The 50,989-nt window shown below is 41.3% G+C and overlaps 1 protein-coding gene across 2 annotated transcripts; it reads right to left on the bottom strand.

Moving 5' to 3' along the window:
• Nucleotides 1-4,667: 4,667 nt before the first annotated feature.
• On the bottom strand, nucleotides 4,668-32,529 carry LOC146704110 (protein Wnt-7b). 2 transcript variants are annotated; one of them, XM_085461058.1, is made up of 4 exons: nucleotides 32,246-32,529; nucleotides 25,096-25,322; nucleotides 9,695-9,966; nucleotides 4,668-6,568 (listed from the first exon to the last, which is right to left on the bottom strand). In XM_085461058.1, exons 1-4 carry the CDS (start codon nucleotides 32,314-32,316, stop codon nucleotides 6,089-6,091), a joined length of 1,050 nt encoding a protein of 349 aa, XP_085317184.1. In that variant the 5' UTR covers nucleotides 32,317-32,529; the 3' UTR covers nucleotides 4,668-6,088. The 2 variants fall into 2 exon arrangements, with proteins under 2 accessions (XP_085317184.1, XP_085317183.1); XM_085461057.1 differs by lacking the exon at nucleotides 32,246-32,529 and adding an exon at nucleotides 29,639-30,118.
• Nucleotides 32,530-50,989: the final 18,460 nt, after the last annotated feature.

Genomic DNA, 50,989 nt, shown 5'->3' with positions numbered 1-50,989 from the left:
TGTGGGCGGCCTTATGCTGTATTGTCTGCTCCTCTGCTTTGTTGAAAATTTAATTTGAAACCTGCATCATCATGGCACTGGCTGCATTTCTGTTCTGTTCGCACGGGCTGCTAAGAGATGCCCTTTGCACAGTAGCACTTTTATGATTTCATCCAGAATCCAGACTATATCCCAGAATAACAAACAAAAAGGTTCAAAGGAATGCCCCAAAATAATCTGTCATCCACGGGGCTGTTAAACATCCCCTGCCTCTACTTAGGAGAAGTCTGTAATTGAAGTGCGGTGTCTGGAAGACAACAATCCTTCTCACTTGGTGTCTGGCTAATCTCAAGAATCAGCTCAGTAGATCTTTCACTCCTTGATCTTAGATTTCATCCCTTCATTTGGGTCATTTTCTTTCTTTCTTTTTTTTTGCCACCCCTTTTTGTCTCTTCACATATCATCACGTGTCGTATCTGTAAAGGGCCAAGCTGTTAACCTGAATGTCCATTACGAAAGTTACAAGTTAGCGAAGGAGGCAGGATACTGGAGAGATTTCAAAGAAATTTCAGAACACCCTTCTAACATCACAATAACAGAAACAAAGGCTGGATTTAACTTTACTATCCTATCAAATTTAAATTAAAAGCTGGTTTGTACACCTTTGGCTTAGATCCATTAAATTACTTAGACACCCTAAAATCTCTTTGCAGCACCGGATTTGAGAATTGGACTGTGTTGAGTCATTTTATTGGTTCAAAGGACAAGAAAGTAAATGACCCCATAGGACTATGATTTTTTCTGTCTTCCCTCTTCTCTTCAGCTTTCATGAATGGAAGCCGGCAGTCTTGTTACTCCTTCACCTAAATTAAAAGCTTCCCATGGCTCACAAAGCTCTCGTGTCCCTGACACATTTCGCCATACAGTGAACTCTGAACAGTATGATAATGTGTTAAATTTACATAAGGTAAATGCTTGGCCTTAACACAGGCAAGGTTCATCCATTCCAGCAGTTATGTTACCTCATAACTAATTTTCCATGAATTGGAAAAGTGGGCACACTGCTCCCAGAAGTGAGATGGACCAGAAGCATTAGCTTGCAGAATATATCCCAATGAACTAATGATCCTGACACCCAAACAATAGCAGATTTAGAAGAAGGCACACACAGCAGACTCTGTTTTTCTATCTCATATTTTTAATGACAAAATGTTTGTCGGAAACAAATGGATTTATTTTTCTCAATCCAGGGAATAATATGGGGAGCTTATATGGTTCCGGTCCCCTGGGCTTCAGACAACTAACAAAACACATCTTACTTCTGCTCTGCTGCCCGTCCACAATGCTTTTCACATACAGGAGGATGAGCGCGAGCCTCCGTTTAATTGACAAAGTAGCATGGGTCTCATACATATATCCATTACATAGCAATAGACGAAAGCCGACAAAAGTCTGGAAAGGTCATTTGTTAAATATGTAAAGTTATGAATGATTTGAACATTTAATAATAATAAATATAAATTAAACATTGGATTTAATCGTTTATACAATACACAGAATATCTTCTTTTTTTACTAGCTTTGCTCTAGTTTGTCGCCAACTTGCACCGGCAGCTGCTCCTTCTTATACAGTGTACCCACTATTTCTCCAATGCATTCTCAGTCAGGCCCTCTCTTAAATACCCACCCTTTTCACTTGCTGTTTCCGGCTTCACATGCACCTCCTTTCATCAAGCCATCCCATCCATCTCAAAAACACCCTCACAAAAGAACTACACTCTTGTTTGTGTGTCCAAAAACAAAGAGGCACACTGAGTAACTTCCTATTCACATCAGGTGATTTGCATGAGGGATCTCTCCCCATTTAGTGACTCCAAAACGCTTTTGCCAACACAGAGTGGACGAGGAGGCTTGAGGGTGGAGACAGCTATCCTTTCACTCTGCATGCTAAAATCCTCAGTTCGACTCTTCTTATCAGCCACATCGGATTTTGAGAGTAATATCATCCACACTTGGAAACATAATAGAAAACAGGGAAAGTAAAAGCCCTAATAATTCCATTTAATAATGTTGAGCTTTAACTGTGTGTAGAATTAAAATATTAGTGGTACAGATTTTACTATTTTTCCCCTCTTCTTTCTGTGTTGTGATCACTGCCCGGTTTGACACAGACAAGAAGCTCCTTTCCATACTGGAGCGAGATAATTGACTTCTGTTCCATGCGTGCCACAATCAAGACAGCAGACCACAGCATATTACGAACATGTGCTGTGTACAAAATAATGTCAAAGTCAGCAGAGTGCTTGATTTATTTATTTTTGATTTTTAATGATTTATGCTTCCTAATGCACTTGCCAGTTACTATATTAAGCGTGGTTGGAATGTTTGAATAACAGACTTTGGCATAAAGTTTGGCTTCAAACCTGGACACACATACACGCACACACACACACGCACACACACACAATCAACAAATTTAATGTGTGTGTTTTCCTTCGAAGGGAGAAAATTTATGAAAATAATAGCTTTGGATGTTTGTTGGAACAACCGATACGGGCAACTGAACACCAGGCAGGAACACTCTTGTACCAACAGGCAGTGAGCAATAAAGTGAAGAATGTGTGTTTAGGGTTCAGCTTTCTTTTATATTTCAGAATGCAATTCATCATTGAATCAAAGACGCATCAGATTTTTATGTGTGGAAATGTGTTTGCATCTGAGTCTATTTCTTTTAATGGCTCTAACTGGAGTTATTTTAGGCACTATTTCAGGAACAATGAAAACATGGCAGTGTAAAAATACACGCTAGAAACTTTTTGTTATAATAAGCTATTTAATTGAGTAAATGTGCACAGTTATGAATGTAATTGCTTTGTTTAATCCATCTGAGTTGCACCTTTGCTGAAATGAAAAAGAAAAGCTAATACTACATTTTAAATGACTAGGCTACATGGTTTTATGTGTAATCATAAATGTGCAAAAGTCATTCTACATCTCAAATATATTAATTAACATGTAAATGAAGATAAACTGGCCTAGACGCTCTTTCACTGTCACATGATTTTAACGTGGTGTTGTAGATTAAATGTACCAAACAAACAAAAAGCAAAAAATGGTTAAAAGAATCTGCTAGGATAGATCGACTTTTTACCTTTCTCATACTGCATGTATTAAAGGAATAATTTGACATTTTAATGTATGTATACTTTATTGATCCCCGTGGGGAAATTCCTCTCTGCATTTAACCCATTCACTCAGTGAAGCAGTGGGCAGCCATTGGGTGCACTGTGTAGGGATGGTACCTTGCTCAGGGGTACCTCAGGGTAGTCGTCCAGTGGATTCCAACCCTTGACCTTCCGATCATGGGGCCACCACTCTACCTAGTGTGTGAATGCAAGAGTGAATGAATAGTGGTATTGTAAAGCGTTTTGGGTGTCTTGAAAAGCGCTATATAAATCCAATCTATTATTATTATTATTATTATTACTGAGCTATCCCTGACAATAACCCCGATTCATTTACTTCACAACAGTTAAATTGTTAGAGAAGACTGGCAGATTCTACTCTCATTATCTATGCGTCAAGTCTGGAGCTAGAGCCGGGAGGTGTAAAAGCTTAGCTTAGCATAAAGATTGAGAGCAGGTCTAAGCAGCAACCTTGACATCCTCTAAATTTAAACATGTCATCATCTCTAAAAGCGATCAATTAAAGAAATGCTACTACTTCTGCCAAAACTGAATACAGGTTGTGAAACCAAATATTTATGGTCTTAAAGGGGTTTGGATGTGCTAACACCTTCAGGCGCAATGTAGATTCTCTTTGTACTTTATAGCAACACCTTTCTATCGGTTTCATTTGTGACATTTTACTTAAAAAGTTGGGTATGAGAATGCTGAAACATCTCAAATTTGTCTCAAGTTGAATTTATCTGGAAAGAAAAACAAATACTGCCCCATCTTTCTGCTGTAAACATCTGTCATTGAAAAAAATAATAATAATTGAACTTCAACAAACTTCAGCAAGCAGCTTTCTGTGTACTCTGTGAAACAACATATTATAAGATATACGCTATATGGGCAAACCTCCACATTATAGCTACAGGAGCTGCTCAGCCATGGAAAGCAATGCCATTAAGCTCCCGGTACACTGAGCTTTGGAGCTCTGCAATTATTGAGTCCACAGAGAGTTTTTTGCTTTTATGCAAAGTACGCGTCCACATTCAGCAATTACGTTGTCTGACACTTTGTGGATGAGTTACTGTGGTTCTTTGAAAAACAAACAAACAAACAAACAGTTTCATCATGAACTGTCGAAGAAGGAAGAAATTTCACTAACTGACTTTTGCAGTGGTGGCATCCCATTACAGTAATAGACTTGAATTCATTGAGCTTCACTGAGATGACCCATTCTTTCACAAATGCTTTTAAAGGCAGGCTGAATAACTAGAAATAAGTCTAGGTGCTTGACTTTATACACATGTAGCAGTGGGACTGAAAAGACCTGAATTAAAGATGAAGAAATGTGTCCCAATACTTTTATCCATATAGTATACTTTGGGTGCCCTTACCAATAAAGTACTTTTTTTTTTTTTACAATTGCTTATTTCTATTTTCTGCCACCATGTTATCATCTCTCAGCCATTACCATAGTGAGCACAATGTGATCATGAATCCTCAAGTAAGATCCAAGTTGTAATAAAGTGGAAATATCCTTTATTATTGTTACAGAGGAGAGCTTATTTAGCCAGAAGTAAAATGCCCCTATAGCCAAAATGGGAATAAGCAAAAGAAAATCAACAGTTCCAAGTTAGTCTTTGGTTGAATTTGAAAAAATTATCAATAAAAAAAAGAATTAAGATGAACTGCAGGTTAAACTTCAGTTGATATTTTAGCATTGAACCATCAAACTGAGTAAAATGGGAGCCATTTAGTTCTCATAGATTAAAATAGAAAATATAGGTGCAGCACTTAACACATCCACATCCAGCACAGTTTTAATGTTCATGTTTAATGAATTTAGGAAGGATCTCTGCAGTGTTTTCATGCTACTGTCTTTGAAATTGCACAACCATTGAAATAGTTGTTACTGCTCAGGGAGCGAAAAAGGACTGCAAACAAGCTAAACTACAACATAGTAGAGCCCAGGTGTCTGAAACATGTGAAACATGCTGTAAAGATCTCTTCTGTTGTCAACACACCAGTAGCTATGACTTTTTTTTTCTTTTCTTCTTCCTTTTTTTAAAAGAAAAGATTAGGTTTTGTAGGGGTTTTGGGGGGGGGGGGTCATGTTCTAATAGACACACATTTTTTCCAGTCAGTTTCTAAAAAGTATTTTTCTTTACACTTAGTACAAAAAAAAAAAGACATGTCTACCCGTTAGTGTTTTGTTTTAAGATACTATAACATAAATAGACAATTTATTTTCAGTGTTCAGAACAGACAGTTCCAGTGTGACTGGAAAACTAACATACTCCACCATATTCCAGTTGGCAGCAGAGGGTTTTAACAGAGTTCTCCACTCAGATATTGGCGCAGCGTGATGCACCACACTTACAAAATGTTCTTCATTTCTACAGACCTCCACCATTAGCCCCAGCCAAGCTAGGGGTATCATTCATGTCAAGATTCACTTATGCCCCCACCCGTTAGTGAAAAAATGACAAAACCCACAAAGAGTTTCTCGTCAAAGACTTAACAATGGCTGTCACTTCGATCAACTCCCAGGTTACTGTGAGTTCCTCTCCATGCAAGTCTGGTTATATTGCAATCGAACCATCACAAATCCCAGAGTGCAAAGCACAGTTCCCACCGAGGGTCTCATTCTTTACACGTAGTCCCAACTTCACTGCGGATACATCAGTACATAAGCACAACCTCAATGTGACAGTAAAGTTTTGGGGGTATTACCTACTGATAATTAGAATTTACTTTCGGAAAAGCAATTAGATAGATTCTGCTGTGCAAAACGATGCCTCGAAGAGCTGATAGTGTAAATTCCATTTCTTCGCTTCAAAATCTCGAAGACACACCTTCCTGCTCGTTCTCCCGCTTCTTCCTCATTTAGCTAGTCCTTTGTGCGTCACTTTTTCTGGCACTGAGCTCTTCATGTCCTTATTTGCAGGTAAACACCTCCGTCCTCTCACTGCATGTGTTGCATTTGACGAAGCAGCACCACTGGAACTTACAATTGCACTGCCACACCTTTGTGTACTGGTGTGTATTGTATCCCCGACCGCAGCACATAAGGTCGCAGCCGTCCGTATGTGGTGAGGTGCGGTTGCACAGGCGTCCCTGGGTTCCCACGCTCCCTGTGGCTGCGTCCTCCTCGCAGTAGTTGGGCGACCTCTCAATGTATACGAGGTCTGTCTCCATGGGCTTACGGTAGCCCTGAGTCTGCTTTACCTTGAGGTGGGTGGGCTGGCGCAGTCGGCTGGCCCGGACTACCTCCACGTGCACAGCTTTATTGTACTTGTCCTTGAGTACGTAGCCAATCTCGCGGAATTTCGGAAGAGTAGTCCAACATGTTTTAGTGGTACAGGATCCCGAGACGCCGTGGCACTTGCACTCTAGCTTCATCCTTTCTTCTAAAACCTGGGGAGTGGTAGAGACAACAGGTCAGCTGTAGAGCTCTAGCAGTTATAGGACTTTCAGGTAATAGAACCCCTAGATGAAGATTTCAATTTTCCTTCTCTCTATGGATTTCCAGTGTGCTGGGAAAAAGGTAGAAATGTTTAAAGCGTCTAATTATTATTATTATTATTATTATTATTATTATTATTATTATTATTATTGTTGTTGTTATTATTGTTTCTATTTCTATTTCACATGAGTGCAAAGCTCAAGACATCTGCATAGTTTGACTAGAGTGGAAGTCCATAAGAAAATCATTGATATCCAATCGACCAATATATAGATCTTTGAACACCTTTTGTTTTGATGTGGATACTTTATTTTAGTCATTAGTTATTATAAGTCTCTTGCTCTCATTTATATTGTGCATGTCATCGCATCTCCCTTCCCTCACCCTCAACCAGTCATGGCAGATGGCTGCCCCTCTGTGTTTCTTCCTGTTAAAAGGGAGTTTTTTCTTCCCACTGTTGCCGAGTGTTTGCTCACAGGGGCTCATCTGATTGTTGGTGTTTTCTCTCCTTTCCTTACAATATAAAGCGTTTTTCTAGCTTTTACAAGAAATATCCTATAGTAGTAATTTTGCCTGTGGTTTCCATAAAACATATCACTGATTCAGAAACAAAAATATCTCATATGTTTTTGATCGCCATTGAAAATTTGAATCCATTGTGCAATTAAATGTGTTACACATGCAGTGTACAAACAGGCAAACTCAATTAATCGTTTACAGCTGGACAACACACATGGTTTAAGTGAGTTCTTAACCAATATTATGACAAAAAAATACAGCATTATTCCCATATGGGTAAGATTTTGATGTATTATGTTATATTACAATCATAAGACGGGACTATATGACAGTTTATTTTGTGTAACTCCCTTTCTTAGGTTTGGTCTTAAGATTTGTTGGTTTATCTCCAACATATGGTACACACAGGGCAGAAAGTCTTCTCTTTGCTCCCTAATCCCGCGGCATGTGGTAAATATTGCGTGCTGTTGTCAGTATTCAAGTGTCAATCCTTTGTCCCTTGAGAGTAAGAAAGAACAAAAAACAAAAACAAAAAAAGTATTTTTTTCCTAAAAGACAAAGGGACAGAGAAATCACGGGGGTGTCGTTTAGTTGAGTCCTATTAACCCGCTGCTAACAAATCTGCCATGACTCTAAAAACTCTTCGTTTGCTTGAGCAAAGCGGGCGTCTCTGTTGTTGCTGGGTGGCTGTGCAGCTTTTTCCTGGAATGACGCCTTGCCAACAGCACAAGTCATCACTTCTATCACACACTTATGAAATGTACACAAGTGATGTTATATAGCTCTCTCTGTCTTGTCTACGCACTCATGTGGTTTGAGGAAATTTGATTTTTTTTTTTAAAAACTGAGCCTTCCCGACTACATAAAAGCTGGGATTAGATGTCAAGCCTGCCTCCAGTATTAATTCAGAGTGAGGATTTCCAAAAATGCACTGTACAAAAACCACAAGAAATGTCTGGCATAAGGAGTCTGACATATGTATGGAAACATTTACTTAAAGTGTGTCCATCAAAGCCTCTGATCTGTTACTGATTAGTCCAATATGACCAGATACACATCACCGCATACAGATGCACTGAGATGCCCTGAGATGGCTTGTCAAACACACATCTGCATGTAGACTTCTTTTGGTTTGTTTTTCCATTAATAAGAGTAATAGTAACAATCAACAAAGCCCTCTTACACTCGTCATTTTAAAGGCTTCACATCTGAACAAAATCCAGATGTAACTACATAAAATCCAGTTTACATATATAGCGATGCATATGTGTGTGCCTTCATCTGGCAAATTGCAGATGGACTGATCGGATCAGTGTTGGTTTTCCAATAAGACTCCTATCTGTCTTTAACTTTTGGATGTTGTTTTTTTTTTTAAATATTTAATACCTATGTGATGCAGTTGACACTCTTGGAGTAAGTGTGCATGCATCATCAAACAAAGTGAGGTACAATCAGAGAAGGCCCAAATCTCTGTGTCCATATAAGTTCTTAAACTTTTAGCTTTCCTTCAGTATGCACACAAAAAAAGAATCTGACACTTCCTCATAGCATTTAATTTTTTTGAGCTACAAAGAGCAAAGCGGCAATAGTGCCAGCTCTAATCGAGAGAGCTGCCAGTACCATGGCATGCAGCGTAGACCATATCAGTCTGCTGTGTTAACACTAGCATTGTCGGCCTGCTTTCACACCCTGAATAGATGCAGTCAAATGGCAGTGACATGTTTTGGTATTGTGCAGACAACTGCAATAATATCCTGTTCCTGACTTTACACTTCATAATTCCATGAAAGGAACTGGAAAGGATAAATGGCAGTCCTCCATCTGGCAACCACTTGGGAAGGCTCCATTTTCCCAGTGAACATTATACAGCTGAAGTTATTAATTAGATCCATTTTTCAACTAAGTATTGTCTTTTTTCTTTTTTCCACCTCCCACACTCTCTCTGTCTTTTTTTTCCTGGTCGTTAACGTTCTTCATGACTTTCTGCTATCTGTTCTCTAAGAAATAAACTGCTGATCTGTTGATTGATCGCAGCTTTTTGTCACAAGTCTGCGACTTTGAGCTCTTTATCTGGGAGAGCTCCGCTTGTCTGGGACACATCTCTGCATCTATGGATAAACACATGTTTGCCATTAAATCCATTCATCCAGTTGTTTGTATCTTTGGCTGGCAGATATGCCATGCTATCAACTGCTATCAAGTGACTTAAAGAATAAATAACAATTGTTCTTTGTAACTACTTCCATAGTGCTGCTAGCTCTATTTAGTTGCTCCAGACGTCCATTTATTCGTTGCGGTATCATTTATCAGCGTGATCACCAAACGCAAGCTTAATCCAATGAGTAACCTTCTTTGTTTGGAGGTAAAAACAAAAGTTAGGTCATCAAGATAATGCAAAAATTCACTTCACAGTAAGTATGCTCTCTTGAGGATAGACATTTATTGTGCACAGTTTACATAATATTTAAGTAATTAATTTAAGTAAGATTTGTTTAAGCATTTTCTGGGGTTTTTGTGACTTCGAGGCTAAAAGAAAAGTATATGACATCTTTCTTTACCTTTCTGCCTGCCTCATTGTTGTGCAAGTTCATCAGACGACGTGGGGTCTTTCTAATCTCGCGGGCATCCACGAAGCGGCGAGAGAACTCTATGCCGTACTTGATGTCTGCCGAGCATCCTCCCCATTTCCAGCCTTCCTCCTGATTATAATAACCCTGCTTCTCCCTGTCACATCCACACTGACTGAGGTTGCCTTGGCTGCATGCTGCGGTGATAGCATGGGCCACCCCAGCCGCTGTGATGGCATAGGTAAAAGCTGCTTCCCGGCTGCCTGAAAAAGAAAAACAGATAAATGCTCCACTCACAGCATTTTACAGCGCAGAGAATTTGATTTTTGACAACACCACAGATATTCAGAATCTTTCCCATCATTCGATAAGCCACCATTTTGCTTTCCTCTCATGAACAGCTTGCCTTCTGTACCTTGGTAGAAATGTGGTCATACTTCCCACCACAAATTCCTTGGACCTAGCCTGCAAGAGTGCAGTGTTGGAATTCCAGTGTGGGGAGAGCTGGGGTAGGTGCTGTCCAAAGTGCTGAATTCCTCCACAGGAGCACCTTGTACTGCTGCCCACACTGCAGACAGTTGGGGTCTGCAGGTCTCGCTGACTCTGATACTGATCACTGACAAGAAAGGAAGCCCTGTGGTGCCTAGATCAGGTAATACCAGGACCTCAGAAGATAAGAGCAGCTGCTAAACCTAACAAGATTAATTCTACCTATGTTTCATAGTCTGACTTCAGGCTTTAAAGACAGTGCATGCTTACTGGCCATGAAAGCACTCAAACTGAAGGTTTAGATTAGTTGTTATTGGCTTTAAAAAGTTCTACTTCGGCTTATGTCACTAGATAAAATACTATGTGCACTGTCATCACTTAAAAACCAAAAAATAGATTCAATGTCTTGGGAAAAAAATTGAGAATGCCAATGCCCGAGGTATAGACTTCTTGTTGTGTCAATAAGAGAAAAAAATTATATATATATACAATAAACAACATGTAAAGGACCTGGGTACACTTTAGCTAAAAGGACGGTGACAATAACCATACCATACAATTCCACTCACTTCCTGCATATCTGAAATAACTGTACTATTCCCCTAATGGCTACAAAGGGATCTGACTTAAAAGACATCGTCTCTGGGTATAGGAAGGACTGCGGGTTATTACAACCCTGGTCTCCCTCCAAGTGGCAGTAATCTAGAAGGAGGCAATCCTCAGAAACAAGGCTAGCCAAAGAGTGTTTTAAGGGGCCTTTCAGCCTGTGGAGAAGAATGTTTTGTAAGTCTTTGATGTGTGTTGTGTAATGTACTCAGTCGCAATTATTGGAATCACTCTAGGTAAAATGTGTTCTGTTGTTCTGCACTTCAGAGGGCCAAAAGCTCCATGTCAGTTTATCATTTTCTTTTTTCAGCGGTTCTCAGAGGTTCATCGTGTTCAGTAGTTTGCAAACATCACAGTACATGACCTATCAAAAAGAATCATCCGGTTTCAGCAGGCTAGTGAACATAAAAGCTTGATGTAAATTTTCAAATGAGTGGCCGAATATAAAGTTGTACATACAGAACTTGTCACAAGTGTTCAATATACCGCCTCCAAGCTAACGGATATGATAGTCAAACTTATCCTATACTTTTGCAAGCATGTCGCTGCAACCACTGTTTTTCTTATGCTTCTTGCAGGCAACCACATGAACTCAAGAATCCCCTCTTTACTGTATTTCTGCTGGATGTCAAAACACATCTGTAGAAACCTATTTATTTATGAGTAAATTCTGGTAGCATCCTTGTAGGCTTTGGAGAGAATTCTATTTTTTTATGTATTATTTTTTATACATTGTAGACAGTTTCAGTGTATTTGACTATATGTTCTAAACACTGATTAGCCTTTAAATACAAAAATACAGCAAATGAAGTGAAAATTATAAGGAAACAAGACAAAAACGACTTTATGGACGCCAAGCAAACACTCGATAGCTTGTGTTATCCGCTAAAGCTTATGTGTACAAATTTTTATTCAACTTTTTTTTCATTTCAAAAGCAATGTGCTTTATGTACTCCTAAATATACTGCTAATATGCAGCCATTTGCAGCTGTTTTCCATTTCATTTCCTCTTCTTTTTTTAGAGGGACTTTTTACACCTCCTATTCTGGTCTCGGGGGCATTTTTGAACTCTCAGAGATGTTTTCACCCAAAGCCACTGTTAATTTCCTACCCTGGCACTGGTGCTGTAGACTTAATACCATAGCCACAGGTTTGCCTGGTGGGCACTGACTCACAACCACTTGCTTCTTTGGTTAGCAGCAGAGCTGTGCCCCACCAGCTTGTGGTGACATTCTGCTGCCCCCACCTCATACACAAATGCAGTCACACAGCTGCAATGTAGCTCTGTTCACATGCACACACACACACATGCAAACGCTCCCTGACCGGCCACATAATAAAATAATACGACACACTTCCACTTCCCTCCACCCTTGCGCGCATACACTGTTAAAAGCTCGTTTACACATAGATGCACAAACAGAGCATCACTGTAATGTTTAAAACAGGATAAAGGCAGTTTCCAGAGAAAGGGTGGTACTCAATGAGTTATGCTATTAGTGGGGCAATGATGACAATCAGAATAGAGAATGCTTTCATTCTGTTTCCCTGAAAGTGACTGACTCATAAATCAAAGATGGAAAGGTTACGAACAAAATAAGTGGAGTGAAGCCAGTTCAGACAGGCAACTCCAGCCACACTGTGTTTTGCACGCTAACATGCTTCAGTTTCCACATGTCATATCCCAAACACCCCTCCTCTCAGTTTGGTGGTCTACTTGCAGAATTTCCCATTTCTCCCTCCGACATGTCAGTGCACTACCCTGATATGTCAACCCCCTTCACCAACCCAACCTGTAGGCTCTGTGTGGATGTTTACTCATCACTCCCAATTTCTGTATCATATTTAGAGTGGGCGATGAGTCAGAGTCTAGACACCAAAGATTATATTCTGCTGTTGAACTGCCTAGCTCAGTTACATTAATATAGCAATGCAAAGGTGTAGCATGTGCATCCTGCGTGTGCAACATCTTTTTTTTAAAACGCCTGTGTTCTGGAGAAAGAAAGAGGCCCCCGAACAGATGTGCATCTGATGAAATTTTGAAGGAGAAAATGCACCCATAACAGCAGCAAAAAGCCCCAAAAGAGGCTGGCCCCAGAGTCCTGACAGCACTCCAGGAGGAACCACCCTGGGATAGCCTTGCTAGCTGCCAGTGGAAAATTGGAGTGACCAGAAAAACCTCAATGAACTTGGAAACATCCAGGAGAGAAGAATGGGGGAATATTAAACCAGATGTCTAATGGAGTTTAGTGGCAAGTGTCTGCTGTAGCAGCCAAGAAAGCAGGCAAGAAGATCAGGCTTGTTTCACTGAGAACAGGTAAGGGAGCTCATATGCAGACATTTGTTTTGTTTTCTTTTGTTACGGCCCTGCGTTGGGGGCTAAAACCAGAAATACTGACGCAGTATGCTTTGGCCTTCACATTACCTGACCACACCACTTTGGACAGCGGCTCCCGCTGCGATGGCCCGCCGTGTCTTTTGACCATCTGCCGAAACTAGGACATAAAAAGAAGTCTCTGGATGTAGTGGCTTGCCGCTAAAACTGCAATCTGTGTTTAGAGACGGAGGCAGGCACACCGCTAGCCAGAATTCACATGACACAGCATAGAAGATTTACAACCGGGGATACTATACAGGCAGCACTTGTGTACTATAGACAAGCTGATGTAGTAACATTGCCGCTGACCTCAACGGGCCTTGCTTTCTTCTCTGTTCACAGGCCATAGTAAAGATATGTTGTTGACAGGAGAGGAAAGGGAAAAGATATACTGAAGGGACTTGGATACAGAATTGGCTGTAGAGCGCCCTTTTCTCTCCAAAAACCAGGCCAAGGTCAGTCATGTTGTGTGTCTGCCCCATCATGGGACAAATGGTTAAAATATACAAAAAAAAAGGTCAAGTGAGAGGCAGAAATGGCCTGACAACCTTGACTTGCTAAAGGTTATCGCATTCATCTGTTATTATTATGACTGACCTGATGTTTTACAAAGCAGCTAGTGGAGATGCTGAGCTAATTTCCTTTACTAATCCTGCCAGCCAGAAACAAATTCTGGGATTCTGAGAATTCCGATTGCACAATGTGATACATACGGACGGTGTACAGCCTAAGAAAGATGTAGCGAAACATGCAGACATCAAGCTTTACAGAACATCACAGCAAAGGTATGATTCGGTTACGGTAAAGGTGAGGTGAGCCAGAGGATGGGTAAAGACATTCAGTAGACTAAAAGGACTGGAGAGAAGTAGTTTAGGCTGGATTCCTGGTAGGGAAGGGGTGGGGAGGGGGTGCCAAACAACAGCAAAACACACACACATACATACACAGAAGTACACACAGAAACCGGCAGGTTTCCAGCAGAGTGGCTGAATTGCCTCTCCACACAGGCCAAGCCTGCTGTTGCTGGAGCAGTGAAGGGGAAAGCCTTTTAAAGACCCCTCATCCCAGACATGCACTCACTCCCACAGGGGACACAAGGGAGTGGGGTGGGGATTGGGGGTGGGGGGTGGAGAGTAGATTGCATAAAAAATAAAATCTCCACAACACAGCGACACACTCGAAGTTCAAGTTTCACATCACATTCACACATTACCTGTAAGAACATCTTGTCACACACAAATGGCCCACAGTGAACAAAGGGAAAAGTGTCACCTGCTGGTGGCCAAGAGTCTTTACACATATTGTGGGATTTTCACAAGATACAAAATAAGAATAACAATAATGATAATAATAATGATAAAAAACACGATGCCAAACCTTTTTTAAAGCAGATATGGAAGTTGCAGAGTGCTGTTTCTCAAGTAACATTTAGATCATTTGGTTTTTTTCTCTTACTTTTCCCCCGTCTTGCAGCAAAACTATAGAAATTGAATCAAAACACTAAAACCCAGAAATAAAAGCTCCAGGTCATCATTTTCAAAAGCAAAAACAAAGCATCGTGCAACACACTCTGCAGCTCCGGTGAATCAAATGGAAACATGATACCGCTTTTAAAACATTGTGAGCACATGCAAGTTCATGGATACTACATAACAAAGTTATTTTACGTCACTGTGCACATATAATAAAGTTATGACACCAAAAAATACTGAGAATAAGCTCTAACCAAAGCCATACTGGTGCTGGAATCCTGTCTCCAGGGCCCCATGGAAGGGGAAGAAAGTTGGAGGAAAACCCCTTGCTTTGTGTACCACTCGCTGAACTGACTACTGCGCTCTCTACTACTGTTTTCCGTTCCGCTTTATGTACCGTTGCTATGAACATATGCTCCCAGCAAATTATAGACAAAGTTGTGGTCCGTGAGGTTTGCAGCTTGAGGAATTAGCACAGCCGTGTTCCTGTACAATAAAATAATATTGTTTTACCAGAACTAGGCTCCACATTCTCAGAGAACTCACATCAGAGAGCCGAGGAAGTGACACGCTTTGGCACGGCCGCTCACTGTAGGTCCTCCAGTTTGATTCATATAATGAGGAGGGCTTTGAGAAGAAAAGCTAAAAACAATTATGAGGGTGTTTAACTTTGCCGGTGCACTATTAAATTCTGAGAATTTAGGTAAGCTGCCTCCCAGGCACAGAAAATTGGGCTGGCACAAAACCGTTTCAAAAGCATCCTTTCTCTCCTCTGATCTGCCTGAGGTGAAGATAAAGCTTTTTGACTGAATGCTGAGGCTTGCTAAAACAAGCACAAATCCTTCTTCCCACCCTTTCATCCTAATAATGAGCCCAAATCAGGACCTCACCTGCACACATCTACAAACGTAGGCCGCTGCGCGCTCTACGAAGCATTCATCAAGTTCACGGGAGGACAATGTCGAGGATTTTCCTCAATTTCAATCTTTACTTGAATTTGTTTCATCTTCAGCGGAAACATATTTACCGAGATGTGTGCGGATCCCACAGCGCATCAACGAAGATATCATTATCCTCACCACTATAATCAACGAGTCAAATATGCCACTGATGACATGTTTCTCCTTCTCATTACAAAAGAAACCTCCAGACTTGACATTTTCATATTTGGTGATACTCATCATCACACAGTCAAAATAAAGCCCCACGTCTCTTAGCATCTTCTCCCTCCAAACCGGTGTCTCCCACTAAAAACCCACTAAGACTCTCTCCCTCTCGCTGTTTCTCTCTCTCTGAACTCTCACCTAAGTGGGCCAGTAGCGATGTGATTGTTGGCACATGTAAATGTCCAGTGGTGGGCCAGCAAGTAGAGAATACAGTGATGGGCCTGGGATAGTGTGGAACAAAGCACAGAGTGAGATTACAGTTGATCCTCTTGCATCCTGCTTCCTCCTGCGTCTAGCTGCACTGGCAGACACAGACAGACGCAGATCCCACCGATAACGCGAGGCTACGGGGAGCCCCGTGTGCAGGGGGCCACAAGGGTCGGGTCTCTGAACAGCTCAGACAGACTGTGGGTGGGCGGGGGAGAGAGAAATGGGGTGAGGAAAAGGTGAGGGACCCCAGCAAACGGACACACCCACACACTCTGAGACAGAGACAGAGCTGATGAATGAACAAGCAGAAAAGCGGACCCGGCAATGATAGTGCTGTTTGGTTGCGTAGGACGACAAGCCACACCCTAGATACAGACACATGCTGTGGGCAGAGGATGTGAGGCAAGACGCTGGGAAGAAAAAGCGTAAGACATGACCTTTTACTGCCGATGATGACCACAGCCCACACGCTGCAGAACAACAAAGCAACGGACTCTCCTGCTATCTGATAAAGTTAGTGAAAGATCCTACGCGCGGGATGCGCACGCGCGCACGTCGGACCGCTCCAGCTTCTCTGGGCTCACATGGAGGAAGGCAGAGAGGATTAGCGCAACCCACATGATGACGGGCTGAAAAATAGGCCTTTTATCCACCACCGTTCCACCATAACACAATGCACGCGTCATTTCCACGCTGTTATCCGCTCGGTGCCAACTGCTTGGCTGCCTGGGAGTGGATCTGCTGTTTTGCTGGCAGATCAGCACTGGTGGTGCATCAGATCTTTTATCGGCTTTAATATTCCGTCCTTTAATGATAACAATATTTATTTTTCTTTATCTCTGTGGGATAGCGAGATTTGGGTGAATGATTAAGTAGTCGAGCTGCAGTATGCCTGAAGGGCGTAGAACCAACAAAAAGTAATCCCCACAAAGGGGAAAAATCCTCAGTGGCAGTGAGATGATTGATGGCATTTTGGGAGAGTTCACCAGTGTCAAAGTATCCACTTGTGGTGATAAAAAAAAAAAAGGAGCAGGAAAAAACAGTTTGAAGAATGGCTTTTTTGACTGCCTTTGTTAAGCTAGTCCTGGGCATGACACCTTCTTGCCAGCTGAGTAAGCTTGTGTGTTTTTTTTCTGCCAAGCTTCACTCCCAGCCAATCACAGCCTTGAAAACATGAGATGTAAGTTTACACAGTTATGCCATGTTATTTCTTCTTTGAATTTTGAATAATTGTGGGGTTGACAGTGTGGATGGCTGAAATTACAATGCTGACTGATTCCCTTTGCCTTGCTTTGTTTATACTGTCCTTGAATGTCTGCTCTCGAGACACAATCGCCATGTGATTTAAAGGGGACTTTTCTGGAAATCTTCATCTGGCCAGAGTGAATATTTCAGCTTGTATTAGCTCTCGCTTTGTCAGAATGAGCAAAACAAAGCAATAACCGAACCGCGTGGTCATTTTAAACAGATTTTTTCGTCCATTCATTATTACCCTTAGGTTAGACTGATGCTGTGCCTCCATTCTGCGGAGATATGATTTCACCACAAAACGACCATCAGCTGATTCCGAGAAAAGGAAGGAGCTCCACCAAAGAATTTATAATCTGCAAGTATTCTGTTGTCCTCGGCCCAGGAGCTTGTAGTGCGGTGTGTCGGATGAATTGTAGACGTGTGGGGGGGAAAGCAAATTAATGGCTACTTCAAGTCTTGACAACAGCAAATAAAATGTTGGCATAATAATTATTAATTATGAGTGTTCAGGAAATTTAAGGACACCGCAGGGATTCTCAAATCACACCAAAGTCATTTTTAACATCTATATATATATATATATATATATATATATATATATGAGCAACAATGTGGAAAAGATGGTCCCACACAGTTTGTTTTTCTCTGATTATTGTATTCGGAGTGGGAAAAGACACCAAAAATGGCTCATCTGTTGCTTCTGGCACACTCCATTCTCTGTGAATTCAGGTTTTCTATAAAAACGGGAATGGTGTATATAACACTAAGCCAAAATTCCCAAACTTTTGTCAACCACATCCTCTTTGCACTTACTTATCCAACCCTCAGTTATGTCTGGCTCTTGGTGTCTGCAGTGACCTTTCCCCTCCTCCGAGAGGTAGCCCTGCCATCTCCAGCTCCCGATCAAGTATGTGCCTGTCCGGGGAGTTCTTTCCACACAAATGGTTTTCAATAAGCCTGCTGACTTAAACATCCTTTCTAGTGACTGGATGCTAGTTTGGTCCCTGCAGCCCTGTAGGTTCTAGCAGGTGGACTGACCACTACCTTCACCACAATGTTGATCCTGTGAGAGGAAATAGGTGAAAGAGAAAGAAGGAGGATGGCATGAACACACCTTTAATTCCCTGACACCTCTACACTACTCCCATTTCTTTTTTTCTCTTTCTCTCTTTTTTGTTTTTCCTGTAACCCACAGCTTGGGGCAACTTCTCTGCACCTGACAAAAAAAAAAATAGAGAGAGACAGGGAGACAAAATGGGAAAAAAAATAATAAAAGGAGCACAGTGAAAAAGCAAAGGGGGGGGGGGGGTCATGAAAGAAAAAAGACTTGCTTACATCTTTTCTTAAAAAGGTCTGATTGTTTCACTGTTCACTGTAGCAGTTGTGCACAGTTATACCTAGGTATGCTTAAATTTAAATTGTCGTAACAATAAAAAACTGTCGTGTTTCCTCGGCTCACCTGCTCAAGTGCTCCATCCATTCTTGTGCAATGAGCCAAAGGCAGAATGATTGAACTTTTGCAATAATTCACTAGCAGCACAATACAAGAAACCTCTTTCATGTGAAAAAGCGTGGATCAGGATGGTGACAAACTGGTTGGAAAGTCAAACAAAGAGTAACCAGAGCAGGCCATTTTATGACAAGGGGGCCAGTGTTGGCCTTTGATGCTGAGTGTAGCTGTTGAAAGGTGTCCATTTTCAGGCTCTAATCACTGACTTCAAGTGCATTGCAATTTGAACAGAGCTGTAAGGTATTCATAGGCATTTCTTTTTTTTGTTTAAGTGAAGGGCATCTCTATTACAGGTAGTTAGCCAAAGGAATGTCTGATTGCACACAGGATGAGGCTTTACCAAGTCAAAACATGTCATTAAAAACAAGGGGAGAAGTTCAAATATGCTTTGATAGGGAGATCAATAACCAAAAGCTGCATTGATCACGGCTGATGAGCAGCATAAATGCAATAGAAAAATAAAGCCAGTTCACGCAGAATATGCATGCTAAGGCTGATTTATGTGGCACAGCACAACGAGATTTAACTTTTATGTGAAATCTGTAGCACGGCACTTAAATATGCACAGTAAATTGAAATCAACAAATCACGGCTACGGGATCGAGTCTTGACAGGAGTGTTTAAAATAGAATGATTCATTCAGAAAGCAGGCCAGATCGGAGCGGAGGGCAGACCACATTTGCCATTCTTATCCTGAAACCCCCTCTTTTTCCTCCTAAGCTGCTGATGGATGTGTTTCTAATTTTATTATTGGTTCTTAATAGACTGCAACAAGTCACTCAATAACACCCATTTCTGTTAGCACGGGATAATTCATTCCACATTTCTGAGGGCTGATGGCACTGGCTCATGCCAACGCTGTTAGCGGGGCACGGGGAAGAATGCTAAATCTGCTTTTGCAGAGGAAACAGAGACACACTCAAATTGCTGGTTTCAAATCTCCGCGCTGAGTTTACGGCGTTGTACTCCAATTTGTCAGTTGGTGCGTAATAAGCAAGCTCACACTTTTTGCAAAACAGTGGAAATGCTGAGCGGCAGAGCTGCAGGAGATATGTGGGTTCATTTTTTTGTTTTTTGTTTCAGTGCATCTACTGTAGAGTCTCGTGTCAGCAACAAAAGAGATGCCGGCAGCAGCCAACCTTGAAAACTTGAAATAAAAGTGAAGTAAATATCAAATAGACCATTTTTGAACCATCTCTGCTAAATGACGATATCTCAAGTCCTAAAAATCCACAATAGCCCAGTTATTAATGTGTGCTCCCTTGGAAAGCGAATGTAATATCTTGGACCAGCTCCAGAAGAGAAAGACTGCCTCCAAGAGAAGGCAGTACAGAGAGAGAATGCATAAGACTTGCGGTCGGTTGATCTTTACTTCTTGAAAAACTGCCGACATCTCCTCCCTTCAGTCCAGAACTAAGACTGCATCACTGAGCACGGGGGTGGGTGGGAGGTTTGGCGTTCATAATTTGGGGGGATTTGAACAAGGAACCTAAACAGGAGCAGAACGCGAACAGCTTTTCCCTCTACATTTGATTATGATGATGTTGGAATTTGCAGATTTGAAGCAGGGATCGGAACATTTTCTCCGAGGGGTGTATTCCATGATTTCATATGCCATGCTAAAGAATTCCATAATACATACGGACGCGGTTAGAAAACATGGTTACATCTTCAATCAAGGGCAATAGTCACTGGAAAAGATCACAATCGCGAAGGTTGCATGCAGGCTGCTGGAAGCTTGAAATTCAGGTGTTGAGAAAAAATACAGTCACCCGCTTCTCCCCTGTGTGTGCATGTGTGTGTGTGAGAGAGACAGGAGAGTAGCTGCGGTGTCGGTGGTTTCCTACGATGACCTAGTGGGACGCTACTAAACTAAAACAGAACACTTAGATCGAATCCAGCAGCGTGCTTGATCTCATTTATTCAAAACGTAGTAATCACACACCTCTGTCTAGCAGTCGCTAGATTTAGGTTTAAAAACATAAATATTATTATATTAATACTCTGAGGTCTAAGTCATCATATACCCTAACCCTAACCCGCGCTTTGGAAGAGCAGTGCCAACCATTGCTAGCAAACGGTGCTATGCAATATCAAACTAATGCAAATACATGAATCCCAAATATCTACTGAAATGATCTTACATATAACACTAAATGTGATTCACAGCTTACTCAGTATCATCGTCACATCTTTAAGTATCTAAAAGGCTTCTATGTTAGCTGTGTCCACAACATAGAAAACAAAAAGCATGGTTATTTTGTTGGGTTCTATCTATTTTTGTGGTGCAGGACTTCTATGCATTAAACATCAAATAGGTTATAGTATGAAGTCCGCACTTTTAACACAACTTGAAATGGAGACTCGGCGAGGCTGTATCTCCCTGCTAGACCATCTTAAATCAGTCCAGAGAGTTAAACCTATGAATAGAGAGGAGCTATCCTACTCCTTATGTACACACAGCAAGAAATTTTTACTGACAGGGATACCGAACTGGGGTTAAAATACATTACCGCTCAACACTGACACACAAACATTAATGTACAACACCATTCAAATTCTCAAACTCTTTGTGTATGACTCTAATTCTATTGTGATAATGTTTGGCACACGGGTTATAGGCTCACCTCACATAGCCAGCATGTTTCTATGAACGAAGGTGCAACATATGCTACCTTTTATGGTGCAAACACAGACCCGGAGGGAGAGATTTAGGTGATTCACAAGGTCATGATCAGAAGTAAAAACAGCATATTGCCAGACTTCAAGCTACACAGTTGCGGTCAGTCAGCATCGCATGACTAACTACTGGCCAATAAGTTTGCAGCAACAAGTTGTGGTTTAGATGCTACAATAGAGAGATGACCAGATGTTTTCCACACAGATTGCAACCATTTCCCAGTCCAAATGCTGACTTTAAGTAATCTGATTACATCTAAATTTTCCATGTTTTTTTTTAATGGAGGTACAATGTGAAATGTTCAATTCAATGGAATATACTTACTCTTTTTTTCACACTTGGATCAATGATAGTAAGAAATAACTGTTAAACAATTTCTTATTAAGTCTTTTGAGCTAGTTTCGCCTTCTAAAGTTTCAAAGGGATAAACTAGCAGCCTGCACAGACTTTTCTTTGAGGCATCAGCTCCTCGAAATGTGCAGCGTTTTCTCTGAACAAGAATCGATTTGGAACGATTACTATCCGGGTTCGCATGTCATGGTCCTCCAGTCCTCCTGTGTGCCTCCACCGTCTCTCTCTCTCTCTCTCTCTCTCTGTTGTGTCCTTGCTGCTCTGTGTGAGGGTGTGTTTACTTGCCTTACAGGGGCGGGATCCTCCTGGGATCCCCGCCCTCTCCTGGACACACCTGACTCAATCAGCACCAGTGGATCATCTGGCAATCAGCTGTTTGCTATTTAAGCTGGGACCTGACCTTCAGTCTTTGCCTTGGTGTTGTCTAACTGCAGTAGTGTTCATGTTGCCTCTCTGTTTCAGTTTATTTGCTGAAGCTTTCTAATGCGTCTTTTCCTGTGCCTAGGACGGCCCAGCGGAGTTCCAAAAGAGTGTTTGTTACTTGGCAGAGTGAGGAGATCGGGGACTTGGATTCATGCAACCTTCCATCCATTGGATTTTGTACATATTGGACTTTTGAACTAAGCACTTCAAAGACTTTGTATATAGCACTATCACCAACACTGTAAATATACTCACTGAACTTTCAATCCTGAGTCCTGCGTTTGAGCCCAGCCAGACAAACCATGACATTGCATCATTTGCAGAGATGCAGACTGAGAGGATTTGGTGTCACTGTACTGACACGCAGGGTGCCTTATAATATGTCCTCTTGCAGTTTACAAATGTGACGCAATCGAGCAAGCTGAAGCTCTACTGTCATGTGTTCTTTTGATGCGCCACTCTGTTCGCATAAATCTGCACAGTTCGGCCTGTTTTACTGCTCATTAACTTTGTGTGTGGTTCAAATATGACAATAGAAGATGGGGTGGGTAGGTGGGGGATTTTTATGGGGTTTATTTTCTAACATAAATGAGGGAAAATAAGTTGAAAAATAAGCCCCTGTTGGCTGGTTATTTTATTTATTCATTGAAAAACCCCAAATCTGCCTTGGGAATCCTAACTTAAATCAAGTTCCATGTTGGTCTAGAGGAAGACGTCATTGTAGGGATACTTTATTGAGAAGGCCACCAAGTCCCATCATTATAGAACAATCATGACAGGCCCAGCAGTCATCGGTCTCTGACTATAACTGGACGACCAACAGTGATGTGCTCAGTGCGGGCGCACGGAGCATTTATTTGTGCAGATCTACTATGGAAACCAAACAAGTTAACACCAAATTCAAATGGCGCCATTGCTAAATATATAATATAACATATAATAAACCAGAGAAGACCCCCTATTGGGTTGAATATATGTTTTAATAGTAAAATTTACTTTGGGTGAGCAGCATAATGCATGAAAACATTAATAGCCGTGACACAGAAATACACATGAGATGCGTCCAAAGAACCACTGCCGAATGCCATGTATAAATCTCCGAGTGCTTCAAAAGGCCATAAAAGACAAGAACAAAAGAAAGCGAAAAGGGGATGTTGTTGAGGAAAACAACATGAGCTTCATTACCAAAGAAAGCGCCACATTCACAACAAAGAAAAAAAAATGCTTTTGCTAAAAGGAGCTGGAGCTAATTCAGCTGCTGCTTAAGAGGAGGGATTGTGAACAGAGCCACTGGATTAAATGTGCAGCCCAACCGCAACGTAATAGCAACAAAGCATCTAAATGAAAGGAAATATATAAAAGTCCCTGTAAAACAAAAGCAGCGCAAAAGAGATTTGCAGAAGTTTGAGAAGTCCCTCAAGCAAAAGCATTTTAAAATGTAAACGTTTGCCCTCTTTTGGGGCTTTTTCTGCCTATATGAGAACACTCAAGTGAACCAGCCAGGCATGGACACAACCAATTTAGCCCAATTAACAACAGATGTGTCCATCTATTTCGGTTTGACATGAGTTCTCTGCAATAACACGATTAGTTGTCTCTTCATTCGCCGTCTCGTTTTCCATCCATACGCTTTCCCCATCAGAGCCGCACTTCTTTTCGGTAGCTTTTCCACAATTTTGGACACAGCCAGCTATGGCAGGCATGCTGCTAACCAACACCCCACACTGCACAAACTACATCAGCGAATCAGCTGCAGGGAACACTAGAGAAACAGCATTTTTTCAGCTGAGAATGAGGAGCAGCAAAAGATGGGGTGGAATCAGCGGTATGCGAGATCCTCTTGAGCAACATGAATGGTTATACAATAGAAAATCAAAAGAGACTGCGCATTACTGGTTTGAGTTTGAACTGACTGTGTGATGTGTGCAGCTTGGGTTTGGCTTGTTACGAGCCATATTTCATGGGGTTCAGAGGGTCAGGGCCTGGTACCACATTTTTGATGCTCTCGTGGCACTGTTTCATAAAACTGGGACAATAAAGATGCATTATGTAACTTCTTGTTTAATAAGAAAATTACTGGTATTATTGTTGTCAGCTACATTGCCATTACCAAATTAATAGTTGCGATTGCAGGCAGAGAAAGAAATTTACCACCATCTGCTCAGCATCGCACAACTTTGAGGCTACACAAAGCCTCAAAGCTGTAGTTCCCGTTTTGTATCATACTTTCATTGTTAAGTTGACTGGAAAGTCACAAATCCATAGTAGTGTACAACAGTGCCTCAAATGGTTTGTTCCTCTGTCTTATTAAGACGGTGTATCGCTCACCTTTAAGTTATATTCAAACCAACGTAATACCAAATCCATAGTTATTATGAGTGAGTGCATTTTTGTAGTGAAGTACTATGTCTATAAATTTATTTGGGAAAGTGTGCCACTAATGTAAAATATCATTTAAGCTGTATTGTTAAGTATCTTTGTGTATCAAAATCCGATTATAAGATTTTGGCTGTTTTAGCTTTTCTTTCTAACTGGTGTACATTAGTGGGATGTCTAAGACTTTTATTTAATCTCTTCTGCATAGAATACGGTTATTATGATTTTTTCCACCAGAGTCCTGTAGGGTAGCAGACCGTAACACTGAACCTAACTTTAGCAAACAAAAACCTAACCCCAATCCAAAGGTCTTACACTGATTCAATTTGCTCATTAAAGACGTGATCAGTGGCAAAAGTTCCTTGCAGCGCCATAAGCAAAGCCTGTGTAAGTCTATCGCATGCACAGCCATACAGAGCACACAGATATGGATACAGGAACACACTATCCCGCTTCAATTTGTGAAAGAACGCAGACTAACCTACTCGCAGCTCCTGACCGAAGACTGTTCTTTCTCCCAGCGCCGAACAGTTCCAGCGTCCATATCGGAACTGGTATTGACACTCATTGATGCCCATCTGGGCCCCTTCGCCCACAACAATTATGGCGTCCGGGCGGCTCTGGCAGATGGCCCGCTGGCGAGGTGCCAGCCCTGGGATCTTGTTGCAGATGATGTTGGCACCCAGAGCCACCACTGAGGACAGGGCCCTGCCGAAGTAAGAAAAACACACCGCCACACACGCAGACATGCATTCATACGCAGAGGCATGGATGCATGCATGCGTTGTCGCACACACACACACACACACACACACACACACAAACAAACTCAGTTAGAGCCTCCAGAGGACGGTGAGATTTACTCACTTTCACGAGACTCTCCAGAACAGGATTCAATTCAGCCCGTGATTGATGCACATTCCATAGTAAAGTGAAAGCTGTACTGCACGAGAATATTACTATTTAATGGATTAAAGGTAAATGAAAAACCTGAGAGCTTAATCCAACATAAGAAATATAAAAAATAAAAATAAAAAATGTTAAAAACAGCCCAGAGAGAGACAAGAAGATGCTTATTTGGCTGTTCACAACAGCATTCCCCAGTGGTTTGGAAGACGTGAGTTTAAGTAATTTGTTTGGATTTTTGTGTCAATTGTTAGGTAACATACTGGTGTGAATGGCTTCCAGACTTGTATACCCACTGTGCAGACCTCCTCGGTGCCTGATGGCACAGTTGCAGAAATCGCTTTTTTAACCAAATCTCATATAAAGTACGATTTGTATGATTTGTGTAATTACAGTATGTGTTTGAAGAATACTTGGGGTGTAAATTGCCCATAAATTTCATGAGAGGCTTTGCATTGAACACATGTAAGGTTTTCAGCACTGGTTTTCTCCAATCCTAAAGTGGTCGGTCTTGTATGACCCAGGACATGTCCTTATTGGTTCACCTCAAACACACAACAGCATATTTGATAGGTACAACGGCATATTTTCAAGATGGCTTTATGGCCACTGGGAACACCAAAACAGATTACAAAAAAAAAGAAGAAGAAGAAGAAGAAAAAGAAAAACACAGACTTTCTCCAAGATTCTGTTTATAGCCCTTGAAACCATGTAGATACATACTTTTCAAACATGTCAGGGACAGGGAGCCATAAATGAGCGCGGAGGCAAACACCGCCTTTGAAGTATGACGTCGACCTCCGAAGTATTGACCACAAACGGGGCAAACTAACACAGGCGAGCTGTGTGTCAGCGAAAAGAAATGGCAACATATATAAGGGGTGAAATGGAAGAATGGATGAAGGAGACGAAGAGAGAGGGAGAGACTGGGAGAAACAGAGCTCTAGGAGATGTCGATTTTAGAGCTCGGAGCACACTCTCGTTCTGAGAAGCCCTGACTTAGAGCGTGGATTTGAGTCGGGATAGCTAAAAACCTCTCGGACGACTGTGTTCTCTTTTCTGATTGTTGTTTAAGTTCCTACGCAATGGAAGAACAACATAAATCTCAATTTCAAAGACAAACTTTAGAATAAATCCTAACTGCAGTGGGGCGAGTATCTGTTACCAAACACAGGGCTACACACATTGTCTTGGTGGAGTATAACATTGAAAAGGGACACGCAAAATGGGTATGCTTGTTGATTTTAGAAACGCTTCACTTGAACTCGCCATAAATCAATCAATGTCAACATGTTAGGATACACGTTTTCATATAGAATAGAAGCCCGATGTTTATTAGACAGAAGAAGAAAAAAAAGAAGAAGAATTAAATTTGGTCTGCGAAACGTGTGCATCACTACACTAGATGCAAACTTATCTAACAGGTATTTAACTTCTAAAAAATAATCATATAAATTTTTTTTAAAAATCCCCTGTTAGAAAGAAAAAAGGACATTCATCAGGTGCCTTCTGCATTCGCAGCGAACACTACAGCCTGCTGCTTCTTTCAATCCTGCTTTGCTTTCTCAGCTGTAAAGTAGCTCGAACTTCTCTGACCCTCTTTGACCCTCCGCTGCATACACGGTAGTTCATGGCAACGACGACATCCAGTTTGTCCAAAAGTGAAAGGTGGGCTCATTAAGTTTAATGTGCAACTAGAGAAATTTGCTTCCTTCCATAATGAACATTAGAGATGAATAAGGTCAGTTTGCGATAAAAATCCTACACAAGCGTCGAGGTGATAATTTTTAGCTCTGTCAAAGAAACCTCTTTTCAGCCTCCTTTGTTAGCTCTTTCTCATGTCCTTCACATGCTAATTTGCACAATCACAGTCTACCATGGGCAAACCCGACCAACAGACAACACCAAACAGAGAATTCCAGGGCTAAGCTTTTAAATCCCCGCATCATCAAAGTGCACAAATGCGAATCTGTTTGCTTAGTGTATGCTCTGTGTGTGCCAGCAGCTTGGGGGACAGCTCACCCACAGCCACACAGATCTCCAATAAGATAGACTGTCAACATGAACTTAAAAGTAAGCTGATGCATTTCAAAGCCCCGGCCTGTATAGCTTCCTCAGGTTTACAGGATGAGAGTCGATGCAAAAGTTGTGTCTTTTCATGCAAACTGTGTGCTGTTTAATCGACTAATGGCAGCGTCACTGGATTGTGGTTTAGCAGTGATGCTGCAGAGAGATGAGAGGAAAGGTGGGTTTTAATTTTAAAGCAGCAGGTGGAAAGTCTGATCATGTTACCACAAACCGTACAGAAACCTAAAACATTTAGAGTCCACCGTTAATTGCTCTTTCTATTCTGATTTTTAAGCTGGTAAAGCTGATTTTTCATTAATAATTTAACCTTAGCGCTGATAAAACATGATCATTTCCATGTTACATTGATCCCAAAAACTTCAAGACTAAAACAGTCACCAGGAAATGTAAATGAAACACTAGTTTAGGTCAGTGTGAAGTCATTACTGTGGAAGAGCTTAAATCTTAACTGTGGTGAGGAGCTTAAAGATTCCATCACAGTGCAGTGTGGTGGCCTTAAGAGGAACTATCATCTGCGTCATGGCATTCAGTTTGCTTACAGCCACCTGCTTCATCACATTGAACACTTTGAACCTAACTGACAGGCTGTTACGTTCCCAGGCGTGTTTTCTACAAGAGGAAGGCCCTCGCAAAAATGCCCGAGGCACAACTTACTCAAGTCAAGTGAATAAATACTCTCCTTATTCCCCCCACCACACACACACAGACACATTAACAGCAAATCTAGCAGCATTTATAAATTTTAGCATTTTAGAGTGGTTTTACTTAAAACAAAATCCCTTACACGCCCACAGTTTTCAGACTGTTTCCACAGGCGAGGTGTGCAGTGACTCCAAAGGACTATATGGATATATACTTTGGCTCGGGGTGTATTTACTGCCCACAAAAAACTTGTTTTTACAGTTTTACATGCCAAAACATTTCCTGTATAGTTTTGATGAAGGGGTATTGTATTATTTTGAATCTATGTTTAAATGTTCTCCACGTGGCCTATCCTGCGGTTAATACACCGCTGAAAACATAGTTAAATAATCCAAACAAATAATGGTATGTAACTTTGATGTGCAAGCCATATACTTAGCAGCGTAGCCTACTTTTGTCTGAACCCCCCCAAGGAAAAAAAAAACACATCTATTCCAGCATCAGGTTTGGGGTCTCCGGGCAGCAAAGGATGGAGCAAAGGACCATGTAATTATTTTGGAAACTTTAAGAAAGCCGCCGTTCTGCGAAATACTTTTAATCCAGAGCTCAGCGCATTGCGGTGCCAATCACGTACGTGTTGCATAGGGGATAGTTTAAGATGTGGGCTCAAACGGTAACATCAAAATATTTGAAATCGGGGAGAGGTGAGGTAATGCGTGGTAGTCTTTCGCTCGCTCTGGCAGGTTAAAGGTGCTTCCATGCGTAAAAATGACCCACGTTGCGCGAAGTTTTTCTCACAAGGGGAAGAAAACAGAATCTCCGCATCTAATTGTCTTGAACATCTCTGCCACTCAGTGGCCAAAATGGACCAATGTTGCAGTTCCTACAGTATTATTTTTCCTCGATTTTGTAAAATGTTTTAAATCCAACAGCCTGACCCAAACGAGCCCTACTTACTCCGCAGACATGCTCGCTGAGGGGATGGCACATTAGAGCGTTGAGCTTTACGCCAAATTACTGCTTTCCCACGTGGACCCGGGTGTTTCTACTGATGAGTATTATCTTTTTTCTTCTTCTTTTTTAGTTTGGATAACATTAGTTCAGTTGAACAATCAAATATGCCGCCTGAGCTGCACTTCTGTTAGACCCGGTCCGTGTTCGATACAGTTTGATATCACGGTGTAAATAACTCTGACCTGAGGATGAGGGATGAGCGAAATAATCCACTTTTATCGGCTTTTGAATATTGGGGCGAAGAAAATATATCCCCTATTGAGAAGACTGAGGGTTGTGAGAGGAGGAAAGCCTAACCCGTGCATCTTTGTGTTGCTGAGGATGAGAGCGCGCACCCTGTGGAGTGAAGGACTCGTTAATTGGCTCGAACTTACAGGTAGCTGCCACTCGTCAGGATCAGGAAAATCTGCGGGTAGTAGACTGACAGCAGTACACTGCGCGACGAGAAGAGGATCATGATGACATTGAGCAAAACGGCCACGCTCGGTTTGAGTGAGACGAGACGGACTACGATGAGAGGAGGAGGGATAAAAAAAAACCTTCTTTAATCCCGGGCTTTAAATCCCCTTTTCCGCACAAAAATAAAAAAAATAAAACTCGCTCTGCGTCGCCTTGTGTTTGCGCAGCGACTCTACGCAGCTCCAAGCTCCCAGGGCCGTGTGTGCGCCGAGATTGGCTCTGTCATCTCTCAGCAGCGGAGGCTGTTACACAGTACTGTGGGTTCCCGAGCCGGAATGATGATGGTTTTAGGGATTTTGCATGGCAGAAAAGTGCCTCTCTCCGCTCTCATGAGAGTCGTGCCTGCCATTGGGCAGGGAGAGACACTGCTATCCGCCCACTTTGCCACAGTGGGACAATAGGGTGACACTCATCTGATTCCCGTTGGACAGCGCTAAAGGTTTCATTCATCATTATCACCCCCTCCCCACCTACCGACACAGCCACACAGCCCCGCAACCTCCACCCCCAACCCCACCATCCAGCCAAAAATAAACAAACACAGAGGCTGGCTGCTTCAGCCTCACACCATCAGCGAGGCTCCATGTGTAAGAAATCAGCGCACGTCTTGGCAGGATGTGTCATTTTGAATCAACAAGTTGGCATCACGTTAACGAAGTGACTCTATCTATCTATCTGTCTGTCTGTCTGTCTGTGAATGGCAGATATGATTCTAGCTATTTTTCCATGCTGCTGTAAAGAAATGTCTTTGTCTGCTGTGACATTTCCATGGAAACATAAAGCATAATTCCCAGAAGCCAAACAGGGGTTCAGTGACCTTATTCTATCCTGCGGCAACACTATAACATTTCTATAGGCGTCTATAATATTTCTGCTCTGCCTACCTGTCTGCTGCGCTCTGTTGGCTGTCATCCTATTTTGAGACCCTGCTCTGAGGCAGGGTTTTCTATGCTCAGGGTGCAGGATTGATGGAAGTAAAGGCTTAAAAACTGCACTATTGTTGCCATAAACTGAATTTTTCTTTTCTTTTTTTCTTTTTTCTTTTTTTTTCTGACATGGTTTGGTGAGTGGAAGCTTTTTTTATCTTCTCAACATCGTGACTTTCACTCAACACCTGCAGGCTCCAGTCATTGTACACAAAGAGGGTACCATGAAAGACTTAGCCGGAGTAAAAGGATGGAAGGAATGAGCTAACTGCTCAGGATTAGTAAACAATAAGACAAGAGACCCCATAAAGGAGCTACTGTCATGTGACATGAACCCCGTGTGAAATCTGAAGTCAGTTCACGAGGTTCTGTCTATTTGATTCGTTTCGACCGCGCGAATCTCCGAGATTTGCGCAGTCGGAGCATTAACATCAAGCTGCAGGGGCCCAATCGTTCCATTTTACAGCTGAAAATGTGAGACAGGATAAGATCAGATCTACTTAACTGCCATTATAAGCACAAGCATACAACAAAGTTAGAAGCACTCCTGAACTTGATGTATATGACAAACATAAACAGTCTTACTATTAGAATAAAAGAGTCATAAATACATGTTCTATACTATTATGTGGTGTGGTCGTGTGTGACTGGTACCAGCTTTCATTTTTAATTATTAACTTTTATTTATTTCTTGGGCAATTGCTTAGAATTAACCCACTAAGCAAATGCAGAGTGGCTTAAAAACAACAGAACCTGTTATAAAGTCTACTTTTTATAACGTAGGTCCTGCTTTTGCTCTGATTCGGTTGGATCTGTCTCCTCTGCAGCGCAACGTTCCCGGTAGGCAGGGCTGCACAGGACCCCTGGGCCTTATTATGGCTATAGCAGCTAATTTATATTGGTTTCAGTGTATTGGATTCAGATGGATTAGAACATGTACTCTTCGACTCACTGAGCATTTCACTAATAATTAATGTTTTATTAACAGTATGATGTTAAAAATGCGCAAAAAAAACCCCGAACTTCTGCTTATCTTCCTGGAGATCCTAACACGATCATGCCCGAGAGGCAGCAGAGAAGGAAGGCATGGACGTCCTTCTGTGTTTATGTATCAAGGTGAGGTATTGCAAAACAGGTAAAAACTCCGTCTGGGCAATGGAATGTGGAACTACAACTCAGTCTGCCGCTATTAATGAAGGTATGCAGGGCCGAGCTGAATCCGAGGCAGAGACAGCGGCTCAAATGATCCTCTGCAACAAAGCAGGAGTACCAGGAGGTGAATTAAATAAGCTTCTGTGGTAAACGCCGATCGATCGTACTGTCCGTTGGTACAAGAACAGACCTGCAATTTTTTTACGCATAACACCCCTCTCCAAGCTATAGCTGTGCACTTTGATGATGCAATGATTCTTACATGTTTAAACACACCTGGTTTTACTTTTTCATCCTCATGCTTCACTCTAAGGTCAGAGGGCAGTCGAATCTTTCCTTTACAATGCTTTTCCCCTCTGAAGCGTGCCTAACTGTCGCAACGAATTTCACACCGAGGCTCGCGGGCTACAGTGTCTCGATAAGTAACAACGACAAAAAACTCACCCAAGTCTGAGGTATATGATGCCAAAACACAGGAACACGTAGAGACTCCGTCTTCGGAGGGTTTCGTGCATGATCGTTGCCACTTTGTCCGGAGGCCATGCACTATAACATAAAGTGGCCACGCTTTCCGTTCACATTGGCAGGTTTCTTAGCCCTTCCAGATGCACGTGTACCGTCTGTTTCCCGCGACATCTAGCATAAGCTCCTTGGAAATAATCGACCGTGCGAAATCCATGGTCCGCGAGTACAGGTGAGATGCTGATGACGACCTGAAAGGTGGCTAAGAACTCCAAAATGAAACTCGAGAGAGGTTCGGACTTGAAAGGTGAATGAGTTCTTGGAGGAAGTGCCTCCTATTCGTCCTTACTTTGACGGTAAAACCTAATTAACAATTCCTACTTGCTGTGCCTTGCAGGTAGAAAGAGAGCGAGGGAGGGGGGAATAGTTGCGCATACTGCAGTGTCCTAAAAGAAAAGGAAAAAAACGCGGATTTCGTGGTGTTTAAAGCTTTGGAACATCGCTGCTTCTATATTTTGAAGACATCTTAAACACAGACCACGTTACTAACTTGCAACCGCCAGGTAGTCTAATACAGGTAACAAAAGGGCTCCTTGCCTCCTCCTCCTCCTGCAGCATGGATATGCAGAGGATGGGACGGGCTTCAGTGCTGAGCTCAACACGTGCAGTTGTTGTATGGAAAACTAAAAGGAACGAAGTGAAATGGCCTTTTATAGGCCTGTAGCCCCGGCTAGGCGCTTGCAACATTAGGCATTGCCCCACAAGTGATGGGCTACACCACAACAGTAAGCCCCATAAAATGAAGCAGAGGAGGAATGGCTTTCCAGCTGTTTGAGTGAAAAAAAAAATACCACTGCATGACTAATAATTAATAATAATGAACTGGTTCAGTAGGATTCTGTCAGTGATTTTGATTAACAGTGAAGTGCATGAACAAAAAAACATAAACAAAACCTCAATATTCGCATTTCTTGCCTATGAGCCAGGGTGATGTGAATTTTGAGCAGATATTCAGACTATGGAGTTAAATCCTTTGGGACTCCCTCTGGTGGCAAAAGGACACACACATACACACACACACACACACACACACACACACACACAGATAGATAGATAGATAGATAGATAGATAGATAGATAGATAGATAGATAGATAGATAGATAGATAGATAGATAGATAGATAGATATGCCACTTTACATGTCCTGCTTGTTTTTGGTTACTGGAGAAAATGTAATAAAACTGCTAATCTGACGAGGCCACTCCAGTCTTAGAATTTACCTTAGTTCACTTTCAGGCACAACTGATCATATTTGATCAGAGTGATTTATTTACTTACTTACTTTAGCTAGTCACAGTCCAAGGAACCCTTTTTCTCTTTACTCTTTAAATTTTATTGTCCCTGGTATGTTTCTCTAAAGAACGCATAAACCATCAGTTCAGTATATTTCCAAAGAAAGTACATGAAAAATAGCTAACGTGTTGTAATAATGATGCCATAAACTAAAATTACAGACATGAGCTATCTGAGCACAGAGACTGTCGGGCTGTTGTTCGCCACGAGAAACAGACAAAACCGCAGAGACCTTTGTTTCAAGACATCCCTGCATTGTGGTTTCAAGGCCTTTTCCTTCAAAACATGCCCATCAAAATTCCAGATGGAATTTAGAAATAATGAAAGTCAACATGCAGGCCCAGGGTGACATAAAAAAGACATGTTTTTGATGTCTGCCCTGTAAAAGATGGTCTTGTTTGTCTTCAAAATATACATAACTCATAGGCCTGGGTGGAGATGGTCCTGTTTAGTTTAATTAAAATGTTCAAAGGACTGACTCGTTTTGTTTTTTTTTTTGTTTTTTTATTGAAGCAAGGCTCAAGACCCAGGACAGTGTGCGTCAGCATTGTTTGTCACTCGCCATTGTCATCACAGACGTGTCACACGCATCCAAACCGGCGAACACATTCCCGTGCGCACTAACACACACTCCTCGTCCCTCTGCATCCATGCAGTAAATCTGCGTACGGAGCCACAAATTAAACCGTTAGACACAAGCACTGCGGACACACACAGAGAATCTCTCACACACTGAAGCACTTGGGTGGCATGTGGAAGATCTTGTGACACACTGTTTATTTAACTTCAAAAAGAGGAGGCAGGGATGACAGCATTTAGGTCAACGAGGACATATCAATCTGCGTAAGTCATACGCCACATCACTGCCTCCGCTTTGTGCTGGATTTCAGGGCCATTGTATTCGAAATATTTCCATTTGCAGCCTCTTGAAAGGCAGTCACTGTCTTTGCTCTGTGCTTGCCATTTTTCTCAGTCTGCTCTATTACTTTAATAAGTGCCAGCCAAACTTTGTCTAGATTTGAGCATTGTGTATCTGTTCCTTTTCATCTCCGTGCTCTCTTCCCAAACTGCAGAGGGGAAAATTGTTGGGAAGGGAGGGAGGGGAAAAAGAAAAGAAAAAAAAAAGCAGATCATATTTTGGCAAGCGTGGTATGATATGTCGCACTGTCTTTTTGAATATTATTAAGTACTCTTGACCGACAACTAAATAAGAAAACCCACCGGTTGCCCATGTGTTTGCATGGGAGCTGGTTCAGCTGGAAACAGTGAGAAGGCTGAAACACACAGTGTGCCAAACCACGGAGTGGCGTCTGGGGCTGGGTCCACCACATCTACGCTGGGCCCCAGGCAAGAGGGGGGAAATGGCTATATTGTACTCGCAAAGTCCCCCCTTTCAATCTCCATCAGACGTCTCCCTCTGACTCTCTGTTCCTCTTAATTTTAACACTTCCTTCAATTAGCCAAGCTCAGCCTCACTTTGTGAATACAGTGATGGAGATTTGTAGAAGCATGCTGGGAGTAACTGAAGTGCATATAAAATGTCAACTCATACATGGAACTGTGAGGTCAAAGGTTAGACCAACCCCGTCATTCCACCTATCCTTTTGAATGGATTTGACCTATTCGTCTCTCCTGTTCAGGCACAGCTGCAGGTAGGGAAACAGGGTGTGTTTGATTAATTCCTCACCATGCTTACTGATATATCAGTTAATTACAAGCTCATTTGTGTGCATATGTGTGCAATCATAGATCTGCTAGGCTGGGTCCGCATGAATCCCAGGCCCACTTCTTCCTGGAAGCTGAAATGCTGCACCATGCCCTCTTGATAGAAGGCAGCGGGGGGTTTTTTTCAACAGCTGGTTCCTCTCCACAGTGCCCAACACCACACTTGCTGAGATTGTATGAAGTTTGAACTGAAGCTTAAAGCGGGGAGAGTGTTTTTTTCTCATGTTAAAACCTTCAAACATTAATTTGCAATGTTGCTATTTTAAATAGGTTTCACTTCTTTGCAAGGCCACTAGCCAAACTGTCACGGGTGTTTTCCTGATCAGGCCAGGGTTCTTAAACAGTGCAGGGAGGCAGGATCAGTTTTCCCAAATCTGACAGTCTGGGACACCATGCCAAAGCTGTAGTCTATATTCAAGAACACACTCAGTAAAATGAATGAAATGACATAGAGGAAAGAAAAGAGTCCGGTTTCAACTTGGAGAGGTCTTAGAAAGACTGAAATTAAGATTTGTTGCTACTGTTCCATGTGTCTACGCGAGCGACTAGCTGAGGATGTATATTTGCACAAAAGTAATACAATATACACTTGATAATTACTGCATGCAGGAGTTCGGCAGGAATACATTTTATTGGAACAAACCTTAGCATGCTCATCAAACGACATGTGTCACATAAAAGACAGCATAATTCACGGTTTGTTTTTCAGATTTTACATTGTCTGATCAAATACTTACTGATATTCCAGCTGATACTGCTAATGACCAAAAAACACAGTGAAGTCACATCAGTAAAATACATCTATCCCCTCCCTCAGTATTAAAGTTGGGGTCTTTTTGTTGTTGTTTTTTTAATCACGTGTTTTGATGACTCTCCAGAATCCTTCCCAAGTAAAAAATTCAAAATTATATGTCATCCGGGGATCATAATGTAATGAATGTCTATGCCCACAGACCTAGTATGTCGAACACAGTTTGACTCATACACGCACAATAATACACAAAGCCACACACTCGAAGAAACCTTCGGAAGGAAATGAAATGCTACCTTTTCACTCTTCAATAGTATTTGATTGGTCTGACTGCCCTGGGCAAACATTTTGCCTTCAGTTGTTTTCATTAAATCAGATGGGTAGGAAGCCCTTGTGTGCCACAGTCTAAGCATGGGCCTGTCACTTGGAATGAACACGGGATATATATCCATATATCTTGTTTATTTGTTGTTATTTTGATTTTTTTTACTTCACTGGATCAATATTATTGGGACTAAAATCCCTCTTACATTTAGCAACACTGAAAAAGCTATAATACAAATACAATTCAGTTCAAGTTTGTTTATATTGTGCCAAATCAATCAATCACAATAGTTGCCTCAAGGCGCTTTATATTACAAGGTACAGACCCAACAATTATACCGAGAAAACAATCAAATGACCTCCTTTGAGAAAGCACTTGGCGACAGACGGAAGGAAAAACTGCATTTTAACGGGAAGTGAGAGCAAAATTTCACACGTTCAAGGCAAACACAGGGACAATTTATTTCATGGCTTAAAAACACATAAATCTGACCAAAAACAAAGTATATCAATCACATTTTAGCTTCCTTGGTCAGAGAATGGAACCCTAGCATTTACATTCACAATAAAATCTGACAGACATGTGGCTTGTGTCTGTATCAAAGAACCCCCAGACACTGTGTGCAGTGGAGCGAATACAAGCAGTGCTCTTTGTTGCCCTCTAACAAGCCTGTGGATATGAGAAAAGCTCTGAAAAGACAGAGTCCACATCAATTTGGCACTTGAGACACAATTTCATCTGTAATATTAACATGACTTGTTCCCTGTGCCCAGAAGCAACAATTCAACTGCATAATTTCTGTTATATATTTTTTTAAACCCAACACTATCAGAAAAAAACAACTCATCAATAAAGCATAAATCAAATATAACAAGTAAGCTTGAGGTTTGCTTGAGGACTTCAGTGTTTGTAATTCTGCAACATTCTCTGTAGTACTTTAAAATAAGCAGCTTATATAATTGATTCCAGTGCATGCTGGTCCACTGGCCAAGAGCTATTAGTGACTGTGCTTTGCCTCAATAGGCAGGAATATGAATGAGATAACATTGCAAAACTTCATTAGGTATTAACTTTCCTCCACTTTTCAGGTAAACTTTGCGGACACATCAAATGCACACTTTGGTGTTGGAGTTTACATACCTGTGAAGTCTAAATGGGCTGCATTGACTTAAGGTGTGGTGCTATATTTGTATCTGGCTGCAGTTATGGACAGGTACAAGTGCGTGGACATGTGCACACATATGCACACATATGCACACACACACACAAATGCAAACATCGATCTGAACAGCTGGGAGTGTTTGCAGTGCGAGCGGGTCTTTCGTTCTCCTCTCTGTCTCACACAATGACCCATGCACTGTCTGTGTTTGCACTTCTCCCAACTCAAACAGCGTGCGTTTCCGTCCCATGGCCGTTCAAGCACACTCTGAGGCTTGCTTTTGTGAAAGCTCACACGAACTGGGAAGGCTTGGCCTCGGGTCACACTGAGAAAACAAGGGCCAAGTTCATTGAGAAATCAAGCAGAATCTTAGAAATGTACCTGATACATTTCTCCCAGTGTTTTCTCCACACTTCTGATAATGTTTTGGCATTCCAGTCAGGTTCACAGAGATATTGGCCACACATCTTTTCAATCACAGTCACAAAGACAAACGTGCTTTGGGGAAGAAGCTGGTGGAAGCTCATCGTTCTCACTCGGTTACAGAGCAGTTCATAAAAATGTGGCTAACAATGAACTCCAGACTCCCTGTGCAAAATGAATAAAATATATTTTCACAAAAGCATTCTCCTTTATTGTCTTACATCATTCAGTTTTTGAAAATGAATTTACATTTAAGTCAAATTAGCTTCAAAGGAAATTTGTTATTATTTATTTTTGCTGACAAACCCAGCATAAATCACTAGATGTGAGTGCACAAGCTAAGTGTCCTTTTTTTTGAAAACCTTCTTGAAAATCTTTGACCGTTCTCACGCCGCTCCATCTTTGCATATGCCTTTCTCCTCAATCCATCCCCACTGTTTCTCCTCAGCACTGCGTTTGGCAGACTGAGGACTGACTGACTCTATACTGATGGCCTGATATGTTTGGATATAAGAATGTGGTTTTGCTTTTTTTTGGCACTGTATGTAAAAGGGTCTTTTCATATACTATCCCAGCACCAAACACAGCATATGTAAAATGTAAAGGCCATCTGCGGCATCCACTGCTCGCTGATGGCTTGGCAGTTGTATAGCGAGGCATAATAATAGTGGTCTGATGCACTGCAGTGTGTGATATTTGCTGTGCGCCTATTCAGGTTTGTTGACGTAAAGTGATATTTAAGCTAGATTTCTGTTGATATAAGAGAGCAATTAGCTTGACCAATCATCCTTAAAATTTCCTCTGTGGTGCATGCCAAGATTTCGTGTTATGCAATGGTTATATTTCTTCCTTGCGAGTTTAAAGTGCACATACAACAGCCGGTACATTTTGTTATAATTTTTTTAAGTTTCACAGTTACACAGGGCGGCAGTCACAGCCAGCTATTTTCCTTATTTTTTATGCGATTTAACCTTTCAGTTTAAAGAAAAAAAGGAGACGAAAAACAATTTGTGAAAATAATCTCGGTAAATATAGCAATAACAATTTTAAATAGTAGGCCACAGTAAACACATGACCCACGACTATTGTCATAAATGCTGTAAACCATCACCCGGTAACTTTACAAAAGCCAGTAAAAGATAACCAGTTATGAAGTCTGAATGTAGACGTTTTTTCACATTAGATGAAGTTTGATCAGTTATCATTGCCAAAGTCAGGAAGCACAGAAATACAGTCACACGGTAACATGTCACGTGACCCATGTGACCACATGTCCATCTGCAGTAAAAAAGAAAATACTGATAAAAGGTATAAAATGTTGAGTATGTGAACCACACCAGTCACAGCACTTTTTTGTGTTATTTGACAGTTTTATATAACAAATGCCTTTTTTAATAAGTTTCCTCACCCTATCATTGCTATTGAATAATATGAAATGTGGGCTTGGGGGCGTGAGAACATTTTTCATCTTCTGAATTGCAAAAGAAACTGTTTCAGAAACACTGAGTTAAACTGAATGGTGTGTAATTCATATGCCATTTCATGACAGCAGGCTCCACTGGTACGCATTACTGTAGGTTGCTTTTGCATGAGAGCTGGATGTAGAGTATGTGCAAGACAATAAAGTAGCATGTTGAGGCATGAGGCACTGGCCTCGAGGCAAGTCGGCATAACAGTATGGAGTAAGAAGCGGAATGGAGAAGAAGGAAAAGGACGAGAATGAAGAATCTCTGTCATAAATTAGAGGATTACGTTTACGCCTACGTTGCATCTAACCATTCTTCTTCTTTCTAAGCATGTTTTCCTTATTTGAAAGACTATGCAAAGCACACCTTTAAAACAACCTTTTAAATTCCTTTCATTATAGACTGTTAATTTATTATCCCAGTTAAAGATCTTTGAAGTGACAAGAAGTTAGCAACAAAAAACAATCACGCCGGAATCAAAGGTAAATAATTTCTATCAGTTGCCATGAAAACTCTGTCTGTATTGTGAGTTACTTAATGAAACTCCAGTCTCAGGTAGGTTGAGAGCATTAAGAGCTTCTCTGGCATCCCCAGACTGATCCTGGCATCGGGCTGCTTGTCAAACACAGGTTCTCTTTGTTGTGTCAGCCACACACTGAACCTTGCAGGGGCCTCACGTACACAGAGGAATGTTTGGATGGATCTGTTACACAGCCACACACGGCTTGTTTGCCTGTTTGACTCCACAATAGTAATCTGACATCTAAACTGGGTCGAGGAACTTCTTGTAGCTCCTAAAAGCTGGACAGCGTATAGAGAGAGAGAGCTGGGAGAAGAATTCTAGAGACAGAGACGCCGAGAGAGAGAAATCATTGTCAACAACAGTGAACGTCCCTGCCCTGGTGACACTGGTACAGACACACTGGAATATTGGTGTCTTGCTTAGTTGTCATGCATTTCAAGGGTAAGCAGACCCAGCGTAGATGTTGTTTTTCCTAAAGAAAAAAATATGAATGAATATATACGTCTTTTTCTGTTTGCTTCCACTTGATCGCTTTCCAAGTTGCCTCGAGGACACACGATTCCACACAATTTGCATATGCTGTCAACACACACTCCATTTCAACTCTCACACTGGCCTCCCGTTAACCCTACGTTTTTCTTCCTGCATGTTTGTGTCTGCAAAAGACCACTTTGTTGTGTCTGAGCAGCGAAGCATCGCAGTGAGGAATGACTTCCTGTGAAAAAGTGACTGCTATTTCAACTCGAGAACTGGTCTGTCTGCGGTTTGTCTGTCTGTCGGTCTGTGTGTCTGCCCTCAAGTTTCCCCTCGGCACTCAGAGGAAGAAGACATTTCCGCAGAGACAGAAGAGTGACAGGCAGCATTGCTAAAGCCATAGCTCCCTGTCAGCATTCTCATCTCCACTGGAACTGAAAACAGAGAGGATCTTGGGCTGCTTGACAACATTGTGGGGGGGGGGGGGAGACACTTCACAACTCCTTCGGACTGAGTCTGTGGTTGCTCTGAGAAGTTCCATCTTTCTTCTAACCTCGTTCAGGTCCTCCTTTCATCTGGTGTGAGGCTTTTTGGGTGAAGATTACAAGAGTTAGAGAAGAGAAACCATACTCCACACTGAGGCTAGAGCCATTACCTCAGCCTCTACCAGCATGACAATGATATTTTCAGTCTTAGCATAAACCCTTTTATAAACTATAGCTGCAGAGACATGAAAGGCTTTCCATTTGGTTTTATTTTGTTGCGGTACAACACTTTTTTTTTTTACTGCATGCTTTCCTTCAGAATTAACAGAAGGTCTCCTTTGTTTAGACCATCTTAGAACGTTTAGGACATCCAAGAGCAAAAGTCATTATGGGGATTCTTTTAGAGGCTGTTGCACTGTAACTGTGGAGTGGTAATATAGTGTTGTGGTGATGTGGACGATATAGGCATGACTCGAAAAATCTTCAGATCACACTGTAATTTGGAATTAGTTATTGAACAAAAGGGATTAAAGGGAGTAGACTGGAGATCACTATTATTATTAGAGCCACATCTACCGCGTCGCATTTTCCGGCCTCCGAATTCAATTGCGACATAATCAAAAGTGACTCTAAGAAAACAGAGACCAAAAAATGTTCTTCCATTCCCCATATGCTGAGTATTCAGAGCATTTATTTTATCCTTCACAGAATTTATTTGTTTTTGGTCAAATCGGCCACCTCCGTATCTCCCTGAGCCAATATTACACCCCGGAGTGGTTGGTGTATGAGTGGATTAGAACTTTTCCATTGACCAGCGGTTTGCAGAGGTTATAATCTTGCACCCCAAAGACAGATTTCCCGTTAAGCCTAGGAAAGCTGTCTGACACTGCTTACTGGAATCTACCAGAATTTGTAGAAAATGCCTGCTGGCAGAGACACAGATGCACATAAAGCTCAGAGAAAGTGGCAGATAGCACATGTGAACAATGCAATTTCTCCTATTATATCAATGGTGCACGAGAGCAATAACTTTGTCTGTCTTTTATCTACATTTAGCTCGAACAGAATAATGGCTCCCAAGCGTACACAGTGCTGGCGCCTCATGCTGTCGGACAGATAAATCATTCATAACCAAGCGATTAAATATATTTAGGGATATATTGGTGGTTAATGGGTGGTTGGATCCTGGCACTCCTGTATAAAATTCAGATTTGACCGCTGTCATCAGGAACCCATTCGAATGATGATGTGTTTGGGAATCCATGCCCATCTGTGTGTGGTATAATAAATTAGAGCAATATGTCAAGAATCCGTCCAGGACATTATAATCTACATACATATGACGTAGAAAAAAAAAACTTTTGTTAAAATATTGATCTGTGGGGTGTTATCTGCAAGACTCTCTCTCTAACAGTCATGTTGAGTAACACATGACCCTTAAGAACACTGCAAAATAGTTCTCTATCTTCAGATGTTACCGAGATTATCTGTAAAGCTTTAGGCAATGCAAATTTGATTCTCTGCTTTCTACTTGTGGTCGAATATCTATGGTTTAATGATTTTGTGAACATTATAAGCCCCCATTAAAAAGACACGCAAAGCAAAGTGGCAACTGAGCCTTTCCAGTAGGTGGAGACAAAGTATGCAACACAAACTCCTGCCAGATAAGCTGTTATTTGAAAGTCAGTCTACTTTCTACTTTTGTTAATTTCCAGTTAACTATAAAGTACATGGACACAGAGAGAAAACAGGAAATTAAAGAGTTTTTTTCCATTGAGGAAAAGAGCAGCAGTGATGGTGCTGAAGTGATTTTTAAATCAGAACTATGAACACAAGCTGTTAGACAAAACAGAAAAGAGATGACACAGATTCCATAGAAAGAGAGCTGATCACAGAGCTTTACTTTTTATATGCATTAAATCTTTTAGGAGTAAAGTTAAAGAGAGCTTGTCTCAGCGCTAAGGTTTAGTGGACGCCCAGCAGAGGGAGATGTTGCACAAGCTTAGAGCTACAAGTGGGAAGGAGATTCTTAAGCAGTCCCCATAGCAGAGCAACTGGATCCAGCCCACACACTTCTTGCCCTTTCTCCATCTTAACTCCTGCCATCTCTTAAACTATGACTATGATAACAGACCACTGTAGCGCTGCTAATGAAGCTTTGTGACAACATGTAAATGCTATATTTGTATATCTGTTCGTCACTGGTCTGCAATTGTGTTTTTGTTCAAAGTAATCGGTAAAGTTAAATTAAATCTGTAAATAAAAAGGAGTATTGAAAAGTGTCAGCTGTGCAAAAAGCCATCTATGCAACTAAAGTTTATATCGGGACATTTGCTATTAGTCTGTGATCCAATGGCAGAAATGCTCCTGTGCCGATATGACTTTTTGAATTCTCTCTTGTCTTGATCACATTTTTTGTCTGCTTTTTACTTGACAAGGCTCAGAGAAAAGGCCTCTTTTACTCTTTTCTTCCCACTTTATTAATCACCATGAACTAAAGTTGAGACAGATTGACCAGCTGGCTAATGGAGACCCAGTCCCTGCTTGCACGCTATTGCACACATGAATATCATTAATAACTTCATTAGCACTTCCTGACTATGGCCGACACCACTGTGGAGTGGATTGCCAACTTGATTGTATATGTGTGTGTAAGTAACTGTAAGGGGTTGGCGGTGGGGGCTTGAATCTTGATTGCATACCACATTCTAGATTCAGAGGAACACATCTCCTCCAATTCCAGCCTCGCCGTGTGATTGAAACAATGTCTGGCTCGGACACACCACACTCCAAATCCCACCAGACATATCAATGTACAGTAACTGTACCCCTATTAAGACTCAAAAGGAGCTTGGTCAGAGATAAACATTGTGGCCATTGCTCTGAATCAAAGTGCATTTTAGCACCGGGTTCTGTTTTAGCATGGAGCACAAACCACTTAAAGATCAAACATATGTTAATACTCTGTTTAATAGATAAACCTCTGGTAGAGCTTGACTGTAATTAAGAGCTGAACCTGTCTCCTCTCATAGTGTGTGAACTGACATAAAAAGTCTGGAATATACATATATAGTGCTATACACAACTTTCACTAACTAAATAACAACCGCAAGTGCACTCAGTGACCTGGTTATTCCCCTGTGAGGAAATGTCACTCATGTCCATGAGTGCATGAAGTAAAGATTTTAAATATTGCAGAGCAGCATGGTTCTTATCAGCACCATGCATTTTAACTACAGCCTTTCTGTAACCACAATACTACTTAGGAACTTGCTTGCTTGCTTAAGAGCTCCTCAACCATTATAGACAAACTGTCCTCTGTGTATGTGTCTTAATAGAAAAGATTCTATATTAAATTAAATTTTTATCTACACTTATTCTTCACAATCTCATGAAGAAACTAAAATCAAAAAGTATTGGTTGAGTAGCCAAGATCAGACCTAAAGTTTTTCTGAAAGTCTCAAAGCAAAGTTCTAAATCTTAAATCAATTAAGCAACAATTTTACAACGAATGGCATGCTTCTGGGGTTCAATTCACTTCAGTTCATTTCAATTCACTTTTATTTATATAGCACCAAATAACAACAACAGTCGCCTCAAGGCACTTCTGCTTACGTTGGCTCTACTCCAGATACCAGATACTCCTGCTTTGCATACTCAATGGTGCATTGAAAATGGTGTATACTTTTTACCATTAATCATTTTAAAAGTAACATAGATTATAGGCACAAACCGACTTGGGAACCTCATCATTAGTAAAAAGCTGATAAAAGATTAGACCACTGAACCCAACACCCTCTACCCTTTGGCTGTCCCTAGAAATTCTACCCATAAAAATTCTGAACATAGTTGTGCCAAAGGGCAGCCCTGACCAACACCCACCAGGAGTAAATCTTACTTGGTGATATCAATGTGAACCAAGCTCTCACTACAGGCCTTATAGGCCAGTCTCATGAAGAACCCCTTATGGGACCCCAAGATGGGGTCAAATGTTTTCTCCAATTTCACAAAACATATGTCAACTTGTTGGGCAAACTCTCATATCCTTGAATATCTTTAAGACCAGGGCTTTTTTTACTTCTTAATCCCAGACTCAATCATACCCTGGCATAGCCCTTCCCAGGGAGGGTAAAGAGCGTTATCCTTGTGATATCGTACATACCCTTTTCTGTAACCTTTCTTGACAAGAATGAGCGCCACCCAAGCTTGCCAATCCAGGGATATTGTTCCTAGCTTCTACACATTGTTGCAAAGACCTGTCAACCTTTATAGCCACACCAAAGCCTTGAGGAACTTGGGGCGCACTTTATCTGCCCAAGGAACCTAGCCAACAAATAGTTTTTAACTACTTTGGGGAACTCATCCACAATGATAGGCAAGTCGTTTCCCTTCTACCCAGTTGCTGCTTCCTTTATGTAAGGTGTGTCAGTAGGATTGAAGAAATCCTCAAAGTATTCCTTCCAACACTTGATTATAGCCTCATTTCAGGTCAGCAGGACTCCATCACTAGAACATAGAGTGTGAGCAGGAACCTTCTTTCTTTTCCTGAGTTCCCTGCCAGTTTCCCAGAAAAGCTTTGAGGATGACCGTTTTGTAGTTTGACATAACTTATCCCACTCCCAAATTTTGATTCCAGAACTGTGCCCTGCTTTAGCTGTTGGTACCTTTGTCCAGAATCCCATAAGACAAGGAAACTTGACGGATGTTTGATGTGTACTATTTGGTCTGGGGATTGTCACCACGACAAGACTAACCACTTTAGTTGTCCAAGTGCCTCAGCAATGGAGGTGCAGGATATGGTCCAGTTTTTGGACCATTTACTTTGAGTTTCTGGGTGGGATGCAAGAAGACAGGTCAGCAGGACCTGCAGTCTTCTGCCTGAGGAACTCGCAGAAGACTGGGCACAACAATCAGGACACACTTCCCAGCCCACAAGCACAGGTAAGCAACCCTTATGTTCACTGGGTTGTCCAATGTTCAAGCCACAGGGATATAAGTAAGGGCAACTTTACAATGATTTGAGCCCAGTTTTATCTAATATCTCTTGAACTCATGCACACACTTGGGCTCACAAGGGGCTCTCCTGGGGCTCTTTCAATCACCAAGGCCTGCGTTAACTACCACCAAAGTCAACAAAGTAATGGACACCTACGACTCCTCCAGGAACTACACCATAGCAGCTTGCTTCCCTTTCAAAACAGTAATATCAACTTTCATGGTTCATTCAATAGGTAAGATATTTTTAAATCACTCTTTATAATGACAACAACAAAAACACTTCCGGCTTGTCTTCCCACTGTAGATATTCATCACAGTTTATCAATCCATTTCACTTATTCTGTTTCGTGCATAATTATAATGATATTGAATCGGTAATAAATAAATAAAAATCCCAAAACTACAAAGGATAAACCCAAGCTTGTGAAAAATTGTAACCACCCTTTAACGTAGTAGGCAAATTAGTACATAACTGTCATATTTCCCACTCTTTTTTTAATCAAAAAACTTTCTCCCTATGCTTTTTCTGTATGTGTCAGCAGATATCCTGATGCAAGTGACAGGAAAATATACTGATACTAATTAGATTATGTTTTGTCCAAATGCTTCAAAGATTTCAAGAAGATAAAAATCAAGGTCCACTGACCCAGTAAATTATACTTTCTGAGTGTGCACCAAATTTTCTATCCATATACAATCAATCTTGCTGCGTCTAGACCCATTTGCACCTCTTAACAGAGCAGACCCCGGAGCTATAAACTGCTCGACTATGACACCCGCTGCATGTGTAAACTCCACTGCTCAAGTTCTTTTCTAATCATACGGGTCAGATAAAAGTTCAGTGAGTAATATTCACATGTGTGCCAATTTAAGCTGATCTCCTTCCTTTGCTGTTTAGTCACTGCGCAGGGTTAAAATGTACCCTTTGGCCATACTTTTCACCATGTCAAATGCTGCACTTTATGCAGCTGAAAGTGAATGCAGATGCTTTTTAAAGATTCAATTGAGAACAAGAGCCAAAATGTTACGTAAAGGCTCCATGGGCTACTTTTGATTCATTGTGACTTTTTCTCTTCAATTCTCAGTTAAGCAAAGGTTTTTCTTGTTGATCATTCTTTCACTTGTGCCACCATTCCCATTCCAAAGTCATTTCCGGTTCACCGTACCCCTTCTAGCTCTGTCACTGGGGGAGACAAGTTTCTGCCACTGATACATGGACAAAGTGCAAAGTTGCAAAGTGACACCAGGAGGCCCAGTGTGCTGATTCAGCCAGTGCAGAGGAGGGGTGAAGGGGAATAAAGACAGAGGTAGGGAGGAACAAAACCATCTCCATGCAGCAACTGAAATCTCGAGCTGAGCTCTGCGCCAGAGATGGCGCTCTGTATGAACAAGACTTTGGGCATTTAAATACAAAAATAAAATGGAGGTCCACAAAAAGGAAGCTCAATCTCCTCTGGTGATAAGGTGTTTACAGTAACATACACTGTAAACATTTTTATGGCCCGGGAGGCGAGGGGAGTAAGAGTGCAAGAGATATACAGTATTGTATTGTGCAGTGCGCAGCGTTGATTGCTCCATGCTGTAAGTTCTTTGAGGTCACTTACTGTAAAGGAAAGCATGTTGTCCAGTGATAAATCCACAAGCCTGACTGAGTCTTTCCTGTTTTTTTTTAGACCATTGGTATGCAATGAAGGATTTTGTATTTCATTGACTTTTTAAATATAACATCCTCCTACCTTCCTACCTTTGAGTTATGGTGATTCATGCCCACAAAACAGATTTTACAAGTGAGGTGCAGTAACCACTGGATGATACTAGTGTTTTGAAGTGTGAGGCCAACATGATCATTTCATAAACAGAAAGGCAGCATTTGTCAAGGCTCCTTCTGACAGTTCATTATAACATGTGATGAATAACATATGCCGTGATGAATAACAGAGCTGCAGCAGGGTTGTGGGGATGGCCCAACAGACAATCTGCAACAGCAAAGAGGGATAAAAACCCCAAATAGAGACCCTCCCAGTGCACTGAAAGGGATTAGATGCGGTAATGCCCTGACAAACACTCAACAATAAATGAACTGTATGCCACATGCAAAAATATCTTCTGAGTGTGTGTGTCCACACAAATGTCATACAATAGAATATAGCATGCTACAAACATGCAACGTAAGAATGGATGCTAAACACACGTACACGTGTTTGAGCCTAAATGTTATTCCTGCTGCACATGATAGCATGAATATAACAAAGAAAACAAAATTTCCTGCTACATTTTGATATTTCAATGTCAAACCAACTGTTTTTCATTTGCACTGGCTGGGGTGAGTGAGTTCATGGAGTCTCATGACCGAAAATAGAAAGCTCAACTGAGTGTGTTATCAAGGCCTGCCCCACATCTTGTTAAGGCACGTCTGCCAGCCCATCTAAGCCTATCACTGCGCAACAAACAGGACCGACATACACACACCCACAAACGCACTTGGTAGGTAGCATAGGTGCTCATCCTTTCAGTCTTGTCCTTAAAAGCAGGTCACAGATGAACTGGGAATCCCATTGTCTGTTTGTGTCACGACGTTTCTGGTGCTGTGTCTGTGTCAGGTTGACTTCTTGCAGGAAACAGCATATGGTGCAGCTTTTGTCAACAATAACAGGGTGAAGTGCAAGACCATGAAAGCCCATGTGATCACTTTACCTGAGATGACCTTTCCCCCACATACACATGACTCACACTGGACTTTGCTTCCTTTAGGATGTAACATGAACTTCTCCAGATTAAACGAAACTAACTGGTTTGCACCAGGACCATAAATGTCTATCAGTTGTGAGGTACTTTTAATAAGTCTTGACTAAATTTGTGTTCCCTTTTGTAAAACAAATATTTAAAACAAGTTTAGTTTAATGCCCTCTTACCTGCATTGCTATAGGAAATGTGTCTGGTATTTGGTTGTGCATGACAGTCAAATTAATCTTCTCAAGCTCAAGCTGATGAACAAGAGAGAGGAATAAGTGACAAGGTAGAGGTTTCATGATTGGATTAAATAACATTCACGGAGACAACATGGACTTGTGGATCCAGATCTTATTTTTTATGTACTGAAAGACCCCATTTCTAATTTGACAGCTTCTTGGCAGGCTGTTGGAAGTTAACTTCAGCACTGGAGCTATTAGCTTAAGTTATGTTAAAGCACAGAGACGTGGCTCAACAGAATATAGTGTTACTTTCCAAACACTGCTCTTAATTAAACTCAGACTCAGTTGCGCTTTAACATGTACGCCCTCCAAAAACTAGATGTGCTTGATGAAACATACATGATTAAAATGGTTTGTCTCCTGGATGGTTTCTACAGAATATTAAGGGTTTATCATATATCGACTAAGGCTAATAAGGGATAATACTTTAAGCAGGAATTTAAGTTAAGCCTATAATTTGACATTTACATCAGAAACACAATTACAGTTTTTTCCTAGTAAATACAAAGACAGTAGCTCAGATCCGTGCTGTATGCTATTAATAGGTGAGGTTTGTATTTAAACTATTGATGTTTTTGCTCTGCATTTGCACACGGATTTCATTATGTGAACTTTATAACTGGTATTTAAGTCAAAGTAATTAACAGGTTTCCACTTATGTCATTTGAGAGCTACTGTCAACAATTAGAGCAGACTGCTGATGACTGTAAACCATGCATGCTATAAGGCTTTATCTTACAAACTGTCAGGTAATTATTGCAAAATAACTTGTAACTTGAGCTATATGCATTCAGACTGGTAGGGTTGCTGTGTTTTCCACATGCTATCTCTCTTTGTTAGTTTAGTTAGTTAGTTATAAACAGGTTTCTTTATTATGTCAATTTTTCGTGATTAGATGGGCATTTCTGGATTTCACATGACGACATTAGTGGATTAACTTAAATTTCTAGGTATAGTCATATTATTCTAACCTTTATTTAACCAGGGAGTGAAGCTCTTTTGTAGCTCTTATGCTTTTCATTGGTGCAAACATAGAGAGAACATGCAGTCTACATACAGAAGGGACCTACTCAAGTTTGAACCCAGGAACATCTTGCTGTGAGACAACAGTGCTAACCACTGAGCCACCATAGTGCCTATATAAATTATTATTCACTAGAACAACATACCAGTAAGAAAATAGTAATACCAATCTGAACTAAAGCATTGTTGAAAAGTCTTGAGTCGCCCCTCATGTCTTTACAATTTTACTGGGAAAAGAAGAAATAGGTGAAGTCCTTTTTAAAAATGTTTACCATCATACGTATTTGCCTTATACAAGGCAAATACAATCTTTGTATAATTCTAACAAGCTTGTTAGCTTGAAAGGCTAAAAAGCTTGACAGTTAATATTTGTTATGACCACATTTATTCTTCAACACAGAAGAGTTCTTCTGGCTTCTTGAATGACATCCAAAGCTCTACTTTGGATGTTGGCTGCCTTTTGTTCTGTTGTCTGTCAACAGAACAAAAGGCTTGCTTCAATAATAAATAACACTGCTTCAATAATGTTGAGGTCTGGGCTCTGGGGAGGGCAATCCATGACTGATAGTATTTTTCTATACAGGTATTGATGGTGAGTTTAGGACCCTTGTCACTCTGAAAAATGAAGCTGTTGCAAATCAGCTACTTCATATTGTTGCGTGATGGGTTCAAATCTGACAATACATTTCTACGATCATAATTCCATCAGCTTTGGCAAGATTCCCAACATGACTGGCTGAAACCAGCAGCCTCAAACCACGACAGAGCCTCCACTCACCGTTTTACCTCTCCTTTGACCTTCTTCATACAAGGACAAGGACTTCAACCAACAAATTTCAAATTTGGATTCATCACTCCTGTTGCCACTGATTTTCAGTCCGGTTCTTGTGTAATTTGACATACCTCTGCCTTTTTCTCTATTTCCCTTCCTTAAGAATGGCTTTTGACAGCAACTCTTCCATTGAGACCATTTCTGATGATGGATCAACTTAGGTGCAGAAATACTGTTTTATCCATGTGAAGTTGTGTTAAGTTTGGTGTTTTCATAG

The sequence above is a fragment of the Copadichromis virginalis genome, linkage group LG7 (genome assembly GCF_057382275.1).
Source record: "Copadichromis virginalis isolate Kocher_CV1m ecotype Utaka linkage group LG7, C_Virginalis_male_GT1.1, whole genome shotgun sequence".
In the NCBI taxonomy this organism is placed as follows: domain Eukaryota; kingdom Metazoa; phylum Chordata; class Actinopteri; order Cichliformes; family Cichlidae; genus Copadichromis; species Copadichromis virginalis.
The sequence above is the reverse complement of the archived record's forward strand: the minus strand, read 5'-3'. Positions and strand labels throughout refer to the sequence as shown.

Bases quoted from the DNA above. Each gene is read 5' to 3' on its own strand.
- LOC146704110 (XM_085461057.1), bottom strand. From the start codon at position 29,721: ATGATCCTCTTCTCGTCGCGCAGTGTACTGCTGTCAGTCTACTACCCG. The intron at 25,323-29,638 runs GTAAGTTCGAGC...TTACTTCGGCAG, and splicing joins CTGACGAGTGGCAGCTACCT to GGCCCTGTCCTCAGTGGTGG. The intron at 6,569-9,694 runs GTAAAGAAAGAT...ACCACTCCCCAG, and splicing joins ACAATGAGGCAGGCAGAAAG to GTTTTAGAAGAAAGGATGAA.